Raw genomic sequence first — 72,089 nt, 5'->3', positions numbered from 1 at the left:
CCCGCAACCACGCCCTTGACCGGAATCGAACCTGGGACCTTTCAGTCCACAGGCTGACACTCTATCCACTGAGCCAAACCGGTTAGGACTTTTCTTTCTTTCTTTCTTTCTTTCTTTCTTTCTTTCTTTCTTTCTTTCTTTCTTTCTTTCTTTCACGTACAGCCCGCATACAATGACACATTCTTATCATGAATCCACCTTTACTACTATTTATTTATTTATTTATTTATTCATTCATTCATTTATTTATTTATTTATTTATTTATATGTACAGCCCGGCTTATCACAGCGTTATACATGTATGGGTCTCTCAAACAAAACCCCAGAAAACACGTTGCAATGCTTACCCGTCCTGTTTCTATTCGTATCAACGCTTCAACCCTTTAGGGATGTTTCCAGGCGGCGGCGGCACAGTGCGGGGCGTGTTCACTGAAAGGAAATTCCTAAATCGCCCTATATTCGCTCGCGGAGGAAATTTCAAAGTCTGACAGTCCTTCATCCGCATCGTGGGAGTGTCTGTCCTTCTTGACTGCTAGGTGGAAACGAGAGAGAGAGAGAGAGAGAGAGAGAGAGAGAGAGAGAGAGAGAGAATGAGAATATGAAGCTTTCAAACGCGCCCTCCCCGCCTCCCCCCCCCCCCCCCCCCCCAGTACCGGACCCTGCGTTCTCACCACCCTGGTGATGACATGATGACGATGCAACCTGTCCTTGTCATGCGCCACCTTCCTGGTGACCGCTTTTATAAGCCTCAAAGCGAGGTCGGCCAGAGGGCCGGGCTGGTCCGTTGTCGTCACAGGGCGGAGCCAAATCAGGGACAGCGCCTGCGCAGTCGGCAGACAGGGGGGCATGAATGGAAGGCAGTGGATCGCCATACTAGCACTTTGGATGGAGGCACATCCATTCTAAATAACACAAAGCAGTACCTGTACCTCAAATGGAAACTTCTTTCGCAGACATGAAAAATGCAGGTCACTTGGACACTATGGACGGCTTTGTCGTGTAGAAATGGGCAGGGGTGAATTAGGCATTCTGAACTTTGTCCTCCTTTGGGTTTGTCCTTGTGATCCAAAGGAACTCTCCCCAGCCAGGAAAGGTATGAGGTGGACTGAAGTGGACCACAGTGGGGTTTCTGGCTGGAAACCACAAACCACACCACTCGCGGCGACCGACCGGGTGTGCCGTGCCGTGCCCTGCCATGCCCCAGAAAGTCATAGTCAGGACTGAACCGAGGACCTTCCTCTTTCTCTTTCTTTCTTTCTTTCTTTCTTTCTTTCTTTCTTTCTTTCTTTCTTTCTTTCTTTCTTTCTTTCTTTCTTTCTTTCTTTCTTTCTTTCTTTCTTTCTTTCTTTCTTTCTTTCTTTCTTTCTTTCTTTCTTTCTTTCTTTCTTTCTTTCTTTCTTTCTTTCTTTTCTTCTCTCTCTCGCTCTCTCTCTCTCTCTCTCTCTCTCTCCTCTCTCCCCCTCCTTCCTTCCTTTCTTTTTTCTTTTTATTTTATTCTATTTTTTTGGCCCTTCAACCCCCTAAACTTGGTTCCTAGGGGTAGGGGACACACCTCTCCCTCTTCTACTCCAGCTTACTCGCTCTTCCCCTTGCCTCAGATTTGAGTCTCTGCCAAGTGCAAACAGCGGGCGACCTACTACAGAGCCTTGCAGTCAATGGGTAGTCCTTATTCTTGTGTGGGTGACCTTAGTTGAACTTCACACAGGTTGTTTTCTGCATAGGTGGCATTCGAGGAAAACAAACAAAAAACTCAGAATAAGAGCCATGCCCGGTGTCATTAACTAACGAGGTCCTTTGGCATCCTCTCTTCTCCAGTTTCCCTCCTGCCTCCCTCCAATTCTCTCCCTTCCTCTTGCTCCCCCGCTCCTCCACTCCATTCCAGTCTATTCCACTCACCGCCCCCCCCCCCCCAGATTCTGTCCATCCTGGGGCTCACACACAGTATACATACATACATACATACATACATACATACATTCGTCCTACACCTGAGTATCAACCAAAGACTTGGAAACAATGAGGAGGAGACTCAAGAAGTAATGCCATTCAAAACTAAACATTAAGTCATTGTGTAAATTCTGTGAAAGGAAAAGTGGATAGGGTATGCCTGTAAATGGCATAGCTCTCCCTGCTCACCTAGCCTTTTCAATGACAGCACCCACCCCATACTCACCCCCTTACTGTCATGGATGCTTTTCATGATCCCTGAGAGGAAGAAAATATCCCCTGTTGCTGAACCCTGGCTTTTCAACACTGCAGATGACCCTCTTGGACAGATGCAGGAACTCTCTCCCTCCCAGTCCCAGAGAGGATGTTTTGACCCACCCTTGATCTCTTTCTTGGTTTGTTTTCTTTCAATGGTGGTAAACACAGACCTCCTTTGAACCTTTGATAAGCCTACAGTTTACATTCACACTCCTTTAGCTTGATTTTTAATACAACTCCCGGGGTCAGGATCACGACTTTAGAGTCACGGTTGGTTCGCCCCATGAGAGGACTCCTGTGTGTGTGTGTGTGGGGGGGGGGTGGCGGGGGGGGGGGGGATTGCCCGCTTTGCTTTCTCCCGCCTCCCTAAAATGTCACCAGTGGATTTCATGTAACCCACGTACGGTCTCCTCCTGGGATTGGAGTGTATAAAATAAGGGGGCCGACATTGCCATTCTTTGGAACATCATCTCCCGCCGTTGAGATTGTGCTTCCCGGCGTACGAGCGACATTTCTGGACAGTTTGGCTGAAAGACACTCACAGAAATTCTGCACAGGTTGGAGGATTTCTTACATTGTTGACAAATGCCACACACGCACACATGTGTGTGCACTTGCTTCACGGTTGCCACCTGTGGGGCTCTTTCAGGTTCGTCCATTTAACTTCCTCTTTTTCACAGGGAGGAAGGAGGCAGCGAGTGTAATCACCAGTGAGTGTGTGACATGAGACTGAGGATTTCCCGTGGAAAGCGGGTGAGCGGACGGGTGGGCGGAGGGAGGGAGGGAGGGAGGGAGGGAGGGAGGACACATCCATCCACCCACTCATCCATCCATCCATCCATCCATCCATCCATCCATCCATCCATGGACAGAAATTAAAAGTTTAACAAACAAACAGTGATGGTGAGTAGTCATGTCCTAGGCTGCTACCTTCCCTGACAAAGGTCAATCTTTCTTTTTTATAGTGTTTTTATTGAGTTCAAAGATGGGGGGAAAGAGAGAGAGAGAGAGAGAGAGAGAGAGAGAGAGACATCAATGATGAAAGATAATCATGGATCCACTGCTTCCTGCACACCCCCTCCTGGGAGGTGGGGTGGGGGGTGGGGGGGGAGCGGGCGGCGGCGCCGGGGATCCATCCCGCAACCCGTGCATGTGCCCTTGACCTGAATCGAACCTGGGACCCTTTAGTCTGCAGGCCGACGCTCTATCTCCCCTGAGCCAAACCGGCTAGGGTGTAATTTTCCTTTTTAAATCCCCTTATTTTTATTGAGTACGTTGCTGACTGTTACCTATCCTACGCCAACCTAAGTAAGAGAAGTATGTGTCTGTCATTTTATTTTAATTTTTATCCAATCCCAGAGGTTTCCTGCCCCCCCACCCCCACCCCCGCTTTGCCTTCTCTGGCCTCCCTCATCTATCACCAACGGAGTTCATGTAACCCACTTACATCTCCTCTTTTGCTTGACATGTATACAACAAGGTTAAAACACACACACCCTCCATTCTACAGAGTGTTATCCCATTATGTTGAGAATCTGCTTCCTGGCAATTGCCTCAAGTGAACTCACAGACATTCTCCACAGATTTGAATCTTTTTTGATGTTCACACATCCATCCATCCATCCATCCATCCACGGGGAAGTTAAAGATGAATGATAAAAGGGTGTCTGTCGTGAGTGGCACACTTGGAGCGGTGTGTGCGGTGGGGGGTGGGGGTGGAGGGATGGATGATCAAAACCGGCAACTGGAGCAGAGTGTGCTGGCGGGTCTGGTGACCCGGGGTTATTGAGTCAAATCATCCCTCACCAGGCCTCCCGCGACCCTCATCGCTCCACTCCCACCTATGTCTCTCCTCCTAGGGGATCTAAGACGCCGAGATCTACTGTTGACCTTCGCCTTGGACCCTGGACTCACGCCCCTCAAACCCCTCCCTCTCGCTCCCCACCCCCCCTCGCGGGATTCCTAAACGGGTGAGGGCTGGTTCCTGGGTTGGCCGATAGAGGGCACTCTTTCCCACCCGGACAGGCCGGGCCGGTTTTCTCCAACAGCCTCCCTCCCTCCCTCCCTCCCTCCCTCCCTCCCTGAAGTTGGTGAGCTGCCGGCCTGAGGGTGGGGGAACTCGGAGAAGCCCGAGGCGAGGGAGGTCCGAGGCCCTGACGTCACCGGAGAGCTTTCTGCATTTGAATGAAGCAAGCCCTGGAGTGAGATCCATTGGAATGAATCGCCCTGACCTCCCTCCTCCCCTCCCGCTTGCTCCATACCCCACCCCCTACTCCCCATCCCCCACCCCAGCGCTCCCTTCCTCTCAGCCCTCAGGTCAGGGGACTCTCAAGGGAACGCGGCCCGGTTCCCCATCTACGGGGACACATGGGTAGCGAGCCGAGCCGAGCCGAGCCGAGCCGAGAGTGAGAGGCGAGAGTGAGAGGCGTCTCTGCCAGCCTCTGGGGCTGCTTGGGGCCATTCTGAGCGGGGAGGGTCCCCCATGAATCGGGTCGCTCGGGCTCTGTCGTGGAAGTTCATCATGGAGAAAGGACTGTTGGCAAACAGACATACGTTTAGTCCATCTCCAGGTGAGATTCCTCTCGGGATGTTCCCTTTTTAAAAATCATCATTCTTGCCCTAACCGGTTTGGCTCAGTGGATAGAGCAGCGATGGCGAACCTTTTGAGATCGGCGTGCCAGCATTTTGAAAAATCCTAACTTAACTCTGGTGCCCTGTCACATATAGAAATTTTTTGATATTTGCAACCATGGTAAAACAAAGACTTATATTTCTGATATTCATTTTATATATTTAAATGCCATTTAACAAAGAATAAATCAACCAAAAAAAAAAAAAAAATGAGTTGTGTCATAGGTTCGCCATCACTGCGATAGAGCGTCAGCCTGCGGACTCAAGGGTCCCGGGTTCAATTCCGGTCAAGGGCATGTACCTTGGTTGCGGGCACATCCCCAGTAGGGAGTGTGCAGGAGGCAGCTGATGGATGTTTCTCTCTCATCGATGTTTCCAACTCTCTATCCCTCTCCCTTCCTCTCTGTAAAAATAAATAAATAAATAAATAAATAAAGTATATTTAAAAAAATAAAAACCATCACATTCTCCCCTGTTGGTTCAGTCTCTGGCTCATTGAAGTCTACAAACACACGACCCTTCTAATAAAACCCCACAAAAACCAACAACCAACATATGTGGGCGTCACTGGCTTAAAGACAGACATGCAGACAGACAGAGACAAACCTCTGAGTCCCTATCAGGTGAATTGGGGACGATTTGAGCAGGAAAATATAGGTTGCCCCTGTCCCATGCCCTCATTGAAAGGGGACAGGTTCTGATTTTAAAACAGCCGTCTGTCGGTCGGTCGGTCGGTCGGTCGGTCGGTGGGGTACCCCTACCTACCGCTGTGGGCACACAAGCTTGACTCCCAGGGAGAGGGAGACTTGGTTGGGTAGGGTTAAGAACGGGGAAAGTAGCCCCGGCCGGTCGGTCGGCGTCTCCGAGAGCTTCAGGACCTTCACCTCTTAGGATCATTGCCGTTTTTCCAAAAGCGGTATGAGTGAGGAGAAGGGGAGATTCCCTCTCACAGTCCTCGGAGCATCCCTCGGTTCGCTTCTGTGTGTTTTCTCTTGGTAAATCCAATTTCTGTCTTTTGTTGTTGTTGTTTTCTACACTCTTCCTAAGGGTGACCTGGCTTCTGACAGCAGAAACAGACGCCTCTACCCTTTCACAGCGGACCTCATGGACAGACTCTGTTGCCTCGCCCTCAGAAACCAGCAGGTGTATACGTCGTGTTCACGGAAAAACATGCAAACCCGTAGAGAACTTTCATGAGTTTCCTTGAGCCAAACTGTCCACACTTGCCGGGAAGCAGAACCGCAAGGGGTTTGGACAATGCTCCGGAGAATGGCTGTTTTTCACTGTGTTTTATTCATTCTTTCTCTAAATTATTATTTAATACATTTTTATTGATTTCTGAGAGGAAGGGAGAGGGAGAGAGCGATAGAAACACCCGCTACTGGGGATCGAGCCCACAACCGGGCCTGTGCCCTTGACTGAAATTGAACCCGGGACCCTTCGGTCTCCAGGCCGATGCTCTACCCACTGACCAAAACCGGCTGGGGCGTTACTTTGTTTTATACGTGACAATCCAATCCAAGGAGGAGACATACGTGGGTTACAGGAAATCCACTGGTGATAGATGAGGGAGGGAGGGAGGGAGGGAGGGAGGGAGGGAGGGAGGGAGGAAAGGGGGGGTGGGGTGGGGAGTGGGGGTACACCTCTGGGATTGGATATAAAGCAAAATGATAGATGCATACTTCTTTTTTAAAAAATACATTTTTATTGATTGCAGAGAGGGAGGGAGAGAGAAACATCATTGATGAGGGAGAATCGGGGATCGGCGGCTTCCTGCATGCCCCATAGTCGGGCTCGAGCCCGTGACCAGGGTGGGCATGCTCCCTGGCCCCGAATCGAACCCAGGACCTTAAGGTCTGCCACAGGCTGACCTCGGCTCTACCCACTGAGCCAAACCGGCCAGGGCTACACCTACTTCTTTTCCTGAGGTGGGTGCAGGATAGATAGTTAACAGGCAACAATACACGTGATAACAATAACAATGAAGGAATTTATGGTCTCTTTCCTGCAGGGCACCCAGGGGCATTTGCTTGTGTGTGTGTGTGTGGGGGGGGGGGGGGCGCGGAGGTGGGGGGAGGGGGAGAGAGTAGGGGGGCTAATGTTACAAGCTCCTCTGACATTTCAGAGGTGTGTTGTCTTACATGCAAAAGGACCATAGGTTCAGTTAAGGTAAACGCTGACCTGGTCAGGGAAGACTCAGGCCTAGGACGCGACTACCCACCACAAGTGCTCTTAGTGACAGCCTCCCTTCAGACCATCCCTGCGGTCGATTTAGGCCTTTCAGGTTGCAAGACCGCCAGGCAGGCTTTCCCCTGAGCTCGTCGGGTTAGCATGTGGCCCCTTTCGTCGTCCACAGTTGTGTGGGAATAAAGGAGTCATCCTTTCTGTCAAAGAAGGGAGCTTAGGCTGCCTCCATTTTGGCTCCAGGGACTTGGCCGCCGCCATTTCGAAATGGCATAGGTCAACCCCTCCCTCTTATCCTCTCCACACACCCCCCCCCCCACACCCCCGTTTTAATTTCGCTGCTTTGTTTCTCTTTTAAACAAATTCACATTTCATTTATGTTGAAATAAACTGTACAAAATTAACTTTCTTCACCGAAAATAACAGCTATGTTTTCTGTATTCTTCCTAGGTAAACTACAAAACGCATTCTTGTAGGTTGTCTAGGTTTCGCTTATAAATTGAGACGCGGCAGTAGATGTATCCACGGAAAAAGACAGAATGAAACAGACCGATCTGTTGTCGGGATCCATGGCCTCTGATCCTGTCTTGACCGTGAAACGGAAGTGTTCCGCATATTCTAGCTTATGGAGCCCTAACTGGTTTGGCTCAGTGGATAGAGCATCTGCCTGCTGACTAAAAGGTCTCAGGTTGGATTCCGGTCAAGGGCACGTACCTTGGTTGTGGGCACATCCCCGGTAGGAAGTGTGCAGGAGGCAGCTGATCAATGTTTCTCTCTCATCGATGTTTCTAACTCTCTATCCCTCTCCCTTCCTCTCTGTAAAAAAATAAATAAATAAAATACATTTAAAAAAAATAAAAATCATCATTCTCCCCTTTTGGTTCAGTCTCTGGCTCACTGAAGTCTACATACACGTGACCCTCCTAAAAAAAAACAACAACAAAAAAAACCCACCCCCACAAAAACCAACAACCAAGTAAGTTGGCATCACTGGCTTGAGTCAAACTGTCCACACTTGCCGGGAAGCAGAACCGCAAGGGGTTTGGACAATGCTCCGGAGAATGGCTGTTTTTCACTTTGTTTTATTCATTCTTTTTTCTAAATTATTATTTAATACATTTTTATTGATTTCTGAGAGGAAGGGAGAGGGAGAGAGCGATAGAGACGTCCAGGATGACAGAGGATCACCCGTCCGCTGCTTCCTGCACACCCGCTCCTGGGGATCGAGCCCACAACCGGGCCTGCGCCCTTGACTGTAATCGAACCCAGGACCCCTTCGGTCCCCGGGCCGATGCTCTACCCACTGACCCAAACCGGCCGGGGCGTCACTTTGTTTAATACGTGACAATCCAATTCAAGGAGGAGACATAAGTGGGTTACAGGAAATCCACTGGTGATAGATGAAGGAGGGAGGGAGCGAGCGATGGAGGTACCAAAGTGGGGCGCGGGGGGGGGGGGGGCGGCCTCTGGGATTGAATACAAACTGAAATGATAGACGCACACTTCTTTTTATTTATTTTATTGATGTTTTACAGAGAGGAAGGGAGAGGGAGGGAGAGAGAAACCTCATCCATGAGAGAGAATCTTGGATCGGCCGCCTCCTGCACGCCCCCTAGTGGGGCTCGAGCCTGTGACCCGGGCGGGCATGCGCCCGGGACCCAAAATCGAACCCGGGACCTTAAGGTCCGCCGCAGGCTGACCTCGGCTCTACCCACTGAGCCAAACCGGCCAGGGCCTCACCTACTTCTTTTCCTGAGGTGGGTGCAGGATAGATAGTTAACAGGCAACAATACACGTGATAACAATAACAATGAAGGAATTTATGGTCTCTGTCCTGCAGAGCCCCCAGGCGCATTTGCTTGTGTCTGTGTGTGGGGGGGGGGGGGGGGAGGGCGCGGGGCGGGGACGGCGAGATGTTCCAAGTTCCTCTGACATTTTATGGCATAGGTATGTTGTGTCTTAGATGCTAAGGTAAACACTGACCTGGTCTGGGAAGACTCCGGCCTAGGTAGGACGGGACTACCCACCACTACTGCTCTCAGTAACAGTCTCCCTTCAGACCATCCCTGCGGTGGCTTTAGGCCTCTCGGTTTGCAAGACCGCCAGGCAGGCCTTCCCCTGAGCTCGTCGGGTTAGCATGTGGCCCCTTTCGTCGTCCACAGTTGTGTGGGAATAAAGGAGTCATCCTTTCTGTCAAAGAAGGGAGTTTAGGCAGCTTCTCTTTTGGCTCCAGGGGCTTGGTAGCCGCCCTCTCTCTTATCCTCTCCACCCGCCTCCCCCTCCTCCCCCCCCCCCCCCGTTTTAATTTCGCTGTTTTGTTTTTCCATTAAACAAATTTACATTTTATTTATGTTGACATAGACTGTACAAAATTGACTTTCTTCACCGAAAATGACAGCGATGTTTTCTGTATTCCTAGACCAACTACAAAACGCATTCTTGTCGGTTGTCTCGGTTTCCCTTATAAATCGAGACGCGGCAGTAGATGTAACCACGGAAAAAGACGGAATGAAACAGACCGATCTGTTGTCAGGATCCATGGCCTCTGATCCTGTCTTGACCGTGAAACGGAAGTGCGCCACATATTCTTGCTAAAAAGCTTATGAGGATATAGGCTCAACAAAGGAATGTAAGCAGCGACACCCAGATGTGGGTGTAAGGATGGCGGGTTCTTTCCTCAATGTTTCACAGTCATTTGTTTAAGATCATCGAATAAAGACAAAAATCCACACCGAAATCCTTGTCTGGCAAGCTCACGTTTCTTTCACTAGCTGGTCATTTCACTGTTGGTTACAGATTTCTCGTAGCACACTTAAAACTCCTGCTAGTCAGAGGTTAGTCGTGAGCTTCGTTGCACAATTTTATGAAACAGGTTCCTCCCACACCTTCTCAAAATTTATTTCTTCAAAGAACTGATAACTCAATGCCCAACAACTGTGACAATGAATGTGATGTCTGCAATGACCTCACTAAAACAAGCCCAAAGTGCCATCGGCAGAGATCACGCAGAAGTGCAACGTGGCGCTTCCGATGATGCCTGCCGCCCTCTGGAAGAACAACAGTTCGTTCTCCAAAGCATGAGAGTTCACACCGGGGCCATTTAAGGAGAGGATCAGTGGCTACTCTACCCAAGAGATCCAGTGATTAAGTGACCCACCTATATCTTACAGCTTTTCTCTGTTTCCTTTCAAATTTCTCAGATTTTTTTTCAATATCAGATATAAGAGAGAACGCATTTTAAAAGTCCCTCGGGTATTTCCGACACTTTCGGAATTATCTGTAGGAAGCTCTGACTTAGTTGTGTAGACTTTGATGTATGTGTCCACCGTTAAATCCAAATCGTGTTTCACATCGAAATGCATGTTAAGCAAAGCTAAGCTACTTGACCTTTGCCCTGTCAAAGTGTTCCTCGGGTGTGCTTTGAGACGCGCTTTCGACCGTTTTCATAGCGTTCGTTCTCAACCTTCATCACAGGGAGAATTCGTAGGACCTTTAGCAATGTATAAACATGAGGAAAAAACTTGATGTCTGGCAGGTGGAGGGGGCCATGGTGGATGGGAGCTCTATATCTTTTCCTCTGGGTTTCCACTTGATTCTCCAACAACGCAGCTCAGCCGAGAGTGCTGCATCGGGATTGGGTAAGTCGCTGCCGTACATGTCAGCCTGGTGCTCCTCCGGCGTATTGAATTTGAGCCGTCCCGTGACAGAGGGGACCAGAGATCAGCATTGAAGAGCTTTGGAGGAACTGTTCTGAGACTATCTCTTTCAGTTCCTGAACAATGTGTTCCACTGTTGTGACGCTTAGAGGCTCTTTATAGCACCTCTCGGAAGTCGGCTGAGACTCCAGGTGCCCTTGCTGAGCTCTGCGGAGCTTCCCGGGGAGCTTCATCAGAATAGCAAGTGTGGTTGCCAAATCGGTGGCTTCCTCAAACCAAAATTCACAATAAACTTCAATATCTTCCATCACTTCATGTAGCGAATGCAGCGCCTGCAGTCGAGCTACTGGCTGCAGAGAAGACATCAGAGGTCTGACCCTGGAGATTTTTCCCAGAGGCTCCTGTGAAAGGTAGAACGTTTTTAAGAACAACAATGGTAACCACGAAATCAAAATCTGTTGCTGCACTGCAGAGTGCGAATGCTCGGCCCGCTGTACAGTTTTCCCATCTACTATGTGTGTCCTCATGTATACCGCCTACACAGAAAACAAGCGCTCGCAGGAGCTCCACTACAATTTCAAAAGCATCGTGCCTGCCCGCCCGCTGAGAATGGCACATTTCCTTCAGTTCTTTCTCGCTTTCTTCATTGTTCTGGAAGAGGACAGAAACGACACTGTCAAGCTCTAAAAGCGGTTGTGGTGACGGATGGAAAAAAGATCAAACTTCCTCCACTGTTCCAAACGCAACAGACGCTCCCGTGACAGGCACCGATCTGGCCCACCTCGGACTTCAGGCACAGGGAAGAGCAGAGTGTGTGGACAGCTTGGGGAGGGATGTTTCTCCAAAAGTCTAGAAGCAACAGCTTTCATTTTGGAAGGAAAGCCACTGGACACAATGTAAGCCTGGCCACGACAATATTCCATGCGTAATCCCCACTTCTCGGGTCTCGTCGTGGGAAATGTCACAGCCAAAATTTCGGCAGCGGCTTCGGAAGGCAGGAAACCCACAGATTCCTCTCTCAGGTCACGAGCTTCGTCAGCAAGCCTCACCAACGCGGGCAGGTGCTCTTCCCCTGCTGTGTCCACTACGTGCGTGCGTCCATCCCTCTGTCAGGGGCCATGGAAAAGAAGGGAGTCTCTCACTCCCCTGAGCGTTCCTTCCCCGAATGCGGCTCTCACGGATCTCTAGCATCTGCTTCTGCTTGTACTTTTGAACAGAACGGTGCGTTGACTGCTGTGGTCTCAAAGGGCTTTCTCAGAGAGAAGAACCTCTTCACCAGAATTTATCGGGCACTCCGACAGTGCCTGCATGCCTGCCTGCCTGCCTGCCTGCCTGCCTGCCTGAAAGTTATCGGGAGTGAAGAGGCCTTCTGGGATTTCATCAGCTTCATGTCCATCTAGAGCAGTGGTTCTCAACCTTCCTAATGCCGCGACCCCTGAATACAGTTCCTCATGTTGTGGTGAACCCCAATTTCATTGTTACAGATTGAACATAATGAAAGCATAGTGATTAATCACAAAAAACAATATGCAATTATACATGTGTTTTCCCATGGTCTCAGGCGACCCCTGTGAGAGGATCGTTCGACCCCCAAAGGGGTCGCGACCCACAGGTTGAGAACCGCTGATCTAGAGGTATCTTTTGTTTTCCCATAAGAATCAAAACTGCAAATAAAGATTTTAAAGTATTCTTTTGTTTACTTTCTCTTCAACGGTTAAAGGTAAAGTGTCTTCATCCTGTTCTTCACCCCCTTCTGTATTGGAGTTCTGAGCAAGGCTGTTGTTGATCGCTCTATGTTTGTTTTTGTTCCTGTTCAGAAGTTTTGTCAATTTTTTTTCCTGTTTCCATGTCCTGATTTCATCTTCGCTCAATTCTTTTATTCGTTTTCTATGTCTACTATGTGGATTGTTCAAATGACTGGTAAGATCACCTATTGTTGGTATTACATTATCTCGAAGAACTGTCCTATAAGGAAGGACTAGTTCTACAGATCATAGAGGTCTCAGAGTGTTTGGCACATCATCGATATTGTTTATTGAGTTGTTCAGGTGTTTTATCTTCTAAGTTTGCTCTGCTACAATTTCCCACCCACTTCTGGCATCTGGCCGGATCCCTCGGGAACCTGAAGAAGGCCAAATCTGACTGCATGCTCTTCTGCGTGCAGTCCACCGGCGCCGTTCCCCCCACCCCGAAAGTTTGGCATCTTCGCTGGCGCCCCACCCCCTCCATCCGGGGCCGGTCCAGCACTCCCCTCCCCCCCCCCCCCCCCCCCCCCATGCCCAGCACTGTCTTAATAACACAAAATGCAAGTACAAAACATTGTACAAGTATGCTTTTCACTACATGGAAGTGCAATAATACATTTGTGTGGCTTTTTAAAATATATCTTCATTGATTTCAGAGAGGAAGGGAGAGGGAGAGAGAGCCATAGGAGCATCTACCATGAGAGAGAATCACCCATCGGCTGCCTCCTGCACACCCCCTACTGGGGATCAAGCCCGTGACCCGGGCCTGCGCCCTTGACTGGAATGGAACCCCGGACCCTTCGGGTCCCCAGGCCGATGCTCTACCCACTGACCAAAACAGGCCGGGGCGGCACTTTGTTTTATACACGACAATCCAAGGAGGAGATGTAACTGGGTTACAGACAACCCACTGGTGATAGATGAGGGAGGGAGGGAGGGAGGGAGGGAGGTGGGAGAAAGCAAAGGGGGTGGGGGGTCGGGGGAACCTCTGGGATTGGATAAAAAGTAAAATGATAGACACATACTTCTTTTTTGTAAAATATATTTTTATTGATTTCAGAGAGGATGGGAGAGAGATAGAAACCTGATCAATGAGAGAGAATCTTGGATTGGCCGCCTCCTGCACGCCCCCTAGTGGGGCTCGAGCCCATGACCCGGGCGGGCATGCGCCCGGGACCCGAATCGAACCCGGGACCCTAAGGTCCGCCGCAGGCTGACTTTGGCTCCACCCACTGAGCCAAACCGGCCAGGGCCTCACCTACTTCTTTTCCTGAGGTGGGTGCAGGATAGATAGTTAACAGGCAACAATACACTTGATAACAATAGCAATGAAGGAATTTATGGTCTCTGTCCTGCAGAGCCCCCAGGCGCATTTGCTTGTGCGCGTGGGGTGGGGTGGGGGAAGGGGAAGGGGGTGGAGGCGGGGCGGGGCGGGGCGGGGACGGCGGGATGTTACAAGTTCCCCTGACATTCCAGAGTTATGTTGTGTTAGATGCAAAAGGACCATAGGTTCACTTAAGGTAAACACTGACCTTGTCAGGGAAGACTCTGGCCTCAGACGCGACCAGCCACCACAACTGCTCTTAGTAACAGTCTCCCTTCAGACTAGACTTGTGGTCGCTTTAGGCCTTTCAGTCTGCAAGACCGCCACGCAGCCCTTCCCTGAGCTCGCGAGGTTAGCATGTGGCCCCTTTCGTCGTCCACAGTTGTGTGGGAATAAAGGAGTCATCCTTTCTGTCAAAGTAGGGAGTTTTAGCCTTAACTGATTTGTCTCAGAGGTTAGAGAGTCGTCCTGTGGACGGAAGGGTCCCGGGTTCGAGTCCAGAGAAGGGCACCTGCCTGTGGTGTGGACTCCATCCCGGGGGGGGGGGGGGGGGGGAGCGGCGGGGGGCCGCGGCGTGCAAGGAGGCAGCCGCCATCTTGGCTCCAGTGACTTGGCAGCCGCCGCCATTTTAAAAAATATATAATTTATTGATTTTTTTACAGAGTGGAAGGAAGAGGGATAGAGAATTAGAAACATCAAAGAGAGAGAAACCTCAATCAGCTGCCTCCTGCACACCCCCTACTGGGGATGTGCCCACAACCAAGGTACATGCCCTTGACCAGAGTCGAACCCGGGACCCTTCAGTCTGAAGGCCGATGCTCTATCCACTGAGCCAAACCAGTTAGGGCGGCAGCTGCCATTTTGAAACGGCAAAGGTCAATCCCTCCCTTTTATCCTCTCACCGCCGCTCCAAATCCCCCGTTTTAACGTCCGTGTTTTAATAGCACGAAACACAAGTACAAAACATTGTACAAGTATACTTTTTACTCCACGGAGGTGGAATAATACCTTTGTGTTGTTGTTGTCATTGTGTGTGTGTTTTTTAATATATCTTCATAGATTTCAGAGAGGAAGGGAGAGGGAGGGAGGTCGAGAGAGAGAGAGAGAGAGAGAGAGAATCACCAGGTCGGCTGCCCCCTGCACACCTCCTACTGGGGATCGAGCCCCCAACCCGGGCCTGCTCCCTGGACTGTAATCGAACCCAGGACCCCTTCGTCCCCCAGGCCGATGCTCTACCCACTGACCAAAACCGGCCGGGGTGTGACTTTGTTTTATACGTGACAATTCAAGGAGGAGATGAAAGCCGGTTACAGAAAATCCACTGGTGATAGATTAGGGAGGGAAGGAGGGAGGCAAAGGTGGGGTGGAGTGGGGTGGGGAGTGGCGGGGCCGCGGGGGGCGGGGGGGGGGCGGGCGGAGGAAACCTCTGGGATTGGATAAAAAGTGAAATGATAGCCCTGGCTTGTAGGCTCAGTGGATCGAGCGTCAGCCTGGGGACTGAAGCTTCCCTGGTTTGATTCCGGTCAAGGGCATGTGCATGGGTGGAGGACTCGATCCCCAGTGGGGGACATGCAGGAGACGGCCAATCCACGATTCTCTCTCATCATTGATGTTTCTATCTCTCTTTCTCTCTCCCTTCCTCTCTGAAATCAATAAAAATATTTTTTTAAAAAAGTAAAATGATAGACACATACTTCTTTTTTTTTAAAGATGTATTTTTTGTTGATTTCAGAGAGGAAGGGAGAGGGAGGAAGAGAGATAGAAACATCATCCATGAGAGAGAATTATGGATTGGCCAGCTCCTGCATGCCCCCTAGTGGGGCTCGAGCCCGTGACCTGGGCAGGCATGAGCCCTTGACCGGAATCGAGATCTCCCTGCTCGCCTTGCCTTTTCAATGACAGCACCCACCCCAAACCCACCCCCTTACTGTCGTGGATGCTTTTCATGATCCCTGAGAGGAAGAAAATATCCCCTGTTGCTGAACCCTGGCTTTTCACACTGCAGATGACCCTCTTGGACAGATGCAGGAACTCTCTCCCTCCCAGTCCCAGAGAGGATGTTTTGACCCACCCTTGATCTCTTTCTTGGTTTGTTTTCTTTCAATGGTGGTAAACACAGACCTCCTTTGAACCTTTGATAAGCCTACAGTTTACATTCACACTCCTTTAGCTTGATTTTTAATACAACTCCCGGGGTCAGGATCAGGACTTTAGAGTCAGGATTGGTTCGCCCCATGAGAGGACTCAGTGTGTGTGTGTGTGGGGGGGGGGGGGTGGGGGGGGGTGGGGGTGGTGGTGGTGGTGGTGGTGGGGTTGGGGGTGGTGGTGGTGGTGGTGGTGGTGGGGTTGGGGGTGGTGGTGGTGGTGCTGGTGCTGGTGCTGGTGCTGGTGAAAAGGACCACATACTGTACTAAACTTGAGAAGCTCAGGGGAGGCCATGCATGGTGGCCTTACAAGGCTAACGTCAGTTTGGGGTGGGTGATCCTGTCCTAGGCCGGCATCTTCCCTGACAGAGGTCCATCTTTACCTGGACTGAGCCTGTCTGTCGCTTTCTTTCTTTCTTGCATCCACAATCACACATCTTTGAAAAGTCAAGGGGATTTTCCATCTTTTCTGGAGCCCTGGAATCACAGGCACGGCTCTGTGAATATCACAAACCCCATCACGATGACCGAGTTCATGATTGACTATATGAGCTATCCTACACCCACCCACCTAGGTAAAAGAAGTCTGTGTCCATCATTTTACTTTGCATCCAATCCCAGAGGTTGGCCCACTTTGCTTTCTCCCACGTTCCTCAAATGTCACCAGTGGATTTCATGTAACCCGCTCCTCTTTGGATTGGAGTGTATAAAATAAGGCGGGGGGGGGGGGGGCGACATTGCCATTCTTGGGAACATCCTCTCCAACCGTTCGCTGAGATAGTGCTTCCCGGCGTGCGTGCGACATTTGTGGACAGTTTGTCTGAAAGACACTCACAGAAATTCTGCACAGGTTGGAGGATTTCTTACGTTGTTGACAAATGCAACACACGCACACATGTGCGTGCACTTGGTTCACAGTTGCCGCCTGTGGGGCTCTTTCAGGTTTGTCCATTTTCCTTCCTCTTTCTCACGGGGGAGCAAGGAGGCAGCGAGTGAAATCACCAGTGAGTGTGTGTGTGATATGAGACTGACGATTTCCCGTGGAAAGCGGGTGAGCGGGGCGGGTGGGTGGAGGGGGGGAGGGAGGAAAGGAGGGAGGGAGGACACATCCATCCATCCATCCATGGATAGAAATTAAAAGTTCAACAAACAGTGATGGTGAGTAGTCACGTCCTAGGCCGCTACCTTCCCTGACAAAGGTCAATCTTTTTTTTTTTTAATTTATTATTATTATTTTTTAAAAAATATATTTTATTGATTTTTTACAGACAGGAAGGGAGAGGGATAGAGAGTTAGAAACATCGATGAGAGAGAAACATCCATCAGCTGCCTCCTGCATACCCCCCACTGGGGATGTGCCTGCAACCAAGGTACATGCCCTTGACTGGAATCAAACCCGGGACCCTTGAGTCCGCAGGCTGACACTCTATCCACTGAGCCAAACCGGCTAGGGCCTTTTGTTGTTGTTGTTGTTGTTGTTTAAAGAGAGAGTGAAAGGGAGAGGGAGGGGGCAGGGAGGGGGAGAGAGAGAGAGAGAGAGAGAGAGAGAGAGAGAGAGAGAGAGAGAGAATTGTTTTTCCACTTGTTTATTCATTCTTCCCTAGCTTTTAAAAAAATATACAACAGTAGCAATGAGGGAATTTGTGGTCTCTACCCTGAGACCCTGGGCTGTGCCCTGAGGGCACTGGGAAAAGGAAAGTGACTATTTACCGGGACATTCACTACTCCAAAGACATGTGATCCTAGACTCTAGGACCTAGAGGCATAGAAAGACAATAGGCTCAGATGCCAGTAAGTTCAAAGGTGATTTCTCTCAGGGGAGATACCGGGCCTAGGGCGTGACTGCCCACTCACTATACACTGCTTTCTACTTTAAAAAGTGTTTGTTTTTTTTTTAAATTCAGAACATCCTGGGTGGTCACTTGAGGTGTCTGAGTTTGCAAGGCCAGGCCTCTCCCGAGTGGGTCAGGTTAGCATGTGGCCCCTTTTCATCCACAATGTTATGGGTTGGCTCAACGAGCTAGACCACCGACTCAGAATCTAAATTTAAAAGCCTGTTATTAAGCTGGCCAGTGGACCCCAGCACCTATCTCCCCCTCTGGGAGATTCGGAGCATGTGGCAGAGATCAAGGGTGCAGTATGATCCTTTATAGCAAAACAGTGTTAAAAAAAAATACAAAGCATTTCATTAGAAGTTCACAAAAAGTTCATGAGAACGGAGGGGAGGTAAACAGAGTCACACCTGGCTGGATTTAATCATAACACATTGTTTTCTAAGACAATCCAGCAATTTTTCTCTGCCACGGTTCCTGACATTGACACAATCGGTAACCTTTTCCAGGCCGCAGTCCCTCCCCCTCCCACATTCCGTTACCCTTCCATGCCGCAGTCCCCAGTCCCTCACCCTAGCACACACAATGCTAGGTTTTTTTTTTAAAAGAGTTTATTTTTTTTAAAGAAGGTTTTTATAAGGAGGGTTATTTTAAGATTTTTGTTTCTTTGTTTGTTTGTTTTCAACTCCCTCATTGGACACAGCACCCTGCCAGCTCCCCCTCGGTAAGCAGTGCAAGACGACCTCCTGGCTTAGCTCCATGCACGCACGGACTTGCCGGTGCTTTACCTGGTGGTGACCATTGATCGACAATTCTGCAAAGCAGCCTACATCAAAAGAGCATCTGTCTTTATTCATTGTTTTCACATGTGTGGTAAACTCCCAACAGCTATCAGAATCCCTTCTCCTGGTCCTCAGCCCCTTGAGGAGGGATTGCATCCCATTCATTCCTAAAACAGGCATTTCCAGGCCTTTGGAGCAGGCCCCAGAGCATGCAGCCAGGGGCGGCAAACCCGAGGACCTGGACTGGGGCTTGGGGACAGAGGTAGAGTTTGGAGCGGTGAGCTTGGGAAGGGCTCCCACAGGTTAAAGCTCAGGTTGGAGTAGGGCCCAGGTGCGTTTCTCTCTGGACTAGGCCTCGGGGGTGGAGGCCATGGCCCTCGGATGGGGCCGTGTGGGAGCAGTGGGCTGCCTGACCGGGTTCCAGTGAGCCAGCCTGCAGGGAGCATCAAGGGAGCCTGGAACCAGGAGGACATCTCCTCGTCCTGGTGGGGGGCCTCTATTGGGAGGGCGATGTGTGGGGTTGACGTGCAGAATTCCTGCTGGATAGTGATGGCTCCTGTGGGAGCATCATCCAGGAGAGTGCCGGGTTCCAGGCCGATGGGCGAGTGAGCCCCCTCTCCAGAGCCCAAGCGTGCCTCAGGGACCAGAGATACTGGTGGGACCAATGTGGGCTTGCTTTGGGTCTCGAGGACCGTGTTGACGCTAGGCAGGGCACAGCCTTCAGCCACGACCAGCACTGAGGTGAGCGCGTCTGCAGCCCAGGGCACCGGGGGGCCTTGCAGGCTGGGCGCCATCCCGTCTTCAGGGCCCGCAGGCTCCTCAATCCAGCAGTGCTTGGCGGGCCCGGGTCCTCCGGAGTCTGGTTCACACTGGGGTGCAGCATGGGAGCTGGGGCTGAGGAGGCGGCTGCATCCTATTCAATTCCTAGAGTCGCCATGTCCCTCTGCCACCAAAGAAGGGGGTTACAAGAACAGAGAGGAATCCCCTGAGAGTCCAGATGCCAGGAGTCACAAATCAAGGTGGCCGTGGGACCCCTTTCCATCTGGGGGCTCTGGGGAGCTCCTCGCCTGCCTCCACCAGCTGCTGGTGGCCTCTGGCATCCTGCTCTCAGAGCTAATATACAAAAGCATACACATTTTATTCACCTCAACTTCAGCCTCTGCCTCCCATAACCTCCAAGGCCTGCTTTGTTTGGTGTTTTTGGGTCTCCGGTCTCCCCCTTCCCGCACCCCTCCCTCGTGGCCTCCTTTGGAGGAATCAACACCAGGCATCGCAGCCACGTTCAGCAGAAGGAGAGAGAGAGAGAGAGAGAGAGAGAGAGAGAGAGAGAGAAACAGTGATGTGAGAGAAACATGAGTTGGTTGCCTCCCACAAAAGCACCCTGCCCAGAGCCAGGATAGAACCTGGTCAGTGCAACCACGCGTGTGCCGTTGACCAGGATTCCCTTGTGACCCCGAATGGAACCCTCAGCTTTCCATTGCATGATAGGACCTCTCACCTACTGAGCCACACCTGCAGGGTTCTGTTTTGTCTTTCAGTTGGATCTTGTCATCTGTTTATACTGGAAGAGCTTATCGCCAGTTAAGGGTGCTTGCGATGTTATGGTTTACTGAGTGTTTTGAATTCCTTTCTCACATTTCTCGCTTGCCTCCCATAGACTTTCGTTGTGTGGTTACCTGGATTCTTGACTTAGGACAAATGAACAGCCTCTCCTTACAGTGGAGGTTGAAAAACCAAGAGAAACACACACACACACACACACACACACACACACCCCAAACCACCCCCAAGGTAAAGCTCTACCTCACACCACATTCCATCACTGCTAGATGTATTCAAGGACAGTTGACAACTTGGATAGCAGAGACAGTGAACAGGGCTTCTATAGACTTACATGTCAATTCTTAAATGAAGCATGTGGTTAAGGTCATTTTAAGTTTTTTTTTTTTTTTAGTAAATTCATTAGGTTTAAGGGCATCCGTTTGCCACGGATGGAAAGCACAGACAGATATGTGACAGGCAACGATAAGCACTGAAATAGTCCTTAAAATCCAGAAATTCTACTGATTAAAAAAATACAAATGGGACCGAAGTTTGTAACCATTCATTGCCGAGAAATAGAATCAATTGCAATGAATGACGAGAAACGAGCAAAGAAAAAATAAAATAACCTCCCCCCCCAACACTCTTCATGGGTCCTGGGTCCGAGGAGTCCGCACAAGAGGCGACACCAGGCATCGCAGCCAGGTTCAGGAGAATGTTTCCTTGAGATGCTTTTGGTGAATGCCACCTGAAGGGCGGGCCCATGCGGGGGCCTAGCCTGGGGTATGAGCGTCCCCACACTAAACCTGACCTCCAATGGGTGACGGCGATTCATAGCCATTTTGATGTCATAGCCATTGTAATGTCATAGCCATTGTGATGGCGTATCCATTGTTATGTAATGGCCTTTATAAGGTCATAGCTATAGTGATGACATAGCCATTGTGATATCATAGTCATACCCACTTTAATGTCACCGCCATTGAAAAGTCATAGCTACTACAATGCCACAGGAATTGCATCATCAGATGTCATAACCATCATTACCTCAAAACAATTGTAACGTCATAGCCACTGAGATGGCATAGCCATTGTAACTTTGTAGCCTTTGTGATGTCATAGCCATTGTCACGTCATAGCAGTTGTAACATCATAGCCCTTGTGGTATCAGGGTCATTGTGAAGTTATATCAATTGTGACTTCATAGCAATTGTTATGTCATAGCCATTGTAATGTTATAGCCATAATGGCATAGACATTGTGACATCATAGCCACTACAACATCTATTGTAGAGTCATAGCTATTGTAACATCTTAGCTATTGTAATGTCTTAGCCAGTGTAACATCGCATCCATAATAATGAAATAGCAACTCCAGTGTCATGCCATTGTGCCTTCATAGCCATTGTGACATCATAGCCATTGTAACCTCATAGCCACTTTAATGTCACAGCCAATGAAACGTCACAGCTACTATAATGCCACAGGCATTGTACCATCATAGCCACAATAATGTGATAGACATTGTAACGTCATTTTTTTTTGGACATCATATGCAACATAAAATTGTAGCCATTGTGAGGTCATAGCAACTATAATGTCACAGCCACTGTAAAATCATTGGCACCATAATGACATAGACATAGGTCACTGCAAATGTAATAACATAGATGTTTTAACGTCATGGCCATTCAAAGGTCATAGCCATTGTGATGCCATAGCCATTGTGATATCATAGCCATAGTAATGTCATAGCCATTGTGATGGCATAGTCATTGTGACATCACAGTGAGTATAACACAACATATATTGTAATGTCATAGCCACTGTAGTTAGCCATCATGATGTCATAGATATTGTGATGTCATAGCCACGATAATGTCACAGCCATTGTAACATGATAGGCACTATAATGTCATAGATATAGTAAAGTCATTGCCACTGTCTTGTCATAGCCGTTGTGACGTCATAGGCATTGTGATGTCATAGCTCTTGTGACGTCATAACCATTGTAACATCAAAGCCCTTGTGGTATAATAGTCATTGTGAAGTCATATCAATTGTGACTTCATAAAAATTGTGATGTCATAGCCAGTTTGATGTCCAAGATATTGTAACGTCATAGCCATTATAATGTCATAGCTATTGCAAAATCATGGCCATTGTGATATCGTAGCCATTGTAATGTCATAGCCATTGTGATGTCTTAGCCAATGTAACGTCAGAGTCAGTATAAAGTCATGGCCACTCTGATGGCATAGCCATTGTAACTAGATAGCCACTGTGATCTCATGGCCATTGGAACGTCATAGCCACTATGATGTCATAGAAACTGTGATGTCATAGCCATGTGATGTCATAGCCATTGTGATGGCATAGCCATTGTGACATCACAGCGATTATAACATCATATATATTGTAAGGTCAAAGCCACTGTAGTTTCATAGACATTGTAATGACATTGCCGTTGACTTCATAACCATCATGATGTCATAGACATTGTGATGGCATAGCCACAATAATGTCACAGCCATCGTAACGTGATAGGCACCACAATGTGATAGAGATAGTATAGTCATTTCCACTGTCCTGTAATAGCCATTGTGACGTCATAGCCATTGTGATGTCATAGGCATTGTGACATCATAGCCATTGAAATCTCATAGCCACATTAATGTCATAGCCATTGAAAGGTCATAGCAATTGGAATATCGTAGCCCTTGTGATATCATAGTCATTGTGAAGGCTTGTCAATTGTGACTTTATACCATTTGTGATGTCACAGCCACTAGCACATCATATCTACTGTAAAGTCATGGCTCTTGCAATATCATAGGTACTGTAACGTCATAGCCAATGAAACATCGGATCCATAGTAATGGCCTAGCCACTCTATGCCATAACCATTGTGCCTTCATACCCATTGTGACATCATAGCCATTGTAACCTCATAGCCACAATAAGGTCACAGCCATTGAGACGGCGTAGCACTTTTAAGGTCATTGACATTGGAAAGTAATAATATTTGTAATATCATAGCCCTTGTGTTGGCGTAGCCATTTTCAAAATAGCCATCGTCACGTCATAGACATCATAACATCAGAGCCATTGGAACGTCATAGCCACTGGGACGTCCTACTCACTATAATGTCATAGCTTTTATAACGTCACAGTCATGATAAAATCACAGCCATTGCAACGCCATAGGAATTGTGACGTTGTAGCAATTGTGACATAGCAATATTAACATCATAGCTGTTGTGACATCACATAAATGTGAAGTCATATCGAGTGTGACTTCGTAGCAATTGTGATGTCATGGCCATTATCAAGTCATAGCCATAGTGATGACGTAGCCATTGTGACGTCATATTCACATTAATTTCGTAGCCATTGCAAAGTCATAGCACCTACAATGCCACAGGAATTGCATCATCATAGCCACGATAATGGCACAGCCACAGTAACGTCACAGGCACCGTAATGACGCCGACATATTTAAGTCCTTGCAAATTTCACGTCATAGCCATTTTGATGTCATAGCCATTGGAACGTCATAGTCACTATGATGTCATAGAAACTGTGATGTCATAGCCATTGTGATGTCATAGCCATTGTGATGGCATAGCCATTGTGACATCAGAGCGACTATAACATCATATATATTGTAAGGTCAAAGCCACTGTACTTTCATAGACATTGTTATGTTATTGCCGTTGACTTCATAACCATCAAGATGTCATAGACATTGTGATGGCATAGCCACTATAATGTCACAGCCATCGTAACGTGATAGGCACCACAATGTCATAGACATAGTATAGTCATTTCCACTGTCCTGCAATAGCCAGTGACGTCATAGCCATTGTTATGTCATAGGCATTGTGACGTCATAGCCACTGAAACCTCATAGCCACATTAATGTCATAGCCATTGAAACGTCGTAACCTTTGTCACATCATATGCATTGCTAAGTCATCGCATTTGTAATATCCTAGCCATTGTGTCGGCATACTCATTGTGATCATAGCCATCGTCATTATGGCCATGAAAACATCAGAGCCGTGGTAACGTCATAGCTACTATGACATCATAACCACAATAATGTCATAGCCTTTGTAAAGTCATAGTCACAATAATATCACAGACATTGTACCGTTATAGGCATTGTGTCCTCATAGCCATTGTGACATCATAGCCACTGTAACATCTTAGCCCTTGTGACATCACAGTCAGTGTGAAGTCATGTCATTTGTGACTTCATAGCAATTGCGATGTCATTGCCATCATGACGTTACAGCAACTGTGAAGTCCTGGCCACTATAATGTCACAGCCATTGTAACATCACAGGCAACGTAATGACACAGACATATTTAAGTCATTGCAAATTTCACGTCATAGCCATTTTGATGTCATAGCCATTGGAATGTCATAGCCACTATGATGTCATAGAAACTGTGATGTCATAGCCATTGTGATGGCATAGCCATTGTGACATCACAGCGACTATAACATCATATATATTGTAAGGTCAAAGCCACTGTATTGTCATAGACATTGTTATGTCATTGCCATTGACTTCATAACCATCATGATGTCATAGGCATTGTGACGTCATAGCCATGGATACCTCATAGCCACATTAATGTCATAGCCATTGAAACGTCGTAACCTTTGTCCTACGATATGCATTATAAAGTCATCGCATTTGTAATATCCTAGCCATTGTGTCGGCATTCTCATTGTCATCATAGCCAGCGTCATCATGGCCATGAAAATATCAGAGCCGTGGTAACGTCATAGCTACTATGACATCATAACCAGAATAATGTCATAGCCTTTGTAAAGTCATAGTCACAATAATATCACAGACATTGTACCGTTATAGGCATTGTGTCCTCATAGCCATTGTGACATCGTAGCCACTGTAACATCTTAGCCCTTGTGACATCACAGTCAGTGTGAAGTCATGTCATGTGTGACTTCATAGCAATTGCGATGTCATTGCCATCATGACGTTACAGCAACTGTGACGTCCTGGCCACTATAATGTCACAGCCAATGTAATATCTTAGGCACTACAATGCAATAGACATAGTAAGGTCATTCCCACTGTATGGTCATAGCCATTGTGACGTCGTAGCAATTGTGACGTGATAGCAATTGGAACATAGTAGCCCTTGTGATATCGTAGTCATTGTGAAGGCTTGTCAATTGTGATTTCATACCATTTGTGATGTCACAGCCACTAGCACATCATATGTACTGTAAAGTCATGGCACTTCCAATATCATAGGTACTGTAACGTCATAGCCAATGAAACATCGGATCCATAGTAATGGCCTAGCCACTCTAGTGCCATAACCATTGTGCCTTCATACCCATTGTGATATCATAGCCATTGTAACCTCATAGCCACAATAACGTCACAGCCATTGAGATGGCATAGCTTTTGTAAGGTCATAGACATTGGAAAGTAATAATATTTGTAATATCATAGCCCTCGTGTGGGCGTAGACATTTTCAATATAGCCATCGTCACGTCATAGCCATCATAACATCAGAGCCATTGGAACTTCATAACCCCTGGGACGTCCTACCCACTATAATGTCATAGCTTTTATAACGACACATTCATGATAATATCACAGCCATTGCAATGCCATAGGAATTGTGACGTTGTAGCAATTGTGACAAAGCAATTTTAACATCATAGCTGTGACATCACATAAATGTGAAGTCATATCGAGTGTGACTTGGAAGCAATTGTGATGTCATGGCCATTATCAAGTCATAGCCATCGTGATGACGTAGCCATTGTGACGTCATACCAACTTTAATTTCGTAGCAATTAAAAAGTCATAGCTACCTACAATGTCACAAGAATTGCATCGTCATAGCCACGATAATGGCACAGCCACAGTAACGTCACAGGCACCGTAATGACACAGACATATTTAAGTCAATGGAAATTTCACGTTATAGCCATTTTGATGTCATAGCCATTGGAACGTCATAGCCACTATTGTGTCATAGAAACTGTGGTGTCATAGCCATTGTGATGTCATAGCCATTGTGATGGCATAACCATTGTGACATCACAGCGACTGTAACATCATATATATTGTAAGGTCAAAGCCACTGTAGTGTCATAGACATTGTTATGTTATTGCCGTTGACTTCATAACCATCATGATGTCATAGACATTGTGATGGCATAGCCACTATAATGTCACAGCCATCGTAACGTGATAGGCAGCACAATGTCATAGAGAGAGTATCGTCATTTCCACTGCCCTGCAATAGCCATTGTGACGTCATAGCCATTGTTATGTCATAGGCATTGTGACGTCATAGCCATGGAAACCTCATAGCCACATTAATGTCATAGCCATTGAAACGTCGTAACCTTTGTCATACCATATGCATTGTAAAGTCATCGCATTTGTAATATCCTAGCCATTGTGCCGGCATACTCATTGTGATCATAGCCATCGTCATCATGGCCATGAAAACATCAGAGCCGTGGTAACGTTATAGCTACTATGACATCATAACCACAATAATGTCATAGCCTTTGTAAAGTCATAGTCACAATAATATCACAGACATTGGACCGTTATAGCCATTGTGTCCTCATAGCCATTGTGACATCATAGCCACTGTAATATCGTAGCCCTTGTGACATCACAGTCAGTGTGAAATCATGTCATGTGTGACTTCATAGCAATTGCGATGTCATTGCCCTCATGATGTTACAGCAACTGTGAAGTCATGGCCACAAAATGGCACAGCCATAGTAACGTCACAGGCACCGTAATGACACAGACATATTTAATTCAATGCAAATTTCACGTCATAGCAATTTTGATGTCATAGCCATTGGAACGTCATAGCCACTATGATGTCATAGAAACTGCGATGTCATAGCCATTGTGATGTCATCGCCATTGTGATGGCATACCCATTGTGACATCACAGCGACTGTAACATCATATATGTTGTAAGGTCAAAGCCACTGTAGTCTCATAGACATTGTTATGTCATTGCCATTGATTTCATAACCATCATGATGTCATAGACATTGTGATGGCATACCCACTATAATGTCACAGCCATCGTAACGTGATAGGCACCACAATGTCATAGAGAGAGTATCGTCATTTCCACTGTCCTGTAATAGCCACTGTGACGTCATAGGCATTGTTAGGTCGTAGGCATTGTGACGTCATAGCCATTGAAAGCTCATGGCCACATCAATGTCATAGCCATTGAAAAGTCATAGCTACCTACACTGCCACAGGAATTGCATCGTCATAGCCACGATAATGTCACAGCCATTGTAACGTCACAGGCACCGTAATGACACAGACATATTTAAGTCAATGCAAATTTCAGGTCATAGCCATTTTGATGTCATAGCCATTGGAACGTCATAGCCACTATGATGTCATGGAAACTGTGATGTCATAGAAACTGTGATGTCATAGCCATTGTGATGTCATAGCCACTGTGACATCAGAGCGACTATAACATCATATATATTGTAAGGTCAAAGCCACTGTAGTTTCATGGACATTGTGATGTCATTGCTGTTGATTTCATAACCTTCATGATGTCATAGACATTGTGATGGCATAGCCACTATAATGTCACAGCCATCGTAACATGATAGGCACCACAATGTCATAGAGATAGTATCGTCATTTCCACTGCCCTGCAATAGGCATTGTGACGTCATAGCCATTGTTATGTCATAGGCATTGTGACGTCATAGCCATTGAAACGTCGTAACCTTTGTCATACCATATGCATTAAAGTCATCGCATTTGTAATATCCTAGCCATTGTGTCGGCATTCTCATTGTCATCATAGCCAGCGTCATCATGGCCATGAAAATATCAGAGCCGTGGTAACGTCATAGTTACTGACATCATAACCACAATAATGTCATAGCCTTTGTAAAGTCATAGTCACAATAATATCACAGACATTGTACCGTTATAGGCATTGTGTCCTCATAGCCATTGTGACATCATAGCCACTGTAACATCTTAGCCCTTGTGACATCACAGTCAGTGTGAAGTCATGTCATGTGTGACTTCATAGCAATTGCGATGTCATTGCCATCATGACGTTACAGCAACTGTGACGTCCTGGCCACTATAATGTCACAGCCAATGTAATATCTTAGGCACTACAATGCAATAGACATAGTAAGGTCATTCCCACTGTATGGTCATAGCCATTGTGACGTCGTAGCAATTGTGACGTCATAGCAATTCGAACATCAAGCCCTTGTGATGTCGTAATCATTGTGAAGGCTTGTCATTTGTGACTTCATACCATTTGTGATGTCACAGCCACTAGGACATCATATCTACTGTAAAGTCATGGCTCTTGCAATATCATAGGTACTGTAACGTCATAGCCAATGAAACATCGGATCCATAGTAATGGCCTAGCCACTCTTGTGCCATAACCATTGTGCCTTCATACCAATTGCAATATCATAGCCATTGTAACCTCATAGCCACAATAACGTCACAGCCATTGAGATGGCGTAGCATTTGTAAGGTCATAGACATTGGAAAGTAATAATATTTGTAATATCATAGCCCTTGTGTCGGCGTAGCCATTTTCAATATAGCCATCGTCACGTCATAGCCATCATAACATCAGAGCCATTGGAACTTCATAGCCCCTGGGACGTCCTACCCACTATAATGTCATAGCTTTTATAACGTCACACTCATGATAATATCACAGCCATTGCAATGCCATAGGAATTGTCACGTTGTAGCAATTGTGACATAGCAATTTTAACATCATAGCTGTTGTGACATCACATAAATGTGAAGTCATATCGAGTGTGACTTGGAAGCAATTGTGATGTCATGGCCATTATCAAGTCATAGCCATCGTGATGACGTAGCCATTGTGACGTCATACCCACTTTAATTTCGTAGTCATTGAAAAGTCATAGCTACCTACAATGCCACAAGAATTGCATCGTCATAGCCACGATAATGGCACAGCCACAGTAACGTCACAGGCACCGTAATGACACAGACATATTTAAGTCAATGCAAATTTCACGTCATAGCCATTTTGATGTCATAGCCATTGGAACGTCATAGCCACTATGAATGTCATAGAAACTGTGATGTCATAGCCATTGTGATGTCATAGCCATTGTGATGGCATAGCCATTGTGACATCACAGCGACTGTAACATCATATATATTGTAAGGTCAAAGCAACTAGTGTCATAGACATTGTTATATCATTGCCGTTGACTTCAAAACCATCATGATGTCATAGACATTGTGATGGCATAGCCATTATAATGTCACAGCCATCGTAACGTGATAGGCACCGCAATGTCATATAGTATCGTCATTTCCACTGTCCTGTAATAGCCACTGTGACGTCATAGCCATTGTTAGGTCGTAGGCATTGTGACGTCATAGCCATTGAAAGCTCATGGCCACATCAATGTCATAGCCATTGAAAAGTCATAGCTACCTACACTGCCACAGGAATTGCATCGTCATAGCCACGATAATGTCACAGCCATTGTAACGTCACAGGCACCGTAATGACACAGACATATTTAAGTCAATGCAAATTTCAGGTCATAGCCATTTTGATGTCATAGCCATTGGAACGTCATAGCCACTATGATGTCAGAGAAACTGTGATGTCATAGAAACTGTGATGTCATAGCCATTGTGATGTCATAGCCATTGTGACATCAGAGCGACTATAACATCATATATATTGTAAGGTCAAAGCCACTGTAGTTTCATGGACATTGTGATGTCATTGCCGTTGATTTCATAACCTTCATGATGTCATAGACATTGTGATGGCATAGCCACTATAATGTCACAGCCATCGTAACGTGATAGGCACCACAATGTCATAGAGAGAGTATCGTCATTTCCACTGCCCTGCAATAGGCATTGTGACGTCATAGCCATTGTTATGTCATAGGCATTGTGACGTCATAGCCATTGAAACGTCGTAACCTTTGTCATACCGTATGCATTATAAAGTCATCGCATTTGTAATATCCTAGCCATTGTGTCGGCATTCTCATTGTCATCATAGCCAGCGTCATCATGGCCATGAAAATATCAGAGCCGTGGTAACGTTATAGCTACTATGACATCATAACCACAATAATGTCATAGCCTTTGTAAAGTCATAGTCACAATAATATCACAGACATTGTACCGTTATAGGCATTGTGTCCTCATAGCCATTGTGACATCATAGCCACTGTAACATCTTAGCCCTTGTGACATCACGTCAGTGTGAAGTCATGTCATGTGTGACTTCATAGCAATTGCGATGTCATTGCCATCATGACGTTACAGCAACTGTGACGTCCTGGCCACTATAATGTCACAGCCAATGTAATATCTTAGGCACTACAATGCAATAGACATAGTAAAGTCATTCCCAGTGTATGGTCATAGCCATTGTGACGTCGTAGCAATTGTGATGTGATAGCAATTGGAACATCGTAGCCCTTGTGATATCGTAGTCATTGTGAAGGCTTGTCATTTGTGACTTCATACCATTTGTGATGTCACAGCCACTAGCACATCATATCTACTGTAAAGTCATGGCTCTTGCAATATCATAGGTACTGTAACGTCATAGCCAATGAAACATCAGATCCATAGTAATGGCCTAGCCACTCTAGTGCCATAACCATTGTGCCTTCATACCCATTGTGATATCATAGCCATTGTAACCTCATAGCAACAATAACGTCACAGCCATTGAGATGGCGTAGCAGTTGTAAGGTCATAGACATTGGAAAGTAATAATATTTGTAATATCATAGCCCTTGTGTCGGCGTAGCCATTTTCAATATAGCCATCGTCACGTCATAGCCATCATAACATCAGAGCCATTGGAACTTCATAGCCACTGGGACGTCCTACCCACTATAATGTCATAGCTTTTATAACGTCACATTCATGATAATATCACAGCCATTGCAATGCCATAGGAATTGTGACGTTGTAGCATTGTGACAGAGCAATTTTAACATCATAGCTGTTGCGACATCACATAAATGTGAAGTCATATCGAGTGTGACTTGGAAGCAATTGTGATGTCATGGCCATTATCAAGTCATAGCCATCGTGTTGACGTAGCCATTGTGACGTCATTCCTACTTTAATTTCGTAGTCATTGAAAAGTCATAGCTACCTACAATGCCACAAGAATTGCATCGTCATAGCCACGATAATGGCACAGCCACAGTAACGTCACAGGCACCGTAATGACACAGACATATTTAAGTCAATGCAAATTTCACGTCATAGCCATTTTGATGTCATAGCCATTGGAACGTCATAGCCACTATGAATGTCATAGAAACTGTGATGTCATAGCCATTGTGATGTCATAGCCATTGTGATGGCATAGCCATTGTGACATCACAGCGACTGTAACATCATATATATTGTAAGGTCAAAGCAACTAGTGTCATAGACATTGTTATATCATTGCCGTTGACTTCAAAACCATCATGATGTCATAGACATTGTGATGGCATAGCCATTATAATGTCACAGCCATCGTAACGTGATAGGCACCGCAATGTCATATAGTATCGTCATTTCCACTGTCCTGTAATAGCCACTGTGACGTCATAGCCATTGTTAGGTCGTAGGCATTGTGACGTCATAGCCATTGAAAGCTCATGGCCACATCAATGTCATAGCCATTGAAAAGTCATAGCTACCTACACTGCCACAGGAATTGCATCGTCATAGCCACGATAATGTCACAGCCATTGTAACGTCACAGGCACCGTAATGACACAGACATATTTAAGTCAATGCAAATTTCAGGTCATAGCCATTTTGATGTCATAGCCATTGGAACGTCATAGCCACTATGATGTCAGAGAAACTGTGATGTCATAGAAACTGTGATGTCATAGCCATTGTGATGTCATAGCCATTGTGACATCAGAGCGACTATAACATCATATATATTGTAAGGTCAAAGCCACTGTAGTTTCATGGACATTGTGATGTCATTGCCGTTGATTTCATAACCTTCATGATGTCATAGACATTGTGATGGCATAGCCACTATAATGTCACAGCCATCGTAACGTGATAGGCACCACAATGTCATAGAGAGAGTATCGTCATTTCCACTGCCCTGCAATAGGCATTGTGACGTCATAGCCATTGTTATGTCATAGGCATTGTGACGTCATAGCCATTGAAACGTCGTAACCTTTGTCATACCGTATGCATTATAAAGTCATCGCATTTGTAATATCCTAGCCATTGTGTCGGCATTCTCATTGTCATCATAGCCAGCGTCATCATGGCCATGAAAATATCAGAGCCGTGGTAACGTTATAGCTACTATGACATCATAACCACAATAATGTCATAGCCTTTGTAAAGTCATAGTCACAATAATATCACAGACATTGTACCGTTATAGGCATTGTGTCCTCATAGCCATTGTGACATCATAGCCACTGTAACATCTTAGCCCTTGTGACATCACGTCAGTGTGAAGTCATGTCATGTGTGACTTCATAGCAATTGCGATGTCATTGCCATCATGACGTTACAGCAACTGTGACGTCCTGGCCACTATAATGTCACAGCCAATGTAATATCTTAGGCACTACAATGCAATAGACATAGTAAAGTCATTCCCAGTGTATGGTCATAGCCATTGTGACGTCGTAGCAATTGTGATGTGATAGCAATTGGAACATCGTAGCCCTTGTGATATCGTAGTCATTGTGAAGGCTTGTCATTTGTGACTTCATACCATTTGTGATGTCACAGCCACTAGCACATCATATCTACTGTAAAGTCATGGCTCTTGCAATATCATAGGTACTGTAACGTCATAGCCAATGAAACATCAGATCCATAGTAATGGCCTAGCCACTCTAGTGCCATAACCATTGTGCCTTCATACCCATTGTGATATCATAGCCATTGTAACCTCATAGCAACAATAACGTCACAGCCATTGAGATGGCGTAGCAGTTGTAAGGTCATAGACATTGGAAAGTAATAATATTTGTAATATCATAGCCCTTGTGTCGGCGTAGCCATTTTCAATATAGCCATCGTCACGTCATAGCCATCATAACATCAGAGCCATTGGAACTTCATAGCCACTGGGACGTCCTACCCACTATAATGTCATAGCTTTTATAACGTCACATTCATGATAATATCACAGCCATTGCAATGCCATAGGAATTGTGACGTTGTAGCATTGTGACAGAGCAATTTTAACATCATAGCTGTTGCGACATCACATAAATGTGAAGTCATATCGAGTGTGACTTGGAAGCAATTGTGATGTCATGGCCATTATCAAGTCATAGCCATCGTGTTGACGTAGCCATTGTGACGTCATTCCTACTTTAATTTCGTAGCCATTGAAAAGTCATAGCTACCTACAATGCCACAAGAATTGCATCGTCATAGCCACGATAATGGCACAGCCACAGTAACGTCACAGGCACCGTAATGACACAGACATATTTAAGTCAATGCAAATTTCACGTCATAGCCATTTTGATGTCATAGCCATTGGAACGTCATAGTCACTATGATGTCATAGAAACTGTGATGTCATAGCCATTGTGATGTCATAGCCATTGTGATGGCATACCCATTGTGACATCACAGCGACTGTAACATCATATATATTGTAAGGTCAAAGCCACTGTAGTGTCATAGACATTGTTATGTTATTGCCGTTGACTTCATAACCATCATGATGTCATAGACATTGTGATGGCATAGCCACTATAATGTCACAGACATAGTAAAGTGATAGGCACCACAATGTCATAGAGAGAGTATCGTCATTTCCACAGCCCTGCAATAGCCATTGTGACGTCATAGCCATTGTTATGTCATAGGCATTGTGACGTCATAGCCATGGAAACCTCATAGCCACATAAATGTCATAGCCATTGAAACGTCGTAACCTTTGTCATACCATATGCATTGTAAAGTCAGCGCATTTGTAATATCATAGCCATTCTGTCGGCATACTCATTGTGATCATAGCCATCGTCATCATGGCCATGAAAACATCAGAGCCGTGGTAACGTCATAGCTACTATGACATCATAACCACAATAATGTCATAGCCTTTGTAAAGTCATAGTCACAGTAATATCACAGACATTGTCCCGTTATAGCCATTGTGTCCTCATAGCCATTGTGACATCAGAGCCACTGTAATATCATAGCCCTTGTTACATCACAGTCAGTGTGAAATCATGTCATGTGTGACTTCATAGCAATTGCGATGTCATTGCCCTCATGATGTTACAGCAACTGTGAAGTCCTGGCCACTATAATGTCACAGCCATTGTAACATCACAGGCAACGTAATGACACAGACATATTTAAGTCAATGCAAATTTCAGGTCATAGCCATTTTGATGTCATAGCCATTGGAACATCATAGCCACTATGAGGTCATAGAAACTGTGATGTCATAGCCATTGTGATGTCATAGCCATTGTGATGGCATAACCATTGTGACATCTCAGCGACTATAACATCATATATATTGTAAGGTCAAAGCCACTGTAGTTTCATAGACATGGTTATGTCATTGCCGTTGACTTCATAACCATCATGATGTCATAGACATTGTAATGGCATAGCCACTATAATGTCACAGCCATCATAACATGATAGGCACCACAATGTCATAGAGATAGTATCGTCATTTCCACTGTCCTGTAATAGCCACTGTGAGGTCATAGCCATTGTTAGGTCGTAGGCATTGTGACTTCATAGCCATTGAAAGCTCATGGCCACATCAATGTCATAGCCATTGAAAAGTCATAGCTACCCACAATGCCACAGGAATTGCATCGTCATAGCCACGATAATGTCAAAGCTATTGTAACGTCACAGGCACCGTAATGACACAGACATATTTAAGTCAATGCAAATTTCAGGTCATAGCCATTTTGATGTCATAGCCATTGGAACGTCATAGCCACTATGATGTCATAGAAACTGTGATGTCATAGAAACTGTGATGTCATAGCCATTGTGATGTCATAGCCATTGTGACATCAGAGCGACTATAACATCATATATATTGTAAGGTCAAAGCCACTGTAGTTTCATAGACATTGTTATGTCATTACCGTTGACTTCATAACCTTCATGATGTCATAGACATAGTGATGGCATAGCCACTATAATGTCACAGCCATCGTAACATGATAGGCACCAGAATGTCATAGAGATAGTATCGTCATTTCCACTGTCCTGCAATAGCCATTGTGAAGTCATAGCCATTGTTATGTCGTAGGCATTGTGACTTCATAGCCATGGAAACCTCATAGCCACATTAATGTCATAGCCATTGAAACGTCGTAACCTTTGTCATACCATATGCATTGTAAAGTCATCGCATTTGTAATATCTTAGCCATTGTGTCGGCATACTCATTGTGATCATAGCCATCGTCATCATGGCCATGAAAACATCAGAGCCGTGGTAACGTCATAGCTACTATGACATCATAACCACAATAATGTCATAGCCTTGTAAAGTCATAGTCACAATAATATCACAGACATTGTACCGTTATAGCCATTGTGTCCTCATAGCCATTGTGACATCAGAGCCACTGTAATATCATAGCCCTTGTTACATCATAGTCAGTGTGAAATCATGTCATGTGTGACTTCATAGCAATTGCGATGTCATTGCCCTCATGATGTTACAGCAACTGTGAAGTCATGGCCACTATTATGGCACAGCCATAGTAACGTCACAGGCACCGTAATGACACAGACATATTTAATTCAATGCAAATTTATCGTCATAGCCATTTTGATGTCATAGCCATTGGGACGTCATAGCCACTATGATGTCAAAGAAACTGCGATGTCATAGCCATTGTGATGTCATCGCCATTGTGATGGCACAGCCATTGTGACATCACAGCGACTGTAACATCATATATGTTGTAATGTCAAAGCCACTGTAGTCTCATAGACATTGTTATGTCATTGCCATTGACTTCATAACAATCATGATGTCATAGACATTGTGATGGCATAGCCACTATAATGTCACAGCCATCGTAACGTGATAGGCACCACAATGTCATAGACATAGTATCATCATTTCCACTGTCCTGTAATAGCCACTGTGACGTCATAGCCATTGTTAGGTCGTAGGCATTGTGACGTCATAGCCATTGAAAGCTCATGGCCACATCAATGTCATAGCCATTGAAAAGTCATAGCTACCTACACTGCCACAGGAATTGCATCGTCATAGCCACGATAATGTCACAGCCATTGTAACGTCACAGGCACCGTAATGACACAGACATATTTAAGTCAATGCAAATTTCAGGTCATAGCCATTTTGATGTCATAGCCATTGGAACGTCATAGCCACTATGATGTCAGAGAAACTGTGATGTCATAGAAACTGTGATGTCATAGCCATTGTGATGTCATAGCCATTGTGACATCAGAGCGACTATAACATCATATATATTGTAAGGTCAAAGCCACTGTAGTTTCATAGACATTGTTATGTCATTGCCGTTGATTTCATAACCTTCATGATGTCATAGACATTGTGATGGTATAGCCACTATAATGTCACAGCCATCGTAACGTGATAGGCACCACAATGTCATATAGTATCGTCATTTCCACTGCCCTGCAATAGCCATTGTGACGTCATAGCCATTGTTATGTCATAGGCATTGTCACGTCATAGCCAATGAAACATCGGATCCATAGTAATGGCCTAGCCACTCTAGTGCCATAACCATTGTGCCTTCATACCCATTGTGATATCATAGCCATTGTAACCTCATAGCCACAATAACGTCACAGCCATTGAGATGGCGTAGCATTTGTAAGGTCATAGACATTGGAAAGTAATAATATTTGTAATATCATAGCCCTTGTGTCGGCGTAGCCATTTTCAATATAGCCATCGTCACGTCATAGCCATCATAACATCAGAGCCATTGGAACTTCATAGCCGCTGGGACGTCCTACCCACTATAATGTCATAGCTTTTATAACGTCACATTCATGATAATATCACAGCCATTGCAATGCCATAGAAATTGTGACGTTGTAGCAATTGTGATATAGCAATTTTAACATCATAGCTGTTGTGACATCACATAAATGTGAAGTCATATCGAGTGTGACTTGGAAGCAATTGTGATGTCATGGCCATTATCAAGTCATAGCCATCGTGATGATGTAGCCATTGTGACGTCATACCCACTTTAATTTCGTAGCCATTGAAGAGTCATAGCTACCTACAATGCCACAAGAATTGCATCGTCATAGCCACGATAATGGCACAGCCACAGTAACGTCACAGGCACCGTAATGACACAGACATCTTTAAGTCAATGCAAATTTCAGGTCATAGCCATTTTGATGTCATAGCCATTGGAACGTCATAGCCACTATGATGTCATTGAAACTGTGATGTCATAGCCATTGTGATGTCATAGCCATTGTGATGGCATACCCATTGTGACATCACAGCGACTGCAACATCATATATATTGTAAGGTGAAAGCCACTGTAGTGTCATAGACATTGTTATGTCATTGCCGTTGACTTCATAACCATCATGATGTCATAGACATTGTGATGGCATAGCCACTATAATGTCACAGCCATCGTAACGTGATAGGCACCACAATGTCATAGAGAATCGTCATTTCCACTGCCCTGCAATAGCCATTGTGACGTCATAGCCATTGTTATGTCATAGGCATTGTGACGTCATAGCCATGGAAACCTCATAGCCACATTAATGTCATAGCCATTGAAACGTCGTAACCTTTGTCATACCATATGCATTGTAAAGTCATCGCATTTGTAATATCCTAGCCATTGTGTCGGCATACTCATTGTGATCATAGCCATCGTCATCATGGCCATGAAAACATCAGAGCCGTGGTAACGTCATAGCTACTATGACATCATAACCACAATAATGTCATAGCCTTTGTAAAGTCATAGTCACAATAATATCACAGACATTGGACCGTTATAGCCATTGTGTCCTCATAGCCATTGTGACATCATAGCCACTGTAATATCGTAGCCCTTGTGACATCATAGTCAGTGAGAAACCATGTCATGTGTGACTTCATAGCAATTGCGATGTCATTGCCCTCATGATGTTACAGCAACTGTGAAGTCCTGGCCACAAAATGGCACAGCCATAGTAACGTCACAGGCACCGTAATGACACAGACATCTTTAAGTCAATGCAAATTTCACGTCATAGCCATTTTGATGTCATAGCCATTGGAACGTCATAGCCACTATGATGTCATAGAAACTGTGATGTCATAGCCATTGTGATGTCATAGCCATTGTGATGGCATAGCCATTGTGACATCACAGCGAATGTAACATCATATATGTTGTAAGGTCAAAGCCAATGTAGTCTCATAGACATTGTTATGTCATTGCCATTGACTTCATAACCATCATGATGTCATAGACATTGTGATGGCATTCCACTATAATGTCACAGCCATCGTAACGTGATCGGCACCACAATGTCTAGAGATAGTATCGTCATTTCCACTGTCCTGTAATAGCCACTGTGACGTCATAGCCGTTGTTAGGTCGTAGGCATTGTGACGTCATAGCCATTGAAAGCTCATGGCCACATCAATGTCATAGCCATTGAAAAGTCATAGCTACCTACACTGCCACAGGAATTGCATCGTCATAGCCACGATAATGTCACAGCCATTGTAACGTCACAGGCACCGTAATCACACAGACATATTTAAGTCAATGCAAATTTCAGGTCATAGCCATTTTGATGTCATAGCCATTGGAACGTCATAGCCACTATGATGTCATAGAAACTGTGATGTCATATCCATTGTGACGTCATAGCCATTGTTATGTCATAGACTTTGTGACGTCATAGCCATTGAAACGTCGTAACCTTTGTCATACCATATGCATTATAAAGTCATCGTAATATCCTAGCCATTGTGTCTGCATTCTCATTGTCATCATAGCCAGCGTCATCATGGCCATGAAAATATCAGAGCCGTGGTAACGTCATAGCTACTATGACATCATAACCACAATAATGTCATAGCCTTTGTAAAGTCAGTCACAATAGTATCACAGACATTGTACCGTTATAGGCATTGTGTCCTCATAGCCATTGTGACATCATAGCCACTGTAACATCTTAGCCCTTGTGACATCACAGTCAGTGTGAAGTCATGTCATGTGTGACTTCATAACAATTGCGATGTCATTGACATCATGACGTTACAGCAACTGTGACGTCCTGGCCACTATAATGTCACAGCCAATGTAATATCTTAGGCATTACAATGCAATAGACATAGTAAGGTCATTCCCACTGTATGGTCATAGCCATTGTGACGTCATAGCAATTGTGACATCATAGCAATTGGAACATCGTAGCCCTTGTGATATCGTAGTCATTGTGAAGGCTTGTCAATTGTGACTTCATACCATTTGTGATGTAACAGCCACTAGCACATCATATCTACTGTAAAGTCATGGCTCTTGCAATATCATAGGTTCTGTAACGTCATAGCCAATGAAACATTGGATCCATAGTAGTTGTCTAGCCACTCTAGTGCCATAACCATTGTGCCTTCATACCCATTGTGATATCATAGCCATTGTAACCTCATAGCCACAATAACGTCACAGCCATTGAGATGGCGTAGCATTTGTAAGGTCATAGACATTGGAAAGTAATAATATTTGTAATATCATAGCCCTTGTGTCGGCGTAGCCATTTTCAATATAGCCATCGTCACGTCATAGCCATCATAACATCAGAGTCATTGGAACTTCATAGCCCCTGGGACGTCCTACCCACTATAATGTCATAGCTTTTATAACGTCACATTCATGATAATATCACAGCCATTGCAATGCCATAGGAATTGTGACGTTGTAGCAATTGTGACATAGCAATTTTAACATCATAGCTGTTGTGACATCACATAAACGTGAAGTCATATCGAGTGTGACTTGGAAGCAATTGTGATGTCATGGCCATTATCAAGTCATAGCCATTGTGATGACGTAGCCATTGTGACGTCATACCCACTTTAATTTCATAGCCATTGAAAAGTCATAGCTACCTACAATGCCACAAGAATTGCATCGTCATAGCCACGATAATGGCACAGCCATAGTAACGTAACAGGCACCGTAATAACACAGACATATTTAAGTCTATGCAAATTTCACGTCATAGCCATTTTGATGCCATAGCCACCGGAACGTCATAGCCACTATGATGTCATATGAAGTGTGATGTCATAGCCATTGTGATGTCATAGCCATTGTGACATCAGAGCGACTATAACATCATATATATTGTAAGGTCAAAGCCACTGTAGTTTCATAGACATTGTTATGTCATTGCTGTTAACTTCAAAACCATCATGATGTCATAGACATTGTGATGGCATAGCCACTATAATGTCACAGCCATCGTAACGTGATAGGCATCACAATGTCTTAGAGAGAGTATCGTCATTTCCACTGCCCTGCAATAGCCATCGTGACGTCATAGCCATTGTTATGTCATAGGCATTGTGACGTCATAGCCATGGAAACCTCATAGCCACATTAATGTCATAGCCATTGAAACGTCGTAACCTTTGTCATACCATATGCATTGTAAAGTCATCGCATTTGTAATATCCTAGCCATTGTGTCGGCATACTCATTGTGATCATAGCCATCGTCATCATGACCATGAAAACATCAGAGCCGTGGTAACGTCATAGCTACTATGACATCATAACCACAATAATGTCATAGCCTTTGTAAAGTCATAGTCACAATAATATCACAGACATTGTACCGTTATAGCCATTGTGTCCTCATAGCCATTGTGACATCATAGCCACTGTAATATCGTAGCCCTTGTGACATCATAGTCAGTGTGAAATCATGTCATGTGTGACTTCATAGCAATTGCGATGTCATTGCCCTCATGATGTTACAACAACTGTGAAGTCCTGGCCACTATAATGGCACAGCCATAGTAACGTCACAGGCACTGTAATGACACAGACATATTTAATTCAATGCATATTTCACGTCATAGCCATTGTGATGTCATCGCCATTGTGATGGCATAGCCATTGTGACATCACAGAGACTGTAATATTATATATGTTGTAAGGTCAAAGCCACTGTAACGTCACAGGCACCGTAATGACACAGACATATTTAAGTCAATGCAAATTTCAGGTCATAGCCATTTTGATGTCATAGCCATTGGAACGTCATAGCCACTATGATGTCATGGAAACTGTGATGTCATAGAAACTGTGATGTCATAGCCATTGTGATGTCATAGCCACTTTGACATCAGAGCGACTATAACATCATATATATTGTAAGGTCAAAGCCACTGTATTGTCATAGACATTGTTATGTCATTGCCATTGACTTCATAACCATCATGATGTCATAGGCATTGTGACGTCATAGCCATGGAAACCTCATAGCCACATTAATGTCATAGCCATTGAAACGTCGTAACCTTTGTCCTACGATATGCATTATAAAGTCATTGCATTTGTAATATCCTAGCCATTGTGTCGGCATTCTCATTGTCATCATAGCCAGCGTCATCATGGCCATGAAAATATCAGAGCCGTGGTAACGTCATAGCTACTATGACATCATAACCAGAATAATGTCATAGCCTTTGTAAAGTCATAGTCACAATAATATCACAGACATTGTACCGTTATCGCCATTGTGTCCTCATAGCCATTGTGACATCAGAGCGACTATAACATCATATATATTGTAAGGTCAAAGCCACTGTAGTTTCATAGACATTGTTATGTCATTGCCGTTGATTTCATAACCTTCATGATGTCATAGACATTGTGATGTTATAGCCACTATAATGTCACAGCCATCGTAACGTGATAGGCACCACAATGTCATAGAGATAGTATCGTCATTTCCACTGTCCTGCAATAGCCATTGTGACGTCATAGCCATTGTTATGTCAGGCATTGTGACGTCATATCCATTGAAACCTCGTAACCTTTGTCATACCATATGCATTATAAAGTCATCGCATTTGTAAAATCCTAGCCATTGTGTCGGCATTCTCATTGTCATCATAGCCAGCGTCATCATGGCCATGAAAATATCAGAGCCGTGGAACCGTCATAGCTACTATGACATCATAACCACAATAATGTCATAGCCTTTGTAAAGTCATAGTCACAATAATATCACAGACATTGTACCGTTATAGGCATTGTGTCCTCATAGCCATTGTGACATCATAGGCACTGTAACATCTTAGCCCTTGTGACATCACAGTTAGTGTGAAGTCATGTCATGTGTGACTTCATAGCAATTGCGATGTCATTGCCATCATGATGTTACAGCAACTGTGACGTCCTGGCCACTATAATGTCACAGCCAATGTAATATCTTAGGCACTACAATGCAATAGACATAGTAAGGTCATTCCCACTGTATGGTCATAGCCATTGTGACGTCGTAGCAATTGTGACGTCATAGCAATTGGAACATCGTAGCCCTTGTGATATCGTAGTCATTGTGAAGGCTTGTCAATTGTGACTTCATACCGTTTGTGATGTCACAGCCACTAGCACATCATATCTACTGTAAAGTCATGGCTCTTGCAATATCATAGGTACTGTAACGTCATAGCCAATGAAACATCGGATCCATAGTAATTGCCTAGCCACTCTAGTGCCATAACCATTGTGCCTTCATACCCATTGTGATATCATAGCCATTGTAACCTCATAGCCACAATAACGTCACAGCCATTGAGATGGCATAGCATTTGTAAGTCATAGACATTGGAAAGTAATAATATTTGAAATATCATAGCCCTTGTGTCGGTGTAGCCATTTTCAATATAGCCATCGTCACGTCATAGCCATCATAACATCAGAGCCATTGTAACTTCATAGCCCCTAGGACGTCCTACCCACTATAATGTCATAGCTTTTATAACGTCACAGTCATGATAATATCACAGCCATTACAATGCCATAGGATTGTCACGTTGTAGCAATTGTGACATAGCAATTTTAACATCAAAACTGTTGTGACATCACATAAATGTGAAGTCATATCGAGTGAGACTTGGAAGCAATTGTGATGTCATGTCCATTATCAAGTCATAGCCATCGTGATGACGTAGCCATTGTGACGTCATACCCACTTTAATTTCGTAGCCATTGAAAAGTCATAGCTACCTACAATGCCACAAGAATTGCATCGTCATAGCCACGATAATGGCACAGCCATAGTAACTTCACAGGCACCGTAATGACACAGACATATTTCAGTCAATGCAAATTTCACGTCATAGCCATTTTGATGTCATAGCCATTGGAACGTCATAGCCACTATGATGTCATAGAAACTGTGATGTCATAGCCATTGTGATGTCATAGCCATTGTGATGGCATACCCATTGTGACATCACAGGACTGTAACATCATATATATTGTAAGGTCAAAGCCACTGTAGTGTCATAGACATTGTTATGTCATTGCCATTGACTTCATAACCATCATGATGTCATAGACATTGTGATGGCATAGCCACTATAATGTCACAGCCATCGTAACGTGATAGGCACCACAATGTCATAGAAATAGTATCGTCATTTCCACTGCCCTGCCATAGCCATTGTGACGTCATAGCCATTGTTATGTCATAGGCATTTTGACGTCATAGCCATGGAAACCTCATAGGCATATTAATGTCATAGCCCTTGAAACGTCGTAACCTTTGTCAAACCATATGCATTATAAAGTCATCGCATTTGTAATATCCAGCCATTGTGTCGGCATTCTCATTGTCATCGTAGCCAGCGTCATCATGGCCATGAAAATATCAGAGCCATGGTAACGTCATAGCTACTATGACATCATAACCACAATAATGTCATAGCCTTTGTAAAGTCATAGTCACAATAATATCACAGACCTTGTACCGTTTTAGGCATTGTGTCCTCATAGCCATTGTGACAACATAGCCACTGTAACATCTTAGCCCTTGTGACATCACAGTCAGTGTGAAGTCATGTCATGTGTGACTTCATAGCAATTGCGATGTCATTGCCATCATGACGTTACAGCAACTGTGACGTCCTGGCCACTATAATGTCACAGCCAATGTAATATCTTAGGCACTACAATGCAATAGACATAGTAAAGTCATTCCCACTGTATGGTCACAGCCATTGTGACGTCGTAGCAATTGTGACGTCATAGCAATTGGAACATCGTAGCCCTTTTGATATCGTAGTCATTGTGAAGGCTTGTCAATTGTGACTTCATACCATTTGTGATGTCACAGCCACTAGCACATCATATCTACTGTAAAGTCATGGCTCTTGCAATATCATAGGTACTGTAACGTCATAGCCAATGAAACATCGGATCCATAGTAATGGCCTAGCCACTCTAGTGCCATAACCATTGTGCCTTCTTGCTCATTGTGATATCATAGCCATTGTAACCTCATAGCCACAATAACGTCACAGCCATTGAGATGGCGTAGCATTTGTAAGGTCATAGACATTGGAAAGTAATAATATTTGTAATATCATAGCCCTTGTGTCGGCGTAGCCATTTTCAATATAGCCATCGTCACGTCATAGCCATCATAACATCAGAGCCAGTGGAACTTCATAGCCCCTGGGACGTCCTACCCACTATAATGTCATAGCTTTTATAACGTCACATTCATGATAATATCACAGCCATTGCAATGCCATAGGAACTGTCACGTTGTAGCAATTGTGACATAGCAATTTTAACATCATAGCTGTTGTGACATCACATAAATGTGAAGTCATATCGAGTGTGACTTGGAAGCAATTGTGATGTCATGGCCATTATCAAGTCATAGCCATCGTGATGACGTAGCCATTGTGACGTCATACCCACTTTAATTTCGTAGCCATTGAAAAGTCATAGCTACCTACAATGCCACAAGAATTGCATCGTCATAGCCACGATAATGGCACAGCCATAGTAACGTCACAGGCACCGTAATGACACAGACATATTTAATTCAATGCAAATTTCACGTCATAGCCATTTTGATGTCATAGCCATTGGAACGTCATAGCCACTATGATGTCATAGAAACTGTGATGTCATAGCCATTGTGATGTCATAGCCATTGTGATGGCATACCCATTGTGACATCACAGCGACTGTAACATCATATATGTTGTAAGGTCAAAGCCACTGTAGTCTCATAGACATTGTTATGTCATTGCCATTGACTTCATAACCATCATGATGTCATAGACATTGTGATGGCATAGCCACTATAATGTCACAGCCATCGTAACGTGATAGGCACCACAATGTCATAGAGAGAGTATCGTCATTTCCACTGTCCTGTAATAGCCACTGTGACGTCATAGCCATTGTTAGGTCGTAGGCATTGTGACGTCATAGCCATTGAAAGCTCATGGCCACATCAATGTCATAGCCATTGAAAAGTCATAGCTACCTACAATGCCACAGGAATTGCATCGTCATAGCCACGATAATGTCACAGCCATTGTAACGTCACAGGCACCGTAATGACACAGACATATTTAAGTCAATGCAAATTTCAGGTCATAGCCATTTTGATGTCATAGCCATTGGAAAGTCATAGCCACTATGATGTCATGGAAACTGTGATGTCATAGAAACTGTGATGTCATAGCCATTGTGATGTCATAGCCATTGTGACAGAGCGACTATAACATCATATATATTGTAAGGTCAAAGCCACTGTAGTTTCATAGACATTGTTATGTCATTGCCGTTGACTTCATAACCATCATGATGTCGTAGACATTGTGATGGCATAGCCACTATAATGTCACAGCCATCGTAACGTGATAGGCACCACAATGTCATAGAGATAGTATAGTCATTTCCACTGTCCTGTAAGAGCCATTGTGACGTCATAGCCATTGTTATGTCATAGGCATTGTGACGTCATAGCCATTGAAACCTCATAGCCACATTAATGTCATATCCATTGAAACGTCGTGACCTTTGTAATATCATATATATTGTAAAGTCATCGCATTTGTAATATCCTAGCCATTGTGTCGGCATACTCATTGTCATCATAGCCATCGTCATCATGGCCATGAAAACATCAGAGCAGTGGTAACGTCATAGCTACGATGACATCATAACCACAATAAGGTCATAGCCTTTGTAAAGTCATAGTCACAATAATATCACAGACATTGTACCGTTATAGCCATTGTGTCCTCATAGCCATTGTGACATCATAGCCACTGTAACATTATAGCCCTTGTGATATCATTGTCATTGTGAAGTCATGTCATTTGTGACTTCATAGCAATTGCGAGGTCATTGCCATCATGACCTTACAGCAACTGTGACGTCCTGGCCACTATATTGTCACAGCCAATCTAATATCTTAGGCACGACAATGCAATTGACATAGTAAATTCATTCCCACTGTATTGTCATAGCCATTGTGACGTCGTATCAATTGTGACGTCATAGCAATTATGACGTCATAGCAATTGGAACATCGTAGCCCTTGTGATATCATAGTCATTGTGAAGGCTTCTCAATTGTGACTTCATACCATTTGTGATGTCATATCCACTAGCACATCATATCTACTGTAAAGTCATGGCTCTTGCAATATCATAGCTACTGTAATATCACAGCCAATGAAACATGGGATCCATAGTAATGGCCTAGCCACTCTAGTGCCATAACCATTGTGCCTTCGTACCCATTGTGATATCATAGCCATTGTAACCTCATAGCCACTATAACGTCACAGCCACTGAGACGGCGTAGCATTTGCAAGGTCATAGACATTGGAAAGTAATAATATTTGTAATATGATAGCCATTGTGTCGGCGTAGCCATTTTCAATATTGCCGTCATCACGTCGTAGCCATCATAACATCAGAGCCATTGTAAATTCGCAGCCACTGGGACGTCCTACCCACTATAATGTCATAGCTTTTATAACATCATAGTCATGATAATATCACAGCCATTGCAACGCCATAGGAATTGTGACATTGTAGCAATTGTGACATAGCCATTTTAACATGATCGCTGTGGTGACATCACATAAATGTGATGTCATATCAAGTGTGACTTCGTAGCAGTTGTGATGTCATGGCCATTATCAAGTCATAGCCTTAGTGATGATGTAGCCATTGTGACGTCGTATCCACTTTAATTTCATAGCCATGGAAAAGTCATAGCTACTACAATGCCACAGGAATTGCACCGTCATAGCCACGATCATGTCACAGCCATTGTAACGTCACAGGCACCGTAATGACACAGACATATTTAAGTCATTGCAAATTTAACATCATAGCCATTTTGATGTCATAGCCATTGGAACGTCATAGCCACTATGATGTCATAGAAACTGTGATGTCATAGCCATTGTGATGTCATAGCCATTGTGATGGCATAGCCATTGTGACATCACAGCGACTATAACATCATATATAGTAAGGTCAAAGTCACTGTAGTTTCATAGACATTGTTATGTCATTGCCGTTGACTTCATAACCATCATGATGTCGTAGACATTGTGATGGCATAGCCACTATAATGTCACAGCCATCGTAACGTGATAGGCACCACAATGTCATAGAGATAGTATAGTCATTTCCACTGTCCTGTAAGAGCCATTGTGACGTCATAGCCATTGTTATGTCATAGGCATTGTGACGTCATAGCCATTGAAACCTCATAGCCACATTAATGTCATAGCCATTGAAACGTCGTGACCTTTGTAATATCATATACATTGTAAAGTCATCGCATTTGTAATATCCTAGCCATTGTGTCGGCATACTCATTGTCATCATAGCCATCGTCATCATGGCCATGAAAACATCAGAGCCCTGAGCCTGTTAGCACGGAGAAGCCCTCACTTCTTCCAGCCAAACAAACAACAGTTCAAAAGTTTGCCAGAATATCTTGAACACATGGTACAAAAGCTAGCAAAGGAATCACCACCTCCTTCTGAAGACAGAAAAACGGGTGAGGGTGAAGATGACGAAGATCATGATGCTGTACCAAAGGGAAATGAAGGCCCTGATGCTCGCCGAGACAAACCTGTGACAGGGCAAAAATAGAGATGTTTGCCAACAAATTGGGTGAACAATGCAACATTCTGGCTCCTTTCACATCATCCCATATATAAAAGTAGAAGAAAAAACAAGCAAACAAAAAAACCCACAAAAACAAAAAAGTGTACCAAAACAAAAAACCCTCCTAAGAAGAAGAAATCCCCCCAAAAAACCAAAATAATAATAATAATAATAATAATAATAATAAACCAATAAAAACAAACAAACAGAAAAACCCCACAGGAAAAGATCCTCAGAAAGGACATTGATCCAGCCTTTCAAGGGGCGGAGGCTTCTGCAAGCCCATGTGGTCAATCGTGGACTTGGTCTCTGAGCCAGGGCCTGAACATCCATCCTGAGAGGGAGTGGGGGTAAAGCTAGGAGGGAGTCGGGGAGGCAGGTGGTTGGAAGTCCACCAGATGGCCCAGCCCAGGCGGGGCCGGAGAGCCCGCCCTGCCCTCTGCTGGTCGAGAGGCGCCAATGCAAGCCCCCCTCCTGCAGCCTCCTCTGGGGAGGGCAGAGCCAGGTGACTGGACTTCCCCAGATCTGGCTGGACAAGAGGGGGGAAGGACAAGCAGGGGACGCTGTCTGCGACAAGGCAGGGACTGAAGGATGGTCATGGATGCTGAAGGACCATTCAGATCAAGAAGTGTCTATGTGTGACTGCGGATTTACACACACAGACGCGCAGGCGCCACCGGGCATGCGCGCGCACACACACACGCATCCCAAAAACAACGCAAAGGTATTAATCCACTTTGTGTAGTAAAAAGTATACTTGTACAATGTTTTGGACTTGCATTTTGTGCTATCCAAACGGGGAAGTAAACATGCCGGATTTGGGGTGGCGGGGAGAGGATAAAAGAGAGGGATTGACATTTGCCGTTTCAAAATGGCGGCTACCGCCCTAACTGGTTTGGCTCAGTGGACAGAGCATCGGCCTGCGGACTAAAGGGTCCCAGGTTCGATTCCGGTCAAGGGCATATACCTTGGTTGTGGGCACATCCCCAGTAGGAGGTGTGCGGGAGGCAGCTGATTGAGGTTTCTCTATCTTTGAGGTTTCTAAATCTCTATCCCTCTCCATTCCACTCTGTTAAAAAATCAATGAAATATATTTTAAAAAAATGGCGGCTGCCAAGTGACTGGAGCCCAAAGAGCTGGAAGTATGCCACGGTCACCCACATCACGGGACAGTGCATGAACTCTAAGGTAGAGATCCACCTCATGTGCCGCATCCACCTGCCAGATGGCGAGATCTTCCGCAAGTTCAAAGAGCTCTCCCGTGTTGTCCAGGAGATTGACAAGCAGGTGATCTGGGAGCAGCAAGAGCAGCAAGAACGTGGGACCAAGGAAAGCCAGGGCCACCCCTGGCAGAAGTCTGGTTGACTGGGGCAGGGAGCGGCCTAGGTCCCAGCCTTGGTCCCTGCCCCCGCCTCTGCCCCCGCCGCGGCCTCGGCCGCCACCTTGGCCGTCTCGCTCGCTCCGGTCCAGCCTAATGATGTCGTCCAGTGACATGTGGATTTTGTCAGCCAGGTGGGCCCTGAATCAGCCTCGGATCGAGCCCGTACGGAGGCAGGCTGGTCCTTCAATTCCCGTGCGGCGCCGGGGCTGTTCCAGATGTTGGGGTCCAGGCCCAGGGGTTACCAAGGGTGTGGACGAGTCGGTGAAGAAGAAATGACACCGAGACAGCGTTCAGTGGATCAGCAGCCCAGCCAGGCTCTAGGCAGGTGCTCTAGTGGCTTCTATGTCCCGGGACCGGGTCTTGGCAAGACCTCTCTCCTGAAAGCACCCTTGAAGAACGAGGACGACGACCACCACCACGACAAGCCTAGGGCTGAGAAGCTCTGCAAAGAAGGCCCTGTGTTCTTTTATAGCCCCAGAGCTGGTGGGAGGAGCCAAATCAGCTGCCTGCTTGACCAATCAGCCACCCCCAGGACCAAAGTCACTGGTTGGGCCTCAAGTTGAGGGGAGGAGGCTTGCATTGGCGCTCCAGAACCAGGAGAGGGCGCCACTGGCCCGCCCAAGAGATTCACGGGGCTTGGGAGAGGACTTGGGAGACAGGGCAGGTGCCCAAGGAGGCCTGCAGGGCTCGGTCTCCCCGTCTTGCAGGATGGCATAGGTGTTGTTTCTCCGTGGAAGAAGGGACAATACATACATAGACAGGCTCTGGTGGGCCCAGGCTGGGCCAAAAGGAAACAAAGCCACGGAAAATCTCCTAGGCCTGCCTCACTCGGCAGATATCTTGTTAGCGGGACCTTGTGCTCCCGTGTGTGTGTGTGTGTGTGTGTGTGTGTGTGTGTGTGGCAGGGGGACGCGGGGGGCGGGAGGGGTTTGGAGGAGGAAGGAATAGGTGTGTGGGTGTGGGTGTGGGAGTTTGTGTGTGCGCGTGCGAGCGTGTGCGTCTGTGCATGTACATCCGCAGTCACACACGGACACTCCTTGCTTTGGACGGTCCGCCGCCATCCATGAACACCCTTCAGGCCCTGCCTTCTCAATGATAACGCCACCTGCATGTCCTTCCCACCTCGGGTCTAGCCAGAAATGGGGAAGTCCAGTCACCTGTCTGTGCTTTCCCCACAGGAGGTTGCAAGAGGGGGGCTTGCATTGACACTTCTGGACCAGCAGAGGGTGGGGCGGGCTCGTCGGCCCCTGCCCCAGTCCACCCAAATTCTGTAATCCACAGCCAAATATTATGTCCTGGCCTGTCCATCTGATCGACACCCCGCCCACGCCCACCCCCCAACGCCCCACCCCCAACCCTCCCCCCACCCCGCTCAATCTGTGGATGGATGGTCCGGCCCCCACTCAGAGACCAAGTTCAGGCCTGGCCACCTGGGCTTGCCAAAGCCTCAGAAATTGTAAAGGCGGGATCAACCTATTTTTCTGAGGAGGGTATTTTGTTGTTGTTTTATCGGAGGGAACGAGTTATTTTGTTTGTTTGTTTGTTTGTTTGTATGTTTGTTTTTCCCACACCTTTTCGGGTGATTATGGCCAAGGTGAAAACAGCAACTGGTAAAATGAATCCCGAAAATGACTCGGTACAAAACAGGTCTTTTTCAGAGTTATTGAATAAAATAAAAGTTAACGAAAATTCTTTCTAGGAGTTTTAAATCCTATTTCCAAACAGAAGAAACAACTCCATCATTGGTCCCAGGTCCCTGGCCATCCTCGAGCACACTGACTTGCTGGTGCTTTAGCTGGTGTCCATCATCACATCGTCATCGTCCAGCAGGGCGTCCATCTCCTCGGCGTCCTTCTGGCCGTCCAAGTCCTCGGTGTCCTTCATCGTGCTGTCAGCATCCAGCTGGGAGTCCAACTCCTCGGTGTCCCTCATGGAGCTGTAAGCCTCCTTCTGGGAGTCCAACTTTTTGGTGTCCCTCATGGCATGGTAAGCGCCCAGGTGGGCGTCCATCCTTTTGGTGTCCCTCATCGAGTTGTAAGCGCCCTTTTGGGCGTCCAACTGCTGGGTGCCCCTCATTGCGCTGTAAGCGTCCTGTTTGGCGTCCGATTGCTTGGGACCATCATCGAGTTGTAAGCGTCCAGCTGGTCGTCCAACTCCTCCGCCGATATGTTTCGCTCTGAATCGCAGCCCGTGTGCCTGCCTGGACACCGCTTGCCTCCGTGGGCGCGGTCCTGAGTGCCGCCGCCGCCGCCGAAGCCTCCAGATCCTCGGTTCGTAGTCACCCAGGCTCTGTTGACACTCGGTACCGGCCTGGGCTGCGTGTCCATCTGCGAGGTGAGGATCTGGATGTGGAGGGGACTGCCATTCAAAGGGATGCAGTTGTACTGTTTCCTGGCTTCCAGGGCATCTGCCTTGCGCTCAAAGTGCACGTGGGCTGTTCCCAGGCTGCGGCCAGAAAGGTCGTAATGGGCAACGGCCTGCTTCAGAGGCCCGAACTCTGCAAACAGCTGCTGGATGTCCGCATCGGACACTCCGAAGTCCAGGTTGGACAACAGCAGCTTCCCCCAGATGGTCAGGCCGGTATCCGTGCCGAAGGCCCTGCGGAAGCGGTCGTGTTGCCACTCGTGGGGAAGCTGTCTCGGCCTTCTGTAGGGCGCCGGGCGGTTCCTGCCTAGGCCGAGGGCCGCCCTGTTCTGGAACGATCCGCCGCCCCAGCTCTCAGGGGCAGCGGCCTGCGCTCCGCCACCGAGGCCTCCCTGGGAGCTGGCCCTGCCTGGGTCCCGGCAGTGGTACCTGCCCCCGCCATGGCCGTGGCCGTGGCCGTGGCCTCCCTGGGAGCCGGCCCGGCCTCGGTCTCAGCCTCGGTCCCTGCCCCCGCCCCCGCCCCCGCCACAGCCGCGGTCCCCGCCTTGGCCGTCGCGCTGGCTCCGGTCCAGCCTAATTATATCGTCCAGTGACATGTGGATTTTGTCGGCCATGGCGGGCCCCGAATCAGCCTCGGATCGAGCCCGTGCGGAGGCACGCCGGTCCTTCACTTCCTGCGTGGTGCCAGGGCTGTCCCAGATGTTGAGGTCCAGGCCCAGGAGTTACCAAGGGTGTGGAATAGTCGGTGAAGAAGAAATGACACCGAGACAGTGTTCAGTGGATCAGCAGCCCAGCCAGGCTCTAGGCAGGTGCTCTAGCGGCTTCTGTGTCCCGGGACCGGATCTTGGCGAGACCTCTCTCCTGAAAGCTCCCTTGGAGAATGAGGATGACTATCATGACCACGACAAGCCTAGGGCTGAGAAGCTCTGCAAAGAAGGCCCTGTGTTCTTTTATAGCCCCAGAGCTGGTGGGAGGAGCCAAATCAGCTGCCTGCTTGACCAATCAGCCGCCCCCAGGACCAAAGTCACTGGTTGGGCCTCAAGTTGAGGGGAGGAGGCTTGCATTGGCGCTCCAGAACCAGGAGAGGGCGCCACTGGCCCGCCCAAGAGATTCACGGGGCTTGGGAGAGGACTTGGGAGACAGGGCAGGTGCCCAAGGAGGCCTGCAGGGCTCCGTTTCCACGCCTTGTGGGACAGCATCGCCGTTTTTTCTCGGTGGAAGTGGGGACAATACATACTTAGACAGGCTCTGGTGGGCCCAGGACTGGCCATTGGAAACAAAGCCACGGAAAATCTCCTAGGCGTGCCTCACTCGGCAGATATCTTGTGCTCCTGTGTGTGTGTGTGTGGGGGGTGGGCAGAGGGACGCAGGGGGCGGGAGGGTTAGAGGCGGGAGGGATAGGTGTGTGGGTGTGGGTGTGGGAGTTTGTGTGTGCGCGCAAGTATGTGCGTCTGTGCGTGTATATCCGCAGTCACGCACGGACACTCCTTGCTTTGAACGGTCCTTCGCCATCCATGAACACCCTTCAGCCCCTGCCTTCTCAATGACAACGCCCCTTGCATGTCCTTCCCACCTGGGGTCTAGCCAGAAATGGGGAAGTCTAGTCACCTGTCTGTGCTTTCCCCACAGGAGGTTGCAGGAGGGGGGCTTGCATTGACGCTTCTCGATCATCAGAGGGCTGGACGGGATCTTTGGCGCAGGCCAAGGCCCCAGTCAACCCAATCTCTGTAATCCACAGCCAAAGACTATATCTGGCTCAGGCAATCTTGTGGGCCCTCCCCACCCCTCACCCCCACCCTGCTCACTCTCTGGATGGATGGATGGTCAGGCCCCCACCCACAGACCAAGTCCGGGCCTGGCCATCTGGGCTTGCTGAAGCCTGAGAAAGTTGAAAGGCCTGATCAAGAGTTTTTCATGGAGGTTTTTTTTATTTTTATTTTTTTAAGGAGTGTTTTTTTTTTTTTTTTTTTTCATCTGGCATGACGTGGAAGGTGTCATTCCAGGCCCCCAAATCCAAGAATGTGGGGGGAGGAAGCTGACCTGAATCCAGTTCCTCAAGCTGGTTTGCCTCCTCTGTTGGTGTGTGGTGACCTCTTCACACTACAAAACTGTTCACTATTTACTAGGAGCAATGTCAGAGTCATCCTTCAGCACTCCAGCCATGTGTTCACTATGAGTCTTAAATCGTCGCTTTTTGTGTAGTGGGCAGGCTTTTTCCTTCTCTGGATAGGGGCCACTTTCTTTGGTCTGGATTCCTGCATGGAAGAAATACCCTGTTGCTTCAGATATTCTTCTGAATATCTCCGCTGCCTTCTCCAGTTTTCTCCTCACCCATTGAATCCACAGTGACACTCCTCCACAGTTTCTGAAACCCTTCGTCCACAGAAAATTGACAGCTTTTATCATTGAAGAAAAAAATTTTCTTCTTTTCTGGACGATTTACAAAGAATATCTGGTCCCCTAAAGCCTTGACAGCTTTCTGGGAATTGGGCAGTACTTCCTGTATGTCTTCTAGAAGAATTCCTCCTAAGCCTCACTGGTTATGCTTATCTATGAGCAGAAGCAGAGCCTTCTTATCTTGTACTCAATGGAATACTACCTTGCGGTGAAAAATAAAAAGAAGAAGAAGAAGGAATTCTTGCCATTTTACAACAGCAAGGGTGGAACTGGAGAGCATTATGCAAAGTGAAATCAGCCAGTCGGAGAAAAATGAATACCATGTGATCTCACTCATTTGTGGAATATAGAGAACAACATGGACTGATGAACAGGGACAGGTCCATAGACATCTGTACCACCACTCTGTGCTGGGGCCTCGGCAGCATGGCCATCACCAGGCAGTTCAGGGCTATCCCAGTATCTTGATATTTCTATCTACCTATCTACCTATCTGTCTATCTATCTATCTATCTATCCCAAATCATGTTCATGTTCAATTTGTAACAAGGAAATTGGGGCTTCGCGCAACATGAGAAGCTGTATTAAAGGGTCGCAGCATTAGGACAGTTGAGACCCCTGGTCTAAGGTTTACTTCTACCTCAATTTCTGGCCTCTACCCAGCCTGGCCCTGGTTTGGGCTTGGGCAGGGGGCAAACTACTGATGTGTTTCTCTCACATGGATTATGTCTCTTTCCCCCCCTCTCCCCCACTCTCTCTAAACATCAAGGGGAATATTTCCTCAGGTGAGGTTTAAAAAAAAAATCGAACAAAGGTCGGTCACGAGGTCAGAAGGTCCAGTATTCAAAGTGCATGCAAGCTGCTCCTCCTGGGGTGTCCGGGCTGAATGTTTCAGAGCATCTCCAGGAAGGCCTGCTGGTATGGTGCCTCCACATGCTGGAAGGTGTTCTGTACTCTGCCTAACAGGATGAAGTATTTCATCTCCAGCCAGATGAACCGGAAGTGGTTCTCACCGAACAGGATGAAGACTCCCCAGTTCCCGTCCTCCCCTAAGCCGCATTGGTGAATCCCGTCGGAGGTCTCTCTGGATCCATCGGATGCTGAACCTGTCCTTCTGAATCTGCATGTGGCAGCTGTGGGAAAAGCTGTAGAAGTGGTCCATGTACTCCACCATGGCTGATTTCCTTTGCGTCAGGTGAATTCGAAACGAAGGCTCGAATTGCATTGGGCCGTCCACATGTGTGTTAAGGCGAGGCCCGTACATCCAACCGGTAATGCATAAGCCATCATCCGCCACTACATTCAGCAGTCTTCTGTAGCCATAATCTAGCTGTCACAAACCCAAAAGGTTTCTGTATGGGAACATCTTGGCGTAGACTTCTCTATAAGACATACCACCGATCTTCTCCGGTTTCTGCAAGTTTCCAGGAATGCCAAAGTCCTGGTGACAGCGCTGTCTCCAGATGCTGTCGGTGTGCAGGATGTCCCGGAACATCTTGGCATAGACTTCTCTATAAGACATACCACCTGATTCATCTGGATGTGGTAATTCTCTACCAAACTTCTATTTGGGAAGGCATGAATGGGAAATAACCCAGAATCCTAGATGTTTAAGACTGGAAGGAACTCATCTAGGCTAACTCCCTCCCTTTATAGATAGAGAAACGAAGGCTCAGGGGGAGGAGAGGACATGATGAAACCCAGATTGCACAGCTTGTCTCTGAGGTAGGATAGAAGCCGAGTCACCTGCCTCCCATGCAAGGCCCATTCCTCCCCCCAGAGCTGCCAGGAGCCAGGTGTGCACCTGTAGGCAACCCTGCAGCACACTCTGGGGTGCCCCCACAGGGACACCGCTTATCTGGCTTCTCCCCTTGCTTCCTCCTTGCATGTCTCTGCTGTGCTTAAAGTAACACACACAGACCTCTGGAGCTCTGAGACCCCTGTGAAAATGGGCAAGCCTGCTATTATTCTGTGAAATGGGATTACTTTCTGTCTTTTCTACTGAAGATCAATGAGCTTCTAGCCATCAAGGGATTCTTTTGTTTTTGAAGAAAACTTGGAGTAGGGTTCTGAGAGAGTAGTTGCATCACAATTAATTCCTACCAATGTTAAACCCAAGAATTAGATCCCAGAATTTTATAAAGAGTGGCAATGCTTTTGCTCTTTCTACTTCTAAACATTTTTTTTAAAAAATAGCATACACATTTGCATGCAATGCAAATAACCATACACTTGACACTTGGTCCTCATAGTGACTCTGGTAGGAGACAGTAGAGTAGGGGTCATTATCCCCAACTTACAGAAGAGGAGCTTGGTTCAGGGAAGCTACCTGTCTGCCTAAAGTCAAACAGGTAATAAAATGCAATGCCAAAACAATGACCTTGTCTAAGGCTTTCTTCTTTCTTACTGTGAAATTTGGCTTTAGAATTTTCTGCTCAAATTTTTCACATCAACACCAAAGAGCAACCTTTTCTGTTACATTTGAGACATTTCAGACACGTGAGTCCCTTAAAAAGGATAACAGCTTGACCCTTTGACTCAGGCAGCAGCCCCACAGCAGGCACTTCTCTCTGCTGGACACTAAATGACACAGGTGGGTTATGGGGGTGGGGGGTGAACTTTGGGGGTGCAGAAATGAGATTAACCTTTATGATGCTTTCAATTCTTCATAATGCTCTGCATCCTTTCAAAAGCAATCTGAGGTAGTTCTTAGCTTTGACAATAATTCAATCAAAAGTAAGACATTCATTTGTTCATTTCAAAAAATATTTACTCACTCACTGGTGCAGAGAAAAAGACTTGAAAGGCTATATCATGAGTCTAGGTGTAATGATTATTAGCATTTTATGAATGCTAAAGTATCTTATCTTTTGTACAATGAATATATATAGCATTGGAAATGAGAAAACAAACAACAATGATCTCACTTACATGTAGAATTTATAAAGAGCTGAATTCATGAAACATGGAGCAGAATGGTGGTTGCCAGAGATTGGGCCTGGAGGAAATGGGGGCAATGCTGGTCAAGAGGTACAAACTTCCAGTTACAAGATGAGTAAGGTCTGAGGTTTTAACGTACAGCATGGTGGCCATAGTTAACAATATTAAATTGTATACCTGAAAGTTGCTAAGACAGTGTATCTTAAGTGCTCCCACTATAACAAGAAAAAAAGTAGCTATACATGTATCGACACATCATGTGCACACATTAGACTTACACAACAGTTGCATGTCCATTACTAATATATATCTCAATAAAGTTGGCAGGTGGAGAGAGAGAAAAAAACAAACAATTATGATTATTTGATTTTTAAAACATTTTCTTCATTCTGAAAAAGTGGGGGAAGGGGTTACCTCTACAGGGGATTGAGAGCTCTATCACTGTGAACCAAGTAAATAGAAAATGCAAACAATACTCTAAGCCTCAGACCGGAAAATTTGCTTTGCTTCTCTACCTGACTACTCTCAGCCCCCAAGGATTTAAAACAATATGCCAGGACATCAATGTTGTACAAATATTTTCGAGGAAGAATATATATATCTATATATCTATATACCTATATATCATCTATATATCTATATATCTATATATCTATATATCTATATATCTATATCTATATCTATATCTATATCTATACCTATACCTATATCTATATATATCAGATTCAACATATAAAATCAAATGAAAAATTGCATAAATCCTTAAATCATTTTCAAGCTCATTGGTATCAATCTGATACCCTAACCCTCACCCTCATCCCCACCGCCTGGGGCAATTGTCAGTCTTCCTTGCTCTCAGAGACTCTTCTATTCAAAACTTTGGGAAGCCCTAAGGCAAAGAGCACCATCTGATCCCCACCCAGCAGCCCCCTCGCTGCTTTGAAAGAGCAACAACCTCATTAATAATATCACTTTTATGTTAGCTTTTTTTTAAGTCAAATTTTTCTTCATCTACTCTATCTTCTAAAATTCTTTACAAAACAGGTGGCAGCAAACATGTTGCCAGGGAAACCCAAAAGCCACAGGAGCATCCTTGGCTCTGCTTTCCTTGCTGGTGGGGCAGGGGAAGGGAAGGGGGCAGGGGGCCGGTGGAGAGAGAAGTGTCTGGCCTGGCGCCCTGGGCTCTGAGGGCTACCTCTGGGCTGCCTCACATTTCTGCAGGACAGCATATTTCTCTGCACAAGGTGCTAATTCAGCCATTCCATAGGTATTTACTGAGTGAAGCCTGAGAAAGGCCTCTTAGGGGACAGTGTGATCATTCACAAGCCAATGAGCAGGGCTAACGGATCAGATGTGGACAATCCATCTTTCATTAGACCTCAAACCACCTCTAGGATACAGCAGCCAGGCCCCTGCGGCACCCACTCAGAGCAGCTGGGCCCGATCAGGCAGGGGCTGTGGAACAGGGGTGCTGTCTGGGAGAGGCTAAGGCAGTCCCGGATCCACACCAGAATCTCTGAAACCCTTGCACCTGACTTTGAGCTAACACCTCTAAATGCTTCCAACGGTGTCTGGTGTTATGCCCAGAGTTCGGGGTCCCCAAGAATCAACCACCAGGGAGCCTCCTACGATGCAAAAGCAGAGTCTTTATTCAAACTAGTTTGCCGCCCCACCCCGTCAGCCACATTTGTGGATGCAGCGGCAAGCGGCCGAGAGAGCCCCGATTCCCAGGAGAACAAAGGTTATATAGGGCTAGTCATTTGGGTGGGCTTAGGTAAGTGATGTGGGTTGCAGAGACTGGTCACTTTGGTCAGGGTCTTTCAGCAGGGTCTTACAGCACAGTGGTCAGGAAGTGACCAACACATTCTAAGGTTTGAGCCATCCCTCACTACGTCCTGATTGGTCAACAGCAATGAATAGGGAACAATTTATGGTATAGCCTTGTTAGGACCTTGGCTGCATTCCTTAGCTTCATTGGTCCACTCAGGCAGTGGTTGGGGGAGATAGGACATTTCTGGCATTCCTGTGGTCACTCCCTGGTGGGGGGGGGGAGGTGTCAGGCTGAAGATCCAGCTCTACAAGTATGGGGATAGTCAGTTCTGCTTTGTTCTTTCACTGGCACCTACTGAGAACTCAATCGTCAGTTTTGCTGGTACTATTCCAGCTTGCCCTTCCTCAAAGAGCATGAAAACAGTGGAAAGAACACAGGTGTTAGATTCAGAAAGACCAGATTTGAGTCCCAGCTATGCCACTTACTACCCATGTGACTAAGGGATGTGATCATTCCAAGCCTCGGTTTCACATTTGTAAAATGGGGTCAAGGGCAGTATCCCATCCTCACGCGAGGCTTTGAGAGAATTAAGGACACATTTTATGCAAAGAGAAGTGTCTGGCCCATAAGTGCTCCATAACAGATAGTCAGTACTGCTACTGGTTTGCTTCACCCCTTCCCCACCCCTCTTGAAGGGTCCTGGAATCTGAATTCACATGGAAGTCACAGTAGAGCAGAAAAACTACAGGGGTGAGGGAATGAGGGGAGTGTGGGAGAGGGGGAGGGGAGATAGGAAAGGGAAGGCTGAAGAACTTCCAGCAAAGTCCCTAGTTCCTTTCAGCCACCTTCCTCTGGCTGCACCATCCAACTGACAGCTGGGGCCACTATTCCCTAGTTAGGGAGGCTGCCAAGACAGGGACAGGAAGCTGGACAGCGGTTTGAATCCATCCAATCTTTCTGTGTTTGTCTGTCTGTCTGAACCCCACTGGGCTTCCTCTGCACGTCCCTGCCAGGATGAGGGGATCAGAAGGCTGACAGTATGACTCACAGCTGTTCTTATCTGGGCTTCCATCCTCACCCAGAGCCCAAAGGCCTGGAGGGAGGCCGCTGGTCACCACCCAACATTCAATGAAAATGAGGACTTTTGACTAACCAGGGGATTTATAAAGGGAAGAGGGAGAAAAGGAAAGAGGGGGTTGGCAGGGTGGGTGCAGAGAGAGGCCCACTTCCTACACGCTGGAGGAGCCCATGACTTAGTGCTGGAGCAGTTGGCTTTCCACTTTAGAGAATGACAGCTAGCACTCCTGTCATTTATAACTCACCGTGGGACAGGTCTGCGTGTAGGAAGAGAATTCCAAAAACAAATCTGCTTATTTTCCAAGTACAAATTATCAGCCGCAAATCCCCTTCCCAACACCCCACCAGTGTGGCCAGTGGTCCTAGCGCGCTGCCTAAGTCACCTGAGCAATCTGGGGCCGTCCCTCTGTAGCCAGGTCCCGCCAGCAGCCAGCACCAACCCGGGCTCAGGCCGCAAAATCCCCAGGAAACCCCAGCGCCCAGCGGAGCCCCCGCCGACCCAGGCACCTTGGCTTCCTGGAGCCTCCGGCCCCTGGGCAGCGGAGCTGGCCCTTAAGTAGGTGGGGAATTGACCAAGGAAGCTTGCCGGCTGCCAAAATGCAGTTCACGTGTTAGAATTCATAAGACTAAAAAGCACCATTCAACCCCAACGCCTTCATTGAACCGAGAAAGAAACAGACCCCGAGAAGGAGCGAAAGTTGCCCAAGGTAACACAGTGAGTGGGCAAAAAAGTTCAGACTAGCACCCGGGAGGGCTCCGAGTGGCAGCCGGACAGGGAGTGCGTCCCGCCGCCTTCAGAATCCTCTAACCCGCGGCCGAAGTCAGGTGTGTAACCCTCAACCCCGGTTACCTTCTGCCAACCGGGGAGCAGGAGCCTCCTCTTCCCTGCCGGGCGCTGGCGGCTCTTCCTGGCTCGCCAGGCCAGAGGGGCTTCCAGGTGTAGCCCTACAACTGACAGCACAGGGCAGAGTGCTGGCCCCTCCCACGGGCGCTGGCACTGGCACGGGTGGCGGGCGGTGCTGGGGCTCCCAGGAACACCGGCCAATGGAGCAGATCCTGCTCCCTCCGCCCTCGCCTCCCAAGGGCCCCAGCTCCCTTCCTGCCATTTGCCCACCTTTTCCAGCCTCTTATCAGTTTGCTGCTCCTTCTGAGCCCTCAGGGTCCTCCTGCCCGGCCTTCTCCAGGGCACATGAACCCCGAAAAAGCTTTTTTTTTTCTGCGCAGAGTGCAGCGCTGTTATGTTGTGACCACTGTGCGTTAAGGGACTTGGAGCAGGAGAGCGGGGAGCACTCCACTCATTTGGGGTCAGCCACCCAGCAGGGACAACTGCGCTGAGTGGTGTGGAGCCTGGTGACCCCAACAAGATGCTTCACCTGCTCTGGGCACCAGTTTGCTCACGAGTAAATAGGTAACAAATAACTCCCAGGTTGTTGAGAGGATTCAATGAGGTGATGCTTTACGTTTCTAATAAACACCGGGATCAATGGTGAGTGCAGTTGTAGGGCCTGAGCCCCCCCAAGGGGTCGGCAGTGAGGACTGGCAGGATGCTGGAAGGTGCTGGCTGGTGTGAGGCATACCTATAAATGCAATGTGATATTACAACCAACTTAAAAAAATTACTGATGATGTGGCAGACCAGGCAAACTTCTGAAATTGGTGAACGTTAAGGCCTTCTCCCATCTTCCCAGTTGGTGCTTTCCATCCAACTAAAGGTGGCCCAGGTCAGCGTTGGATTCTTCCAAAGATCTTCCTTCTCCCAGACTTACAAATTTAGCATCCCAAGGGCCTCTTTCAGTGCTGGGGGCAGGACTGCTAACCTGCTTAGGAATCCATGCACTGTGTTAACATGGGTACTCTAGCTTTCACCCAAACTTGTGGAATCTGCTGTGTCCCTGTGCAGGGTGAGCACTCAGCATGCAGAAGGGGATCAAGCCGCTTGTCTTGCCTTTGGTGAGACAAATTTGCAAATAATTTCTACTTAGGGTAATGAGTACTTTGAAACTACAAAGTGTTTAATAGTCACACTGGACGAATAGGACAAGAAAAGTTTAATTAAGGTGTGGCCAAGGTAAGTCTTGGGGGGGGGGGGGCTATAACTTAGGTGGGATGGAAGCAGGAGAGAGCAGTGGGTGCAGGCAGGCAGGGAAGGCATGGAAAGATGCCTGTCATATATAGTGGCTGTGTGACAGGCAGGCAGAGATGAAGCTAAGGTGATCCATACAGACGGGGTGGCATGCCTGCGGGAAGCAGCTGTATCCTGTTGGTGATGGCTGCTGGTGAGAGATTTTAAGCAGAGGGGTAGCATGGTCTCATTTTCTTTGGTATCTCACTTTCAGTGTTGATAGCACCTTCCTTTGTTATCTCCTGTGCTATACCAGCACGGCCAAGGGTGATCCCGAGTGGGGGGTGGTGGTGCAAGAATTGAGAAAAGACAGATAAGAGAATGATAGCTGGGTTTCGGTGGGACGCTGCCTCCCTGGTGAGGAGACAACGACCATGCCCACAAGCCCGGTCTTTATTTTATAGCAGATGCCACGAGGTAAAGTAGGGTTGTGATCAAGCTGTTTACAGCATTCTCCTGAGTTTCAACCATACTCAACTATATGCACATGAACTCTAGCACAAGGCACATGGAGCCACGTGTTCGCACTATAGGTTCAATCTGACAACCACAGCTGTTGGCTATGATTGTGCTGGGAGGGCCCTGCCCTCCAGCTGGGACTTGCACGTGGCAATGAGAGGACCCTGTCCTTTCATTAGTCTGAGGCTTGAACATGGCCAAAACACTGTAGCCGCGCCCCACATATCCCCCTTTACTTTTGTTTTTAAACACGCCCATTTACACTATCCAAAAAACTCTAAACAAATTATTCAGCATCATCAAAACATCAAAACAAACTCCTGGCTGTTAACAAAACCATAAACAGCAATGTTAACAAGAGAACAAAATTCTGGCTACTAACAAAGCAATCCCAATGAAAATCAAACTACAAACATGTTAACGTTTTCAGGATATCTTACTCAAAGTCCTTAGATTTAGCTCCACAAGATTTTACGGAAAACTGACAGTTCAACAATGCTAGCATAGCTTCCACTTGCTTTTCTAACGTCTGCTTGGCCTCAGTTGCCATCTTGTTCAGCTGACTCCATGCTGATATCTCTGTCACTAGCATAGTAAGATGACGCTGATGCAAAGATGTCCTTGATGCAAAACCAGTCCCCTGGTCAGGCTGTTTGGACGGTTGACCTCGACACTGAGTCTGCACCAATCCCAGTGAAATCATCCCTGTCCACGCAGGTGGAAGTCTGGTCCCTTCTCAGCCTCTTTTTTTATCCGCAGCTGCATGGAAAGGAGCAACCCTCAGTCCTGCAGAGCTGGAGACTTCCCACTCTGAGTCTGGCGTCTCACACAGACTCAAAGTCCCAGGGAGCTATCAGTTCACACATGCAAAGATAACCAAAGCCTAGAAACAATGCAGCTGCTGCAAGAGCTTGCAATCTAAGTCTAAAACAAAATTACTTCCTTAAACAGCATCAACCACAGCCATCTTCTGCTTTACAGTAGCTTAAACAAAACCTAGGAGATTGCCACTTTATTTTGTATTTCCTAATTATTTTCTTACCGCTTATTTTCTACCACTTATTTCTCTATTTCTACTTTCTTTCTATTGTTACTTTATTTCTACCACTTTTTTTTACTTATTTCTCTACCTCTAACTATGAGCTACAGTGGGGCCTTGACTTACCAGTGTCCTGACTAAGGAGTTTTTTGAGATACCAGATGTCTCTCACAGGTTTTTTTGCTTTGAGTTGACAGAGTAATTTGAGTTAACGAGCTCCTTAACGAGCATGGTCTCCGAAAGAATTAAACTTGTAAGTCAAGGCCCCACTTATAGGTCGGCTTGGCTGCCCCTGCCTAAACCTTCCTGGGTTGCAACCCTCCGCTGGCTTCTATATTCCTACAACTTATTTCCTACTCTCTATTTCTATGGCTTATTTTCAACTGCTTACTTTTCTGTTGATCTCATCATTTCTACAACTTATTTTTTAAACCAATAAATATAGCAAAACCAAACTTAGTCCTCGGTTTTGGCTGCACAAGATTTTATAGAACACTGGCAGCTAACCAATGCTAATATAGCCATAAACATGGCTGAAGGAGTAGCTTCCACTCCTTGTTTTTCTGCTATATGCTGGGCTTCAGTTTTAGCTTCTTCAACTGACCCCATGTTGGCACCTCAGCCCCTAGTGTAGCCTTTGTTTTCTTTTTCTTCCTCTTTGCTGTCATCGGGGCAACTCTCAGTCCCTTGAACGGAGGGACAAGGAGCTTCTCTGAGTCCATGGTGGTGTGGCATGTACCGTTCTGGCACCCAAATTGGCTGCACTGCTCCTTCTGGAAAGACACAAACACAACCTCTTCCCCACATCATTACTGGATCTGATCCGAACCATCGTCCAGTTTGTAAGTCTTTCCACCGGGCTAACCCAGAGGAGGCTATTGTGCCGGAGGCCTGATTCCTTTCAGCTGCTGTACAACCCTCTGCATCACAATTCAAAAAGTTTAAGACATATATAGCATGACTGAGTTTATTTTGAGGTGACACGTAATATCCGTCTCCTCCCCCCTTTATTTTTAGTAATTGCATCTTAAAAGTAGGATTGGCTCTTTCCACTACTGCTTGCCCTTGAGGGTCATAAGTAATACCAGTATTATGACAAATTTGATACTGTTGACAAAACTGCTGAAAAGTGGAACTAGCGTATGCGGGTCCATTGTCTGTTTTCAGCTCTAAGGGAGAACCTAGCACCGCAAAGGCGGCTAACCAATGATTGATTACATGCTTGGCGCTTTCTCCTGTTTGGGGAGTCGCAAAAATAAAGCGAGATCAGGTACCTATGGAAACATGTGCCCATCTCTGTGTACCAAATTCTGGAGCATGGGTGACATCCATTTGCCAGATTTGATTAGGTTAAGACTCCTAGGATTAACCCCTAATGATTGTACAGGGCAATGAATTATACACTGATCACACTGCTTAACAATTTGATGAGCTTGCTCCCAAGAAATACGGAATTGTTTACACAGGGCAGCATTTTGATGATGCAAAGCATGGGAGGGCTGTGCAAGAGAAAATGGTGTCTTCTCCTGCACCACAGCAAGGAGGCGATCAATAGCCTCATAGCCATAGCTAACGGACCAGGGAGACCTGAATGAGACCAAATATGGCCAATAAAGCAGGGAAATTGTCGTTCTCTAGTGACTTTTTGAAGGCTGAAAAATAAATTAAAAAGTCCCTCTGAATTAGTATGCCCTATAGTAGCTGTCTCTATAATTTTGGCCATACTTACCACGTAGGCACTATCACTATACCAGTTGATAGGCTCTGTAGCAAAATCTATCAAAGCATAGACAAGGGCTTGTATTTCTACCCATTGTGCTGAAGTAGAAGGGGTTTGACAGACCTTGGCACCTCTGTTGCAGTAATATCCAGTTTTTCCAGAACTAGATCCATCTGTAAAAATGGTTAATGCTTGAGGTATAGGTTGTGATTTTATTATCATTGGGAAGATGAAGATAGTAACTGAAAGAAATTGTAAAATTTTATTTGCTGGATAGTGGCTATCAATCTGTCCACAGTAATTAGCAACTGAAACTTGCCAACTTGTTGACCGTTGCCAGAGCCACTCTTGCTGTATGGTTCAGGGTCTCAGCCCACCAGCTGGCCCAATCCAAGACGGCCTCGAGCAATCAACTGAGGCACTGAATCATGAAAGGGAGTGAATACCTTAGTTGGAGAATGAGCCAGGTGTAGCCATTCAATGACTCTAGCATCTTGCCAAATAACCCCAGTGGGTGTATGTATAGTGGGAAAAATTAAAACTTGTAAAGGAAGGGAGTAATCAATTCTAGTAAGCTGTGCCAAATTTAGGGCACCCTCGACTTTATGTACGGCTGTCCTGGCTTTCTCTGTCAAACAGCGTGGGGCTGTTGCAGATGGATCACCCCTGAGTACATGAAATAAAGAGCTTATGTCGGCTGTAGTTGGTTTTAAAACAGGTCGAACCCAATTAATGTCTCCTAATAATTTTTGGAAGTCATTTAAATAAAGTGTCAGTCTGAATTTGAATTTTCTGAGGTCTTATTTTTTGTCCTTCAATAATGCTACCAAGGTAAGAAAAAGGAAATGTTCTTTCAACCTTTTCAGGTGTTATGCATAATCCAGCATAGCACAAGGAATCCTGCAAATCTATATAAATGGTATTTAAGAGCATCTCATGTTTATGAGCTAAGAGAATATCATCCGTATAATGAATAATATAAGCCTCAGGATATTTTTCCCTTATAGGATGTATGGCAGCAGCTACAAAATCCTGACATAAGGTAGGTCTATTAGCATGCCTTGAGGCAATATTTTCCACTGATACCTTTTCATGGGTCCATTGAAATTTATTGTAGGGACATTAAATGCAAATCTTTTGCTATCCTCAGGGTGGAGAGGAATAGTAAAAAAAACCCAAAAAACAGTCTTTTAGATCTAATGCCAATAAATGATATTGCAATGGGATACCTGTGGGGGATATTAACCCTGACTGAAGGGATCCCATCATCTCCATGGTCTTATTAACTGCCCTCAGGTGTTGCAATAGTCTCCATTCACCAGACTTCTTCTTTATCACAAATATGGGTGTGTTCCATGGACTGTGAGTGGGTTCAATATGCCCTGCCTCAAGTTGTACTTGAACCAATTCTTGTGCAGCTTTTAATTTTTCTCCTAATAGGGGCCATTGATCAAACCAGATAGGGGTATCTGTAAGCCAGGTAATTTTAGCTGCTCTACACTGGATCAGAGAAATGAGCAAGGCCCCTGTTGAAAATCCTGGTAACCCAATTCATGCCTCTCCCTTTTAACAGACATTGGGATAGACAAAAGCCTTTCTTGCTGCTTCTTTCCCTGCCTCTTTTGGGGGTGAAATTCTTGACCAGAAGTAGAAATAGAACTAGGACTTGTTTTTAAAACTTCCATTTGTTCTAACATCTCTCGACCCCATATATTGACAGGTAAATATTGCAATACATAAGGTTTAAAATAACCTGTATTTCCATCTGGATCTTCCCATCGAAGGAGTTGAGCAGTTTGTAGAGGTTGAATAATATGCCCTACTCCATGCAATTCAGAAGCTGCGGGATTTAAGGGCCAAGCCTGAGGCCAGTGTCTAAAGGCAATGACTGATACATCAGCTCCGGTGTTTATAATCCCTTTAAAAGGCTTCCTATTAATTTTTAGTCCTAATTCAGGCCGATCTTGCTTAACTATTCTTGCCCAGTATACAGCGTCATTGGATCCAAACCCTACTGGACCACGGGGTCGACCGGTTAAAGGCCGCCCTTCTACATAATTCGGCAGAAGGAAAATTTGTGCCATTTTTGTTTCTGGTAATACCTGAATTACAGTATTGATTGTTTGTGCTATTACTTTAATTTCTTCAGTATAGTCCTGGCCTGTTACCCCAGGGAGAACTTGAAATCCTTTTAATGTTAAACTGCTTCTTCCTAAAATTAGTCCCATCTTGCCTGCAAGAAGGGGACCATGCACTCCCGTAGTAATGGCCTGAGGCCCCATTTCAGGTGTTAGTACACATCTGGAGGTAGGATAGAGGTCCATTCCTGCGCTTCCCAGGGTGGTAAGAGAGACCACCAAAAGGACAGGTTCAGCATCCAGTGTGTCAAGAGAGACCACCAAAAGGATTCACCATCGCGGCTTAGGGAAGAACGGGGGCGAGTGCTGTTGGTGGAGGACTTTCTGCTTTATAACCGCCTGACCTACTTCCGAGTCTACCTCCCGCTGAGCCATGCCGAAGACCTCATTAGGCTAGGCCTCTTCCAATGCATATACTATCACGAAAGCCTAAAGATTGTCATGCTCAGCTTCCATGGGAAGTATGCCAGGGTCACCCACATCACGGGACAGGCCATGAACACTAAGTCAGAGATCCACCTCATGCGCCGCATCCACCAGCCAGATGGCGAGATCTTCCGCAACTTCAACGAGCTCTCCCGCGTGGTCCAGGAGATTGACGAGCAGGTGATCCGGGAGCAGCAGCAGGAGCAGCAAGAAGACGGGACGGAGGAAAGCCAGGGCCATGGCTGGCAGAGCCCTGCCCAGCCCAGCGTCTGGGAGTCCAGGGCTGCAGCTTCGGAGGAGCAGCCTGTTTCATTTGTTCTGCCTGAGGGTGTGGGCTCAAGAGACCAGAATTACCCCCGAACCTGCAGGATGTGTTTCTATGGCGTGGAAGCTACTAATGTTACCTCACCTACGTTCGTCTGCGCCACATGCCGCCCTGGAGTCTTCATCTTGTTCGATGAGAACCACTTCGGGTTCATCTGGCTGGAGGCAAAACACTTCATCCTGTTCGGCAGTGTCCAGAAAAACTTCCAGAATGTGGAGGCACCATCCCAGCGGATCTTCCTGGAGATGCTGTTGCACATGAAGTCCGGGCCCCCTGAGGAACAGCTTGCATGCACTTTGAAGATTTGACCTTCTGACCTCGTTAAAAAAACCAAAAACCCTCCTTTTAAAATAAAATAAAATAAAATAAAAACTCCTAAAAAATAAAAAATAGCTCATTTAATTAAAAACTTCGTTTCAAAAATAAACTCATTTAAAAAAATTCAAAAACTCCTTAAAAAAAAAACCCTCCTTAAAAACAAACAAACAAACAAACAAAAAATCACCTCCTTACAAATGACATTGATTCAGCCTTTCAAGGTGCAGATGATTCGCAAGCCCATGTGACCCGGCCGGGACTTGGTCTCTGGGCAGGGGCTTGACCATCCATCCTGAAGACATAAAAATGGGTGAAGGTGAAGATGAGGAAGATCATGATGCTGTACCGAAAGGAAATGAAGGCCCTGGTGCTCGCCGAGACAAACCTGTGAGAGGGGAAATATAGAGATATTTGCCAACAAATTGGGGTGAACAATGGAACATTCTGGCTCCTTCCACATCATCCCATATATAAAAGCAGAAGAAAAAACAAACAAAAAAACCCCACAGAAACAAAAAAAGCGTACAAAAACAAAAAACCCTCCTAAAAAAAATCCCCCCAAAAAACCAAAATAATAATAATAATAACAATAATAAACCAATAAAACAAACAAACAGAAAAACCCCACAGGAAATCCTCCTTAGAAATGACATTCATCCAGCCTTTCAATGGGCAGAGGCTTCTGCAAGCCCATGTGGCCTAGCACGGACATGGTCTCTGAGCTGGGCCTGACCATCCATCCTGAGAGGGAGTGGGGGTATGGCTGGTGGGGGGGGGGGGGGGCGGGGGGGGGGGTTGGAAGTCCAACAGATGGCCCAGCCCAGGCGGGGCCTGAGAGCCCGTCCCGCCCTCTGCTGGTTGAGAAGCGTCAATGCAAGCGCCCCCTCCTGCAGCCTCCTCTGGAGAAGGTAGAGCCAGGTGACTGGACTTCCCCAGTTCTGGTTAGACCCGAGGCGGGAAGGACATGCAGGAGGCTCTGTCTTTGAGAAGGCAGGGGATGAAGGGTGCTCATGGATGCCGACGGACCATTCAATGCCAGAAGTGTCCATGCGTGACTGCAGATGTACACGCACAGACACATGCCCGCGCGCCCACGCGCACACACACACACTCCCAAACGCACACCCACACCCACACACCTAGTCCCCCCCCCACCCACACACACGGGAGTACAAGGTCCGCTAACAAGATATCTGCTGAGTGACGCACGCCTAGGAGATTTACTGTGGCTTTATTCCTTGTGGCTTGTCCTGGGCCCACCGGAGCCTGTCTAAATAGGTATTGTCCCCTCTTCAACCCAGAAAATGGCGATGCCTCTCCGCAAGGCCTGGAGATCGAGCTCTGTGGCCTTCTTGAGCACCTGCCCCATCTTCCAAGCCCTCCCCAAGCCCCAGAATCGCATCAGCGGGCCAGTGGCGCCCTCTACTGGTCCTGGAGCGCCAATGAAAGCCTCCTCCCCACCCCGCCCAGCCCCACCTCCTTCCTCAGCCTCCTCTGGAGAAGACAGAGCCAGGTGTCTGGACCTCCCAGGTGTGCATAGACCCCAGGGGTGGGGGAAGATCCAGCCGGGGGCGCTGTCTGCAAGAAGGCAGGTGTGTGGGTGTGTCTGTGGCAGGAGGGAGGATGGGGCGGGGGGAGAAGAGGGGTTCTCTCAGATGCCATCCCACAATGGAAATCCAACAGTTTGCCTGAGTGGCCGTGGATATACACACATGGAGCACAATGTCGTGCACCGTGATTTCTGCCGAGTAACCCGCTTCTAGGAGATTCACTGTGGCTTTTTGCCGGGTGGCTCGGGCCTGTGGCTGAGATTTGATGCTCAGCTGAGATTCTGATCACACCTACAGTACAACTGACCTCCTTGGCTTCAATGGTTTTGAAAAACCGACGTCATAGGGCACATCTGAAGGAAGGCATCCTATTCAGTTCCTAGAGTCGCCATATCCCTTTGCCACTAAATAGGTGGGTTATAAGAACAGAGAGGAATCCCCTAAGAGTTCAGATGCCAGGAGTCACAAATCAAGTTCCCCGTGGGACCCCAGGGAGCGACCCCACGCATGACTCGGCCTTGGCTTGAGCCACAACCCAGGCAGGGCCAGAGCGGGGAAGGGGACACCGTCACCACAATGGGACCCACGACCACCTTCCTCTTTTCCTGTTGGCAGCGTGGGGCGTGAGGAAGCTCCTGAGAGGGAAAACCGTGGCCTCGGGGCCTCGCCCGTCTCTCACGGGGGGCACAGACACCGTCGTCTACATTTAGGGGGACGGAGGGCCCAGGAACGGGCCCTGCAAGGAAACCCCCAGCCGCGCACACAGCCGGGGGCGCACGACACCCCGGGGGACGATTGATCGGCAAGAGATACTCATTCAGGCGTAGCCCAGGGAGGAACCCTGGCTCGAAAGTGCGTTCGAACTGTCGATGATCAATGTGTCCTGCAATTCACATGAATCCTCGCAGCTAGCTGCATTCTTCATCGAAATACGAGCAAAGTGATCCATCACTAAGAGTTGTAACGTTTTGGTTTTTGGTTTTCGCTCCCTGGCATGGCAACTTTTTCTTCTCCCCCTCCACCCCCACATCCCACTGGTTGTGGGCGGGGGCGCCTCAGGCAGCCGTCTAAGCGCGAGACAAATAAGACCAGACTCTGCAGGTCTGGAAGGTATGACCTTGGGGTGGTCCGAAGCAATGGCCCCAAAGGGGCGTGCTCGGACGCCCCACAGACGCCCGGGGGTAGGGAAGGGAAAGGGGTGGAAAAGGGCGAGGGGACCTTCCCACCTGGCCCTACCCACGGGCCGGAAACCCCCAACCCAAGGAGGATGGGAGACCCCCAAGGGTCTTTAAACCTCCGCACTGGGAAGCGATAGGTACCTGGAAAGGGGGAAGCGAAAGGTCAGAGCGGACGGGGTGAGGAACCGCGTTCCAACGGGCGCCTCCACCCCCGAGGCCTCGACCCCTCAACCTAATGGTTCCCACAACCTGCACAGGCGTAGGGCACAGAGCCCCCCAGGCGCTGCCTGCCCATGACGGGGCCTCCCGCTGACCCGGCAACGGGCACCATCCCCCCCATGCCCCTTCAGCGCCGACCAACCACCTTCATTTCCACCACCTGGCAGACTCCAAGCCGGGAAACCTCGCGCAACACACCTCAACACGCGTCCTGGGGCCGTTCCCCCCTTCTCTCCCTCCACCACCGCGTCCCGTCCCCGCACCGGTGGCCCAGGCTCCTCACCACGTTGGGGCTAGGGGCTGCGACAGGAAGCAGGGTGCAGGCTGGGG

The 72,089-nt window shown here is 46.6% G+C and overlaps 1 protein-coding gene, 2 long non-coding RNA genes, 1 other non-coding gene and 2 pseudogenes across 4 annotated transcripts in view; 1 reads left to right on the top strand and 5 right to left on the bottom strand.

Annotated features, from left to right (window-relative positions):
• Window positions 1–988, bottom strand: part of LOC139001043 (uncharacterized) — a 1,275-nt gene extending 287 nt beyond the window's left edge. The window contains exons 1-2 of the long non-coding RNA XR_011469810.1: window positions 672–988; window positions 348–532 (exon numbers count right to left, since the gene is read on the bottom strand). This is a non-coding gene — a long non-coding RNA (uncharacterized lncRNA). The remainder of the gene's footprint in view (window positions 1–347; window positions 533–671) is intronic.
• A 1,897-nt stretch (window positions 989–2,885) lies between these two features.
• Window positions 2,886–5,294, top strand: LOC139001037 (uncharacterized). Its single transcript, XR_011469808.1, has 2 exons — window positions 2,886–2,958; window positions 4,065–5,294. It is a non-coding gene; the product is annotated as an uncharacterized lncRNA (long non-coding RNA).
• A 13,376-nt stretch (window positions 5,295–18,670) lies between these two features.
• LOC139001042 (proline-rich protein 23C-like) lies at window positions 18,671–51,792 on the bottom strand. Its single transcript, XM_070402903.1, has 4 exons — window positions 51,529–51,792; window positions 50,839–50,845; window positions 49,493–49,627; window positions 18,671–19,416 (listed from the first exon to the last, which is right to left on the bottom strand). Exons 1-4 carry the CDS (start codon window positions 51,790–51,792, stop codon window positions 18,671–18,673), a joined length of 1,152 nt encoding a protein of 383 aa, XP_070259004.1.
• LOC139001041 (THO complex subunit 4 pseudogene) lies at window positions 51,789–52,694 on the bottom strand (annotated as a pseudogene).
• Window positions 52,695–54,195: 1,501 nt separating this feature from the next.
• On the bottom strand, window positions 54,196–55,972 carry LOC139001040 (transcription initiation factor IIE subunit beta pseudogene; annotated as a pseudogene).
• Window positions 55,973–71,169: 15,197 nt separating this feature from the next.
• On the bottom strand, window positions 71,170–71,322 carry LOC139001050 (5.8S ribosomal RNA). Its single transcript, XR_011469816.1, has one exon. It is a non-coding gene; the product is annotated as a 5.8S ribosomal RNA (ribosomal RNA).
• Between the last annotated feature and the right edge of the window lie 767 nt (window positions 71,323–72,089).

The sequence above is a fragment of the Myotis yumanensis genome, unplaced genomic scaffold, assembly GCF_028538775.1.
Source record: "Myotis yumanensis isolate MYYU_CA2020_CCGP unplaced genomic scaffold, mMyoYum1.0.hap1 SCAF_79, whole genome shotgun sequence".
NCBI classification, from domain to species: domain Eukaryota; kingdom Metazoa; phylum Chordata; class Mammalia; order Chiroptera; family Vespertilionidae; genus Myotis; species Myotis yumanensis.
This window is presented reverse-complemented; position numbering and strand designations above follow the sequence as displayed.

Excerpts from the sequence above, each read along its gene's own strand:
- LOC139001042 (XM_070402903.1), bottom strand. The coding sequence starts at position 51,792 with ATGAGGGGCACCCAGCAGTTGGACGCCCAAAAGGGCGCTTACAACTCG. Across the intron at positions 19,417-49,492 it reads TGCACTGTCCCGTGATGTGG|GATGCAGCCGCCTCCTCAGC; the intron begins GTGACCGTGGCA and ends GGAATTGAATAG.